Source organism: Juglans regia, chromosome 1, assembly GCF_001411555.2.
Source record: "Juglans regia cultivar Chandler chromosome 1, Walnut 2.0, whole genome shotgun sequence".
Classification (NCBI taxonomy): Eukaryota; Viridiplantae; Streptophyta; class Magnoliopsida; order Fagales; family Juglandaceae; genus Juglans; species Juglans regia.
Window position 1 is genome coordinate 36,758,554 of NC_049901.1, and position 64,122 is coordinate 36,822,675.

Genomic DNA, 64,122 nt, shown 5'->3' on the forward strand with positions numbered 1-64,122 from the left:
TAGCATTCAAAACATACAACATATAAACATATACCCATTCAACCGCTGTTATCCACCCTGAGAAATTTATCCTTTTCCTGCCAATAAAACTTGAAAACTTCTCAAAATCGAGGTTTCAAATTTCAAATAATCTCACACAATGAGAAATGAGTCTTGTCCTTGTCTAGAGGACTTCATTTTATTACTTTTTTCTTATAGAAGAGGATGGTATCCCAATTTTATTGATTGCCCTCACTTATGGTAGAGGAATACCGTAGTAATAGGCAAGACACTTGGGATTTATAAATAATCAGAAAAAATCATCCCAGGCATAAAAAAAAAAATACAATCTATAATAAATCCACCTATACATTGAACTAAACAAATAAAAAGTGGAAACAAACCAAACGAATACCACATAAACGACGGAATAAAAATCATAAGCAACAAAACAATAAACACATAAAGGACCAGCAAAACAACTACTTAGTTCGAACTGTAGGAAGCCCCCAACTTATCCAATCTGACGATGCCTCTCAATAATCTTGGTAAAGTATCATCCATTCCATAATTACAAACATAGTCAGCTTCACCTCATCTCGTAAGAAAGTCTGTTGCCTGATTGCCTTTCTGAAATTGATGAACTACTTGATAGGTCAAACCTTCAAGCTCTTGAACGAGGTCATCCCAAAAATCCCAATAAATTACAACGCCGAGCATAGAGCCAATCCACTATCGCCTTTGAATCACATTCTAAAATAACTTTTCGACCACCCATTCTCTTGCAAAGCTTCACCCCCTGTAATAAAGAATGTAGCTCTACCTCAGTATTGGTGCAGACACCAAATTGCTTTGAAAATGCGCCAAGGAGCAAGCCTCTATGGTCACGCACCACTCCTCCGCCACCATAATTACCCGGGTTCCCCTTACAGCTGTCATCAACATTGAGTTTCCACCAACCAGTAGGTGGCTTCATCCATGCAATTAATCGAATTCACTTGACAAGACGACAATGAACACAAATATCCATAGCAGTCAGAATCTGTTCGTCAATAATGGCCAGAGAATGTTTTTTCTTCAATGTCGTTGACTATTGCACCAAGCCAGGTTTGGATAACTCTCCAAACTCCTACCACAGTCTCCTGAATCCCTTCCATCCGAGCTTTGCATCTTCTTCTCCAAAGACACCAAGTTAGAACACTTGGTAGCAAACCAATGAGAAACCCTTCTTTGTAGATTTCTTAGCACACGTCAACCATGTTGTCACTCTATGCCACCATGACCCAGCATGCATACACGAGACTCCCAGGGCCACAACTGCCATTCTCCACACCTATTGTGCCACCTTGCCAGTCGCAAGAACATGATCCAGAGACTTTGTACTTGGAAAACTGCATCAATCACACTTAGAGGCCATCAAGACCCCACGGGACTGTATGCAATCATCAATAGATAAACAGCGGAACCGCGCTCTCCACATGCACATCAAAATTTTACTCGACAGATGAGTGTCCCAAATCCAGTCCATCCATGGAAAGTGCTCTCCCTTAACACATATCAACTCCCACGCACTAGCGAAAGTGAAACATCCATCTGGTGCCGGCTTCCAAAGTAGGATATCGCCTGTTCTACCAGTGCAAATGTTCCTGCAAACCTCAGTAGCAAGCTCCTTTCCCAGCAATTGCACAAGCATATCAAAATTCCATTGATCACCTATCCAGACCTCACTGATTTTTAAATAAGGCTGCGCCACTGTATGAATCATATCACACAAATGTCCATCTATAAACCATCTATCAAACCAAAAACATGTCCGACCCTCCCTCAGCTTTACTTTTGAAAACTCACAAACTTTTGGGACAACAACGTCCAATGATCTTCAGAGCTGAGAGCTAGACCTTCGAGAAACCATCAAGGATAACTGACATCTTCTCCCATATTTGGACAACAAAAATTGTGCCCAAAAAGATTTCGTGGACAAAATACACCATGCCAATTTCATATGCATTGCTCGCTGAATTTCTGCAAAATTCCTCAGACCCAACCCTCCTTCATTAGTTGGTTACTAATTTGAGACCATGCACACCATTTAGTTTTAGCTTTACCACCGTGCTCCCCCCAGAAAAATGTCAACAAAATGGCATTAAGTTTCTTGATAAACACCTTAGGCTCATCCATAATAGCAAGCAAGTGTGAGGCCATGCTAGTGAGAACATGCTTTAATAAAATAAGTCTCCCCTCTTACGACAGTAGTTTAGCCTTCCAACCTGCTACTTTGGGTCTAACTTTAGCAACCAACGGCTCCAAATGACATACATTCAACCTCCGAAAAACCAACGGAACCTCCAAATAAGTCATTAGGAAATGACCTACCATAAAACCAGTAATTCTAACTAAATCATGACGACGTACTGCATTGATATAGGGAGCTATAAAAATCGCCGATTTAGCTTTACTAATTCGTTGCCCAGACCACTTTTCATAAATAGAAATAGTGCATACAAGTCTTTGCATGCATCTCTTCGTACCATTCAGAAAAATCAAAATATCATTCGCGTATAACAAATGTGAAACCAGTGGAGCCCCATAGGATGATAAAATTTTCCAATATGACCAGTTTCAAATTGGTGATGAAGGAGTCGGGACAAAACTTCTTGCATCAAAATAAACAAATATGGAGAGAGAGGATCACCTTGTCGAAGTCCTCTACTAGGCTGGAAAAAACCTTTATAAGAGTCTTTCATCATCGCCGAATACCAAGGAGAGGTCACACACACATTAACCAGCTTGCAAAATCTATTTGAAAAACCATACCCAGCAAGAACTTGGAATAAAAAATCTCAATTTACTTTGTAGTACGCTTTAGCCATGTCAAGTTTCACCATAACATTTCCTCCCTAGACTTTCTTTTTAAGGCCATGCACCATCTCTTGGGCGAGAGAGACATTCTAAAAATATTGCACCCTAGAAAAATACCTTGCCAAAAGACTAGTCAAATGAGATACAATGATCTTCGAAAAAATCTTATATGCAACAGAACAAAGGTTGGTAGGCCGAAATTTCTCAAAATTTTTTGGATTCAAAACCTTAGGAATAAGAAAAATATAAGATGAAGCATAAAAAATCGGTGATTTGGCTCCACCAAAAAACCCCCTTGCCGCCTCCACAACATCGTCTTTTACAATATTCTAGCAGGAAATATAAAAAGACGAACCAAAATCATCCAATCCTGGACTACTTTGCTGTGGAATAGAGAACAATGCTGCCTTTACTTCCTCTTCCATTGGCGATCGACATAACTCAAAATTCTCATCCATCCACACCTTCGTGCTCAAAAGAGTTGTCAAGTCTGCCTACTCAATCTATAGCTCTTCAGCTAGGAAATTCTAAAAGAAATCCACAGCTCTCGAGTGGATCAACTCTGGCGAATTCAATAAAGTCCCATCCTCAAGTCGCATTTGAGTAATAACCGAGCTATTCCTTCTCTAATTAACTACCACATGAAAAAATTTCGAGTTCTTATCCCCCCCCTTCTTTAACCAGTCTTTCTTGGCTATTTGTGCAAGTTTGGTCTCTTCTCTCTTTTCCCAAACATCAAGCTCCAACTTAGTAATAAGATAGTCAGTTTCAATGTCTTCAGAATATTCCACTTGAAGATGAGACTCCAAGAGTTCAAGCCTATCTTCCAACTCTTTGATATTCTGATCAACCCGTTCGAACACAGATTTGTTCCAGGCTCTGAGTTCAATCTTAGTATGCTTCAATTTCGCTACCAACTTAATTAAACCCGAGCCATACACAAGTATTTCCCAAAACTCCTTAACAAAACTTTGAAAAGAGTCATGCATACACCACATCTTTTGGAACCTGAAAGGAGAGGGACCATACCTGGGAGCAAGTTGAGATAAATTCACCACTAAGGGGCTATGATCTGAGGTCTTGCCAAGAAAGCGATGTTAATGAGAGTCCTGTCCAACTGAGCCCATTTCCTGGCAATGCCCTTTTGACCATTACACCATGACAAGTGATAACCATGATAATTCAATTCAACAAGGCCACAGACATCTATACACATTAAAATCATTCATCGCTTGACCAACTCGAGGATACCCTCCAACCCTTTCCATATCCTCCCTGATGATATTAAAATCTCCCAAGAGAAGCTATGGATGATCCATTAGACAAATATCCACCAATGTCTCCCATAAATCTTAATGCTCGGCCTGAGTACATCTAGCGTAAACAAAAGTCACCAGAGTCTTTTTGGCCTCTAACACAAACCTTCCCATCACCATGTAATTAGAAACACAGACCACTTCAAACTCATACGGCTGTTTCCATAAAATAAAAAATTTCCCCCCAAATCCTCATTACAGTATTACCCATTAAAACCCAAACAACGAATAAGCTGCTACAATTTATCTTGTCTCGCAAAAGGTTCAAAAAGTGCAACAATGGAACCATTATAATTCCGAATCAAATGTCGTAAAGTACGTCTATAACTACCCAACCCCCTAATATTCCATGCAATGATGGATTCTGTTATAAATTTAATTTTGCAGTGTGGGTAGACACCCACTATGAGTGACGCACTAGCAAATTTATTAATTTTGAATTACTGACATAACCTTGCAAAGTATCAAATTCATACCCCTTTTGCTTCTCATTTCTTTCTTCTCAGTAAATATAAATGTTTTATGATGCATCTATATTTTTTTATTGACATTGTTATATCGGTTCTGTTTGCTAGATAAAATTAGTATAATAGATTTGTGAGCTTATTTGTGATCAACTAGACAAGATATATCTGATGTGCTTGCATTATGTTTCCCTAGTATGATGTGCTTGCATTCTTCACTTGCCTTTGTTTGCTCTAAGTAAACCACCAAAATAATAGTTGAGAAGTTTTTCTATCTCTCTGTCTTTGCCTGCTCTCAGTAAACCATCAAAACGATGTGCTTGAGTTAGGATTCTTTGCTTTGCTCATCTTTGGAAATTTATTTTGCAGGATTTTCTTGGATTAGTTGAGAAGTTCTCTCTCTCTCTCTCTCTCTCTCTCTCTCTCTCTCTCTCTCTCTCTCTCTCTCCGGCAGATATGACATCCAGTTAACTATTGGTGATGCTATCATGGTGAGCATTGCTTTTCTTCCCAAGTTTGTTCTCTCTTAATACACACTAATAGTTCAAGCAAATTTGTTGAGCCCTTTTCCAAGAGAACTCTGTTTTTGGTAACGTGGTTGCTACTTGTTTGTTATGAGTTGATACCTAGAGTCATATATACTTCAGTTTTCAAGTATATCTTTAATGTTTTCTTGTGTCACATATATTCCAATTATTGTACTATTTTTTTTCTTTCCTTTTTACTCTCCTCCGTTAGTGTATTTATAATGTATTGTTCACATCCTTTGTGTGTTTTAAGCTATGATAGCCATACAATTTCACTAGTATTTTTTTATTTTGTAACAATCTATTTTCGACGAATTTTAGTCGCCAAAAAGGAGCAGTTTTGTCGAATTTGCATTGGCAGTATAAGTTTTTTTGTAATGACATGTGATTCTGTGTACTATTTTTCTCGCGCTTATATATCTATTTGTTATTTGCGACGGCAGTACATTAGCACCGCAAATAATCATGTTTTTGCGACATTTTTTTTGAAATCATTCGTAAAAGGATTTTGTAAAGCAACTTTCGCATCCAATGTGCATCGAAGCAGAAATTTTCGGGAAAAACTAATTCTAGCGATTCTCACCACTTTTAGCAACGAAATATGGTGCTGAGAAATGCCATTTTTCTTGTAGTGGTTGGAGGCAAGGAAATAAAGAACATTGAATAGCAAGACATTTATGGAGATTACTTGGATGCTAAGGGAAGTTGGCTAGGTTTTGGTGCAATTTTTTGGGATGTTGGATTGGGGATTAGGGCATTACGGTTTTTTCATGTTAATTCAATTATTTTGCATCATGTGTAGGAGAAAACAATGTGTACTGATCATGGTAAAAACCCATTTATTCTTCAATTCATATGATATTCTTTCAACTGTCTGCACAATTTGAGGTTTCTATGTTACTGATATCCTATTGAAAGGGGGTTTGAAAATACATATATGAAGAAAATAGTTTGAAGGATCTGTAAAAATTGTTTAATTTTTATTGTTTTTGTGAATAGATTTTGAATATTTTGAGATATCCCATAATACATCTTTGTTAATGCACTGGATGTATAGCTGTGAAATTAATACTTGTGTTTGACGGGTTACATTGTTTAAAACCCGCTATTAATTTTTGACCTGTTGAACCCGTATTTGATCAGGTTGGAAAACTCGGATGTCTTGGACGGATCAGGCCAAGCCCCTTTTTGCACAACCTTACTAAAAACTTCATTCATCAACCCTTGAAAGGTTGATGGAGCGTTGGTAAGCCCAAATGGCTTTACCAATAATTTGTAATGGCCTTCATGGGTCCTAAAGGTAGTTTTAGGGATATCATAAGGATTCATCTTAATTTGGTTGTATCCCGATCGTAAATCGAGTTTGTAAAAAATCATTGCGCCACCTGGCTCATCAAGTAATTCGTCAATAGTCCCATATCAGATGCTTATCTTTGGCCATATCTTTGTTGAGAGTACTATAATCCAAGCACATCCGCCAGCTGCCATCCGCCTTTCTTACTAGTAATATGAGTGAGGAATAAGGACTTTGACTGCTCCTTATACTACCACTGCGTAGCATCTCAGCTACCAACTTTTCTATTTCCACTTTTTGGTAATAAGGATACATGTAAGGCCTTACACAAGTAGGTTTGGCCCCATCATGCAGCTGTATTTTGTGATCAAAACTTCTAGGAGGGGGTAACCCAATAGGTTCAATAAAAATCCCTTGAAATTTCTCCAACGCTTGCTTCACTTCAGGTAGCACATCAACTTGAGAATTCCCACTAACTCCATCCAAAACCTGTAGCCATAAGCCTTTAGCCGAGCCCTTCTTAAGCTTTTTGATGTGGTCCTCTTCTTCGATACTTCTGGTAGGTATTTGAATTACCTGTAGCTAAACATGCATATCACCTAGTTGAAACTACATGGTTCAATAAGAAAGAATCCACAAAACTGAGCCCAAACTTCTTAGCCAATCAACTCCTAATACCACGTCACATCCACCAAGTGACAATAAATAGAGATTAGCTAAAAAATAGAATTCATGTAACATAATAGGAACTACCTTACAGTGACCAAGGCAAGGGAGGGTGGTGTCATTTGCTACTTTAACTGTCAAGTGGCTATCTATCATTTACAGTTTAGCCTTCCTTGCTGCGTATGGATCAATAAAAATATGAGTGCTACCAATATCTATCAAAACCAGCACCTAGAACATAACCCTAGCATGTAGTGAAATTCCCAACAGCTCTCATATTTCTTCTCCAGCAAACTCCTCTGTTTGTATAACAGCCAAGGTTCCATCTCCTTTCTCAACTTCTTCTTCTTCCTCAGCCCCCATTCCTTCTAGCAGAAAAATCTTGGGTTTATTGCACCTATGCCCTGGGTGGAACTTCTCATTACAATAATAGCATAATCCTCAATCTCTTCTTTCTTGCATTTGAGTGGGAGTAATTCTTCTTACTTATATATATAAAAAAAAAAAAAAAAAAAAAGAGTGGGAGTAATTCTTCTAATAGCTAGGTTTGATTTTCTAGGCAGATTGGGTGGTATGGGTCTCGAGGTTGGTTTGTTTGGTGGTGTAGGAAGTCTCAATATGGGAGTTGGTGCAGGTAACTTTAGTGGGGAATTTGGGTTAGTGGTGCTTTGAGTTTGGGATCTGGGTAGAAATCCTTGGGTACGGCGCATCACCTCCTCCCCCTGTAACCTGGCTAAACCAAAATCTGTAGAAAGTGTGGAAGGTTTCAACCTAGTAACAATAATGTTGAGATCATCCCGCAGTCCACTCAAGAAGGTACTAATACGAAACTCCTCTATTATTCCACTGATTTTATTTGATAATACTTCAAACTGAGTCAGATACTCCTCCACTGTACTGGTTTGTCTTAACTTTGTAAATTCTCCAACTGGATCCTCATATGCTAAGGGCCCAAACATAACCTTTAGGTCTGTTACGAACTCATCTCAAGTGTGAACTTTGCTCGAATCCATATGCCAATAATATTAAAAGAAGGCCTTGCCTTCCATGTGAAAGAAGGCTATTTGTAGCCTTTGGTCATCTGGTGTATGATAATAAGCAAAGAATTGTTGGGCCTTAAGAACCCATTCCATAGGTTCTGATCCATCAAACTTAGAGAAATCCAACCTAAGTGATCTGACCTGTATTCCCCCATTCCCCTCAAACAAAGGATTATTACTAACCTTAGAATTCAAATTTGAGGACCCTCACCTGAATGTTGATTTCCAGCTATCACTATTAACTGCTCATAGCTAGATGCCAAGTTATTAATATGCTGCAACACTGCTTCTAGCATGTTCTTTTGCCTTCCTTGTTCTTCTTGCAGGTGCAAATTCTCCCTCTTCAACGATGCCACCACTTCAGATAGATGGGCCTGCCGAGTGCCCTCTGCCATGTTTCAGGAACGTGACTCTGAGACCATTGTTATGAGTGTTGTAATTAAATAAAATTTAGATGTAAATGTATATGCCTATTCGAGGTGCCACTGGCCTCTTATTACTCACAAACAATTGAGATGCAAAAACTTCCTCTTTTCATTCGGCATGCTTAATGGACTTAAATAAAAGATTACATAGACAACCCCACTACCAGCACGTTGGCACAACCCAAAGGTAGTTACCCACGTTAGATACTACTTAATCCACTAAAACAAACAACTAGACTCAGTCAACATATGTGACCCTCAACAAAATGGCCCACTATCGACTTAACCCAAACGAAAACATAACACTACTTGAATACCCTTACTGAAATAAAATAATTACATGACTTAAGATCTCGACTGTACCCCATTCGGGAAGATCTTGATTCCTTGGTTCACAACATTGAAAATGCTTAATTGACTCATCTGTATTAGATATGGAAGTCACCGAAATGTCTTTTTTGTAAAAAGGTATTGACTTATGTGACACATTCACTCTTTTGAAGCGATGTCAAATTCTCAACCCATGGTCTGATCAAAGATCTTATCGATCTCATCAAGGATTTTTTCCTTCTTACGTGAAACTTCAGCATGCATCTCGAACCAAGTCTCCAACTGGTACTGCACCACACAATTCTTTTGCGAAGCGCTCTCCGAGACATTTATACTCCTGCCCCTGCAAGCAAAGAGATTTCAAGATACCAAGCAACCAAGTGAAAGTATGAAAAGGCCACAACTTGGTATGTGTAAACTAGTGTTTAATTTTTAGAGCATTTGCGGGTGTTGCTTCTTCAATATTGCATTATCAACATACAAATAGTGTTCATATACTAATTGTTGCATGACCTACAACTTATTAAGGCCTTTAGAGTGAGGATTTCTAACATTCAAGTTTAAAATACAACTGCCAAAGCCAATACCTTCGATGCATGCCATGATAACAACATATCTTAAAAATTCGCCCAAGGTAGTTGAATTTATGACTATCAATCTGAAAATATTTATGCCAACAAGTACTCAGGAACTGTTGTAATCAAATGGGTTAAATTTTAATTTGCGCTTTGTTTATAAACACTTAAGAGGGACAAGTATCCTTTCCTGGAAAGTGGACCGAAATCTCGTATCCTAAAAGGCCCATCGACCTAGTACAACAAGCCCACCGAACGAGGGGTCAGGATCATAGCCTATAGATGTGCTCGTACAAGATTCTAGCTTGGTCTTCATTAATAACTACAAATCATTCCCAACGAGATAAAGGCCAGGATTGATTGCCTAGGATATAAATCCCGCCTGGCATGGTAGCAAGTTCAACATACTAAAACTCGCATTCTAACCTGGATTGGAGGGAATTAAGTTGTTAAAGCAAGTCATATCACTTAAGCACTCACTCTAAATGAGAGAGAAGCACACATCGGAGGGAACTTCAAAAACCATTTTTTTCTACGAGTTAAGATATCTTACGAGCTTATCCTAACCTAGGCATCAGAGATATCCCATACTACCCCAAGCCTTTCTCTGGTTTTCTTGGTGTAGGTCATCGGACATCGTCAGTAGGAGTGTGAAATACATCCTTAACAATTGGCATTGTTTGTACGATGTCCTATGGAGAGTTCAATGTGACAACGTGCACCCAAGTGAGCCGAGATCAGGAGGCCACTTCAGCAAACATGGAGGGGAGGTTCATAGAGATGGAGGACTAATTGAGGAATATGACTTTGGAGATGAAGACTCTCCAACGAGAAAATGAAGTCCTAAAGCGAAGGACTGCCGGTTAGGGAGAACATGCTACTTTGAGCCATAATGAGCAAATCGAAGTGGAATCGCAGAGCGCAAGCAAACCCCCCACTAACGACGAAGAGAAGAATAAAATGCACCATGATTTAAGCAGCCTAATGGAAAAGTATGAGGAGATGGCCAGGAGAATAGGTTCATCCTCACCTGTTGATCAGCTACTCACCAGCACAAATCTGTCTTACAGCGCCGAGATAATGGTGATGCCACTCCTTCCAAAATTTAAAGTTCCACAAGTCAATATCTACGACGGGTCTAAGGATCCGGTTAACCACCTGAAGACATTTAAGGCTCACATGACGCTTCACAACATTCTCGGGGAGATTGCATGTCGAGCCTTCCTCTTGACTCTGAAAGGATCAACAAGCAGGTGGTTTGGTGCGGTGTAACTAGGTTCCAAAGACAGCTTCGACGACTTGGGCAGGCAATTCATGGCTAGCAGAAGAAGAAGGTAACATGTCGTATACATTTCTCACTGTTAAGCAACGAGAATATGAAAGCCTAAAAGCATACCTCACCGGATTCAATAAAGAATGAATGATAGCGAACGACCAAGATGAGAAGATCACGTTGGCAGTGCAATTGGGAGAAGTCTGGCCCAGGAACCCTTTCATGGTAGAGTAGGCAAGGAAAACGCCAATTACACTATGGGAGTTTATGGACTGGGCGAATGGCTTCATCAATGCCAAAAACACTTTACGGGCTCTAACTACCCCGAGAAAAGTAGAGGTAGAGCAGACAAAAAGCCGATCGAAAGGAACCACCAATGGGAAAGCTCGAAAAGAGAAGCACAGGGAAAGGAATGGCCAATACAACAAAAGGAGAGATGAAAGTGCACCCTCAAGGAACCTAAGCACTAGGGTGGCGTATTCTAGCATGAACATTTCCGAAACGAGAAGGGGAACGGACTCAAGGAGACATCAATTGGACCCAAAGAACCTGATAGTATTGTACATAACTCAACATTGATGGGCACGATACAAAAGATTGTCACTTCTTGAATCGCAAGATTGAGGAAATGAAGAATTAGAGCGGTTAGTCATCTAGTATTCATCGCCATCAAGGCAAGCAGAAGAATGGAGGCAAGAGCTGAGTTGAGGGTCCCATAGAAGCAAAAGCCCAAACAGGAGGACCACGTGAGAGAACAAGGCGAGAGCCACTCACCCATGCCCTAACAGAAGCAATGCCATATTTGGTGAAATCTGGACAATTGCAAGGGGGATTCACTGGTGGTAGTTCAACATCTTTCAGCAGAAGGCGTACACTCGAAGAACAAGATATGAAGAAGCCTTCAACATAAGACCAACCAAGCAGGCAAAGCTCAAAAAGCCGGTGTTGTCTCCTTCAATGAGGATGACTACGAATGAGTAATCTACCTGCAGCACGATGCACTGGTAGTAACAATGTCGGTTGCCAACTCACAACCTGAAGAATACTGGTCAATAATGGGAGTTCGACCAACATCATCTTCTAGGATGCCTCGTAAAGATGGGAGTCAACCAAAACTGGCTGCATCCATTGCCTAGTCCACTGAAGGGGTTCATAGGAGAAACAATGCATCTAGTCAACCATTACATTACTAGTGTCCGCGGGAACAAGCCTTGAAGGTCATCACCTCCACGTAACACTTGAAGATGAAGTTCCGAACAGAAATAGGCATCGAAAAGGTACGTGGTGAGCAGCATTAGCATTAGAATGCTACATGTAGAAACTCAAACTTGATGAATGGTCGCCATGCCACCCCCCCAAGCTCATCGAGTGTGAGGTTGAGACTCTAGATGAGCAAAACCTTAAGCAGGGCGAGGTTGATGAATCACTTGAACTTGTCACCTTGGACAAGCGCGCCAAGAAGCAACAATGAGGATTGACACCAAAATGAAGCCCGGGGTAGGACAACAATTGAAGTAGTTGATCGCCAAGCACGAGGACATCTTCACCTAGAGCCACAAGGACATGCTCGGAATCAACACAAAGGTGATCCAATATCCTCTGTGCGTGGAGCTAGATGCAAAGAAATTCTGAAAAAAAGGAGGAGTTTTAGCACAAAAAAGTACATTGTGATAGTGAAGGACCTCACCTCTTGGTTGTGGGGTTCATCGGGGAAGCTGACTACTCCAAATGGCTCTCCAATGTCATCTTAGTCAAGAAATCAAACGACAAATACAGGATGTGCATCGACTTCACAAACCTAAACAAAGCGTGCTCGAAGGATAGTTTTCCCCTCCCCCATATCGATCTAATTGTATATTCAACAGCAAGCTACCATATGTTGAGCTTCATGTATACCTACTCCGAGTACAACCAAGTCCGGATGGGCCAAGGTGACCAAGAAACGATTGCCTTCATAATGGACTGAAGGTTGTATTTCTACTAGATGATGCCCTCCAGACTAAAAACTGGCAACTCAACATATCAGAGATTGGTGAACCGGATGTTCAAAGCACAAATTGGTAGAAGTATGGAGGTATATGTGGATGACTTGCTAGTTAAAAATAAGGAACCTGAACAACACATAACATACTTGAGGGAAGCCTTTAACGTACTACGATGACATAAGATTAATTTCAACCTAAAAAAGTATGCCTTCAGAGCGGGATCAGGCAAGTTCCAAGGCTTCATGGTGTCCGATAGGGGAAGATTCAGGAGATCATTGATATGAAGTCTCCCAGGAACTTGAACAAAGTGCGAAAGTTGACAGGAAGAATAACAATGCTTAATAGATTTGTGTCCAATTCTACCAACAGGTGTCTACCATTCTTTCGAGTTTTGTGGACGATCCATGACTGGGACGACGAATGCGAAAAGGTGTTCATTCAGTTGAAGGAGTATTTATCAAATCCTCTACTCTTGAACCAAGCTAGACAAAGGGAAATCATGTACCTATTGGCTACACTAGAAGATGTGCCAGCCGCCCTGGTTCGAAAAGAGGAAAATGTGCATCTCCCGCCTAGCTCCAAAGCCAAGTGTCATCACTCACACTAACAACCAAAAGAGGAAACAACTTTCACAAGTGTTCCCCTCCTTGTTGACTAACGTGTTCGAGCCCATCTCCCGCTTAGACTCAAAGTCGAGTGTCCTTACTCGCACCAGCGGCGAAAGAAGGAAACAACTTCCTTAATTGTTTTTCTCCTCACCAATTAGCACGGTCGAGCCCATCTCTCGCCTAGCTCCAAAGCCGAGTGTCCTCACTTGTACCGATGACCAAATGAGGAAACAATTTCCCCAAGTTTTTCCTTCCTTGCCAACTAGTGCGATCGAGCCTTTCTCGAGCTTAGCTCCAAAACCGAGTGTCCACACTCGCACAAGCCAACAGAAGAGGAAACAACTCCCTAAAATGTATCACCCCTAGCACCCAAATTCACCTGCCGTATGACAAACCCATTCGCCCAAGGGTACTAGTTTAGGCAGTGGACACGACCATGGCCAACTCGCATTCACATTTTCATTCACATCCACATTTTCATTCATATTCAACAAATATGTCAAGCAAACCAAAATTAATAAAATTCCATTCAACATTAACAAGGATTATCTAAGGCGTCAGGCATCACATCCCTAGCTAAGGTGTCAAAGACTTGGTAAGTAGCGGGATCAATCTTAATGTATTTCAAGTTCAAGGATTGCAGGTTGATGTAGGGGTTCTCTAGAAAATAGTCCCTCAACGTCTGATGACCCAGCTTATAACCCAACCCCCACGCTCTATCATGAACACGCTTAGCCGCTACAAGTTGGGGAGAGAGGTGGATAACCTCGCCTTTGAAAGCTCCTAGGTCAGCCTCCAGCTCAAACACTTTCTAATCGGAGGTGGCCGACTTTAACCAATAGGTCCCTTTAATGTGGTCTAGTTACAAATATCGTTGGTCATGACCATTGAGCTTCATGTTCACCTCGTCGAACCTAGCCTCGACATGGGCTTTCTTGCCATGAGTGATGTTGAGGTTTATACCCAACGCCCAACGAGCATCCTCCACCTGAGTCAACTTGGAGTCATAGTCAAGGTTGCGCTGCTTGGTCTACTCTCACCCCTTATTCAAGCATTGGAGAAGGTCCTCAAAGTGTTTCACGCTCCTCCTCCAAGACTATGGCCTAAAAATAACATCGAGTCGTGTCCGCATGGGACTTCTCCAAGTCGTACCGGAGATCAATCACGTTTTCGTGGAGAACAATGACATGATCCTCCAAAGAATGTGAGTAACACTCCACTTGGGAGAGAGCCTTAGCCATCTCATCTATTTTTGCCCTTGCCATAAAAAAGCACAAGGGACCTTCTCGACTAAGGAAAGCATGGAGCGATTCTCCTCCTCCAAGTAGCCTTGCACTCAACTATCTAGGTAACAAGTTGGTCGACCCCCTGAGAAACAGAACTAATCATGATTAGAAAATGCAAAGGAACAAAGCACGACAACCAGGATGAAGGAACTCTGAGTCTATGCATGGTGTCTCAAACAAACTTGTTCTTGTGGCTATCAACTTGTAGGGTAGGCTCTAGGGAATGAGATCCTGAGGGACTAGGCAGTCCAGATAAGTTGAGTTCCCCCCGGCAAAAGGAGGCCTGGAGTCGCCGGCCTCACTAAAGCCACGAGGCGGCAAAGCTTTAGAGAAACGTGGCAAGATTGAGCTCGGGCTAAGGTCTCATATGGGCGAGGAGTCAAAGGAACTTCACCCATAGGAGATGAGGTGCTAAATGGCGAGGAAGGGATGGAAACCCGACCTCTACTAAAATATGTTCCTTAGGGATCATCAGAAGATAACCCCAAGGAGCAAATGGAATCTCTGTCGCTACACCGCCAGAGAAAGTGGATGGCACATACGGTGAAAGGGGTTAACCATCTGATCAGGACAACACCTCTCCACCAGGTGCCCCAAGATCTCCATCCGGTGCCAAAGACACTTTGCCCATATCATTGAAGGGCATCTCAGGGCCTGCTAGAACCTTAGTAGCAGGTTCAAAAAATGAAAAATTTAGAATCACGTCAATGTCCACCTCCTAGTCAGGAGTCTCATCCAAGCGTCCATAGGTAGGCTATGGTTGATGAGCCTACTCTTGGTCAACCAATCTAGGAGACTCGACATCCAATACCAATGCAAAGGCAGCCTCTGCCTAATTCATAATCTCCTCCAAAAGTTCACAGGTGGGAGAAGTTGGTCGAGCCGACCCACTACCTTCTAGTGGCGGCGAAACACGCTGTTGTCGGGCACCACCACCCAATAGAATGGAAGCCTCGCCGACAAAGCTTGACGGGCTGATAGATTCATGCTCGTGGCCAGCCAAGTCACTATCCTGACGAGGCTTTTTCCCCTTCTGCTCCAAAAGATAGAAGGATCCCTTTTTTGCCCTTGAGATTGAAAAGATATATCCAAAGCCTGGTAGCCAAAATGTGGGCTCAGTTCAGCAACACCAAGAACCTGAAAATATTCGCACGAGTAAAAAGAACGTCAGACCAAGTGGCACTATCGTTCTACTCAACCCAAACATTAACAAGGTGCAAATGGGCCTGCTCATGATTAGAAATGGTAATGGCGAGGTCGTGGTCCCAAGGGACAACACCCCATAATGCCTAAACAGGAACTCTCGATGGTCAGCTTCGCTTGATGGGAATTGCCAGACACTACTTGAAACGAAGAAGAATTTCCTCTACCACTCATTGGTGTGGTAATAAAAACCTTCTATGCCCACCACCCTATAGTTGGTCCAGGACCGGAAGGTGCATAGGTTTCCATCAAGGCGCCTGACACCATGTGTGTAAAGGAATACCTAAGCAATAAGGTCATATTTCAAAACCTGACACTACGCCACGCAACACACCATCAGAATCCTCCAGGTATTAGGGAGGAGCTGCAAGGGAGCCAAATCCAGAAAATCCAATACGTTACGAACAGTGCAACAAAAGGGAAGATGGAGTCCATAAAGAACATGCTCATGTACAGAACAACTAGTGTGGTGAACCCTTTTGAGCCAACAACTCCAGAACTGGTCTCCGGCAAGTTTAGCGCAACTAAATCAGGAACGCCATAACGATTTCGCACTAGATCTAGGTCGGTCTGGGAGGTAGTCACCGACCAATGATACCCCTCAAAATCATGGGGATGACCCGAGTGTGCTCCCCCAGACTGGCCGAAAGAATCACAGGGATGGGGGGAATGGGAGCCAGGAGCACCAAAGCGGGATGCATAGTGGGGAGCCATTGGAGAGGAAGGAACTAGGAGTTGGGAAAAGAATCGAAGAACAAAGAGTTAGGGTTTGAAGGGAAACACAACAGTAGAAAACAAATCAAAGTTTGAGAGGGTATGAAACAACAAGAAATCAAGATGTAAAAGAGAAGGAGATTTAAAGGGACATGGTGACAGTTGATCGGCTCCCAGTCAAGAAATGATAGGTGTCGCAAACTTGGCGGAATACGAGTAGATCCCTTGATCCGCACTGCACAAGGGGATGTGGAAGGTAAAACAACACACACCGCCCCAAACATGGGTATGTGTATCGTCAAGAAAACAATTGCAAATTAAATAAAGTAAATGTAAGGGCACTGAAACGGTGTACATGAAGTTGAAATTCCCATCGCATCCCTGTGATAGGAATCTATGGAGTAACTAGAGGAGCATGTATCCTCTCTTGGAAAGTGAGCTGAACTCTCGTATCCTAAAGGCCTATCGAACCAAGACCACAAGCCCACCTAATCAAGATCATAACCTACAAACGTGCTCATACAAGATTCTGGTCTGGCCATCATTAATAATGGATCAATAAGGTGGCAGAAAAGATTACTACAAACCATTTCCAGCAAGATCAAGGCCCAAATTGATCACCTAGGATATTAATCCTACCTGGCATAGTAGCAGGTTCAATGTGCTAACAACCTGCGATCTAACCTAGATTGGAGGGATCAAGTTGTTAAAGCAAGTTATATCACTTAAGCACTCACTCTATATATATGTGAGAAGGAAGCAGACACCCAAGGGAACTTCAAAAACCTTTTTTTTCTAAGAGTTAAGATATTATATGAGCTTATCCTAACTTAGGCATTGGAGATATATCATACCACCCCGAGCCCTTCTCTAGTTTTGCTAATGTAGGTCATTACACATCGTCGACAGGAGTGCGAAACACATTTGCAACACACTTATCTTCCACAACATATGTATTGTGGGATACGAGAGTAACCTTTCTATCATTTATATGCAATCTAAACCAGGTGTAATGGTGAAAAAGACAAAAGCTATAATAATCTAGCCATAGGACACTCGATCTGGGAAGTTACGACTCTTTATGTTTGAGAAGAATCACCTAACTCTAACCCATTACAAGTTCGGGGAAAAGAAAATAAGCGTTAAGTTAGATTCACCCTACTAAAAAAAAAAAAATCTATCTTTTTCTCATCATTTTAGAACCAAACTAGGTCCAAATTACAGAGTAGAATCACAACCCAAATTTCACATAGCATTGTCTTGTGCTACAACTCACAAATTCAGGAGAAGCCGTATATTGTATGCCATATGGACGAAGAAGTTGAATATGTAGCCTGTCGTCAAAGCCACACGTCAGAGCCAAAAGAGCTTTAGCTCGAGAGGAGGATAAAAGGGCGGTAAAGGGAGAGAGGGGAATGGGAGGGAAAGATGAAACACAACGTTTTCACCACAATCTCAAGTTTGAAAATTTAGAAATGTTTCATCCCATACGGCTAGGAGTTGCAATATGTGATATGATCCGTGAACCCAACACGAACACGACACGAAAGTAACGGGTTTGGATTTGATGTTAATGAGTTCAAGTGAAAACGAGTTGACTCGTTAAGGCATTAATTATAAATGAGTCAATAATGGGTCAACTTGTTTAATCCGAAATCAACCTGTTTTTTACCCATTTAGATTTTATTTCAAAATCACAATTTTATTATTGTTAAGTTGTTATATTGGTATTTCTCAGTATGCTTATATTTTCATTGTTAGGATTACAATTATTGACCTATGCTTATATTTGTTATTATAGGGTTTGTAATATTGGTTTTATTATATGTTCAAATTTGAAAAATATTGATATTTTTTATTAGTAGGTAGTCTTATTTTTTAAAAATATTGTGGCTACTCATATGTATAGATTTTAACTTTTATGTGGAATTATTTTAATCTAGTCAAATGGGTCATGTGTGTTAGTTCAATCCATTTACATGAAACTGGTTTAAATTAGTCGTGTTGTGTTGACTTATTTCTAATTAATTATTAAACAAGTGACACAATATGACCTGCTATCTAAATGGGTCGAGTTAGAGTTCAGAAATTTGACACGTTTAGTTTAACGGATCGGGATCGGATTGATCCATATAATCGAATGTTCATGACTTAACATGACACGAACACGAACACAATTTGAAAACACGAATTGCCACCCTTACGTACGGCTAAAATGAAGTACACTGTTTCATTTAAACTTTAGACATTTGCAGGGACTATTTTTTAATGAGAAATGATATTTGTAGTTATAGAGTACACAAGCGCCGCACACTCATTTTAAAAAAGATGAGTAAATATGAGATTTGCATAAAAAAATTAACTTTTTAACAGTGAATCCGACTTTTTTTAACTTTTTAAAAAGAGTCGGGCTACTCTGATGCCCAAAGTAGCCTACTCAATGTTACCGCACGTTGTTTTTTATTTTTTTTTTTATTTTTTTTTCATACTTTTTTAATATAATTAAATATTTAAAAAAATAACTCAATACACTTAAGCGGTAAATGTAGGAGGCAAAGTAGTTTTATTCTTTTAAAAAAAAATGTGCAACGCTTGTGTACTTTATAACTGCACGACCCATTACTATATCTAGAATTACTCTATGACTTCATATGTGCATTTCTTGCAATTGATGCATATGCTGGGGAGCTCGATTTGGGCTCCCGTTTTTCTCTCACGTTTGACGTGGGAAGGTCAACTGGCCTTTTTTTTTCTTTTTCTTTTTCTTTTTTGTCTTCCCATTTCTCCCCACTGGGTGAAATACACGAAAAAAATATTACATGTTCATGTGAATAATATAACTGTTTAAGTCCACTTTTATCTTTTCATGTATTTCCTGTGACTTTAGCATTATTAGTTTAATAAAATAAAATTATCATGCTAACTATTTGAAAAATGAAAAGAAGAAAATCTATCAGTTTATCAGTTTGTACGTCAGATTGTAAAATTATTTTTCTTATAAAGTAAATCTATCAGTTTGTGAATTTATTTTGTATAAACTCTTTATGTAACAGTTCTAGATGATAAAATGATAATTATTCTTTTCATTTTACAAACCATTAACGTGATAATGTTACTTTATTAAACTAACAATACTAAAGTCACATAAAATACATGAAAAGAAAAAACAGGACTTAAACAGTTATATTATTACCATAAGCAGGTGAATATTTCATCCAATGAAGAGAAATTTGAAGAAAAAAAAAAAAGGAGGTTGGGGGTGCCGGGGGGGGGGAGGAGGCCAGTTGACCTTCCCGCGTCAAACGGGAGATAAAAAGGGGAACGGCTCCCTAGCATTTCTCACAAGGAAAACAAAAACCAGATACTTTTAAAAACAAAAATCGCCCGGACAAAGCCCTTTATTGGCACACGTTGATACAGACCAGCAGTACTTTCGATGGAGCCGCCATCTCCACCGTCTTTTCCTCCGAAAGAGTCGCTCATTAACCGCTGCAAACCCATTTGGCGTTCTTTCTTGATCTTCAATCTCGCTCTCGGAGGTCAGCCCCTACTCTTCCTCCCTGTTTTGTCTGCATGCATGCATCATGTATGTGCTTCGTGCACTTGAATGTGGCTCAGAGGTTGGTTAAAAAAAATATGGATTTAGTGACACTGTGGACTTACGAGTAATGGGTTTTGCTATAGGTGTTGAATTGATCAGTTTCTGGTGTGGACTACTGGGTAATGGGTTTTGCTATAGGTAGAAGATTCTTTGAAGTGATCTGATTTCGGATGGGCTTTCGTCGGTTTGCATTTTTAGCCTATAATGTGTTTGACGAATTGGTTATTAGGAGTTCTTTAAGGTTGTATTGGCTTTGATTATGTGCTGTTTTGACCTATGACTATTTGATGCTTTTTCTTTTTAATTTTGTTTTGAGTTCTCCTTGCCACTTCTCCCCAACGTTTTCCTTTTTTTGTCTGAAAGGAAGTTTTATAATATTACTAAACATTTAAAGTTGATGACAAGGTTGAAGAGATAAACTACATCAACATATTCCAACCATCCAAAAACTCCGAATTCATATTTAGCATGCAAGAAGCTCCGAATTCATATTTAGACCAAAACAGAACAGTAGATCAGCTAAATCTATATTTTTGAGGTGGCTGTTGAGTTGGTAACAATCCAAAGTGCTTCTTAAGAAGCACTCGTTTCGTTTAGTATTTGTCATCAGGGGAGAAGCAGGCTGGATGAGCAGATGGTGCTGCCAGTACCAGTGGCAATTCTTTCTTAGTTTTTTTTTTATTGGCACCGGGTGTCCGAGAACTGCATCCCGACTAATCCTGGGAGTACACAGGCCCTCGATAAGGAGTTTCCCGCAAGTGCACCCCAGGTAATTCAAGGGGAAAATCCCCCAGTGGCCCTTAGAGATTGTTTGCACCTAGTGGAATCTGAACATTGACAATTCTTTCTTAGTAGTATCGACTTTGTCGCCATTCTCGTTTATGTAGAACTGGAGATACATTTTTGCTTATTGTTCAGTCCACCATTTAGCCAAACAAAGAAGAGTGCTAACTATGAACGGTCCTCGTGCTAAGGGTTTAACAGATGGGGGGAATTTTCCATTTAACCAACAGATATGCATCCATTTTATGGGAAATGTTAGATGGTTGGATCAAAATTTTCCTTTTTCCAAAACTTCCATTTGATTATCTGTAAGGATAAGAAAATGGTTGGTAAATAAGTTGATTCTGATGAAGAGATCTGGCCATGATCATGTTTTTGTTTATAACATTTGAACTTACACAAGTACAATCATTGTATGAATGGGCATTTGTAGGCACCAAAACAAGCACAAAGTTTTACAACATTTTCTAACTTTTTCTCGTAACTTTTTCTCTCCATCCATCTGAGAAAAAATGATGTCTCATTTCGACGGTGTTAATTTCCTGTTAATAGTGGTCGAGTTCACTGATGTTTAGCACAGTTTCTTCATTTTTTTATGAGTAGTTGCGTCGTGATGGGGTCAAGTAGGAATGTTATCATTGATCAAAAGTGTTTTGAGTTTAAGAAAGTTAATGAAAGGTGGTGGAGAATCACAGAGAGCAGTTGTCGCGCTGTGAAACACATCTCCATTGACCAAGAATTTTTGGGGTGGTTGGCTGCCATGGTGAAGGAACGTGTAGCCTATTATGGGGGTTCTTCCGATTTTCTTAGATCGCAAAGAAGTGGGTCTTAGGTCTTGGTGGTGCAGAGGCAGCGTAACTCCTATGGGAGATTCTTCTCCTTATCAGATTTCAGACAAGTGAAGCGGTGTGGTTTGATAGTGATACCGGAAGGGAGGAAGGGGATAGGTTGGAGGATCTTTGGAGATATGCTGAAGGAAATCTCTGCAACCTCCTCTGTTTTCTTTTTTCTTTTTCTTTTTCTTTTTTTTTTTTTTTTTTTTGGGGGGGGGGGTAGTCACCCATGGCTGCCTTCTCCTCCATCGCAGGGCACCAATCTTTCTCCTCGTACAAAGAGGCTTTGTCTCGAGCTCCAAAACACGCAGAGAGGTCAGGTGATTCTTCTTCTTTGGTGAAGGCACAATACTGCGAAGGGGATGGCAGGAGTGTGTTGAGGCTAAATATGGAAACTTTGTTGCACGCCTTGGCTGAAATGGAGAAGCAAGTTGGTACTTTGCAGACTAATATGGTTATATTAAAACGATGCGTTGAGGAGGGTGTGAAGAGGGATTTAGGTTTGGGTCAAGAAGAAGGTCCTTGCAATGGGCTGGGTCAAGAGCCGATGGGTCTAAGGGTAAGGGCTTGTCTCTAGTTGGGCCTCAAGTGCCTAAGGTCTGTCCTCAAGGGCCCAGCGGCCTATCACGCAAGCCCAACTGCATTTCTATGTGGAGCAACAGGCCCAACCCAAATCGTTCCAGGCCCAGGCTACAAAGACAGCTTGGAGACGCAGGCCTTCGAGCGCCGATATCCCATCGTCGTCAAGTGGGACCTCAACCCCCACTGCCGGCGATGGTTTAGGGGTCGACGTCGATGGTGATGGGTTCGCCAGCGAGGTCTAGGGTGTCAGAATGTGCGCCTGCAAAGTTCAGTGAAACCGATCTGTTCCTGCGTAGTGTCGAGAGCTTCATTTTGTCGTCGGAGTTTGCACAAAAATAGTTGTGCGAGGTGGTCGGAGGCTCCGCTATCTCTTCTATGCTGTCAGAAATGCCAGAGCATGGTCTTTCGATTTTGGGGTCTCTGATATGCACTCCACCCCTAGAGATGGGTGGTTTTGATAGGAACAAGCTGGGGGATTGCAACACTCTCGAAAATGTGAGACTCTCTGAAACTTTTGTGGCACCTGGAGGTGAATCTGAATTAGCTTGTGGCTCAAATCCAATTTCGGATCTGCAATTGGCTCTATTTGATAATGATTGTGTTGGTGGGGAAGGGGCTGTTCTAACCCCTCTGTGTACACTTCCTCCCAGTCCTAAATATTCCCGTTGTTCTTCAACCTGGGTTTTCAAGAAGGTGGAGGAGATACAAGCTGTTATAGGGTCTCTTGTGGTGGCTACGAAGAACAATTTAAGGCCCTTCTCGTGGCAATTGAAGATAGCCGTTCGAAGTCAACCACAAAGAGAGATAGGGAACTTTAAAGGCTAACTTGTTTCATCAATTATGATGTGAAGGAAGGGAGTGGCGAAAGGGATAGATCGAAGGGGAGGGGCAATCTATGTTTACATGAAGCCTAAGATTATATCTTGAAATGTGTGGGGGCTTAATGATTGCAATAAACGCATTCATATCAAATCATTATTGCGGATGTGGAAGGGTGATGTGGTGTGTTTTCAAGAAACAAAACTGCGATTCATTGATAGAAGAATTGTGCGGAGCTTATGAGGGTGCTCGTATATGGGTTGGTCTTACTTGGCCTCTTTGGGAGCCTCAGCCAGAGTGTTACTAATGTGGGATAAAAGAGTGGTTGAAGTGATGAGGAGTGTATTGGAGATTTCTCAGTAGCGGCTCTATTCAAAAACGTTATTGACAGATGGGAATGGGCATTTGTAGGCACCTATGGTCCTGATGTGGACAGGAATAGGAGAAGATTGTAGGAGGAGTTGGCGAGTCTATACTCCTTATGGGATGTACCGTGGTGCATGGAGGGTGATTTTAACATTATCCGCATTCCTAGTGAGTGATCAGGGCATTATCGGAATTGTGTGGCCATGAAGGAGTTCTTCAAGTTCATTTTTTATCTAGACCTCATGGACCCCTGGTAGGAGGCGAGTACACTTGGTCAAATTGTTGGGTTTGGTCGAAATTGGATAGATTCCTTGTCTCTCCTTCGTGGAAAGCCCACTATCCAGAGGTATGTCAGAAACAGCTAGCTCAAGTCAGCTCAGATCATTATCCTATTCTACTAGATTGTAGGGGCATTCACAGGGGTCATCGGTACTTGAAGTTTAAGAACATGTGGCTAACAGCAGATGGGTTTGTAGAGATGGTGCGTGCTTGGTGGTCATTGTATCAGTTTACTAGCACTCCAAGTTTTATTTTTGCAGGTAAGCTGAAGGCTCTGAAGCAAGACCTAAAGAAGTGGAACTTGGAAGTTTTTTGCCACATTGACAATCAAAAGTCTACCATTTTGGAGGAATTGCAGGAGTTAGAGGGAAGAAAATTATTGGGAGATACCTCAGAGGAGGTGCTATTGAGGAAGGGCACGGTTATGGCAAATTTGGAGAGGGTTCTGTTGTTGGAAGAGACTTCATGGCGTAAAAAATCCAGGGCCCTTTCTTATTCATTAGCAATAAGCACCGAATCCAAGATTTTCTCTCTCCTCTCATTTCTCTCTCCGTACGTAAAAACTTCCAAAAATATTTTCGCGTCTAAGATGATCGCTATGGCCTCTTGATGGTGTTCCTGCTGGTGGATTATTCTTTGGAAGGAAGACGCCTCCTGGAAGGTTGTGAAAAGCCTGAGTTTGGGTTTAGACACTATCCGTTGGTTATCGAGAACTCTGGAGGGATGCGCGAAAACTGGAAGCAAGGATTTTTACTCTGCTCACCGTGAAGGAGGCAGAGCTTTCACCACATAGCGGTGTTCAAACTCTCATGGCTTTTACATGGCCTTGGTGGAGTACGGTGGGGACGCCGTCGCAATCTCATTTTTATCTCGGAGGACAGGGATGGAGTGGGGTGGAGAAACCTTGTGGTAGTGCTGTAGGAGGCTGGCAGAGAAGGTGGTAAAACTTTCCTTCCACCACTGCCTCGGTCGTACAGGGAGGCTTTGGAGTCATCTCGAGAGGCGCGAAAACCAGAGAAAACAGACTTACGAAAGTCAGACGGCAATATTCTTTCGGCAGGAAATCAGTTTGGTGAAGGAGATGGCAGAGCATGGTTGGGGTAGAAAGTAGAAAGAGTGTTGAAGGAATTGCACGATATGCAATGGAGGATAAAGGACATGTCTGATCAACTTTATAAGTTGAAACGCTGCGTTGAAGGGCTTTCTGAAGGGGAGTGGTGCATGGGCTCGGGCCTTGGCCCGTATGTGGGAAAGAATGTGGGAAAGGGTCAATTGGGTGGGCCTGTAGGTAAAGCTCGAGTTATGGGCTAGTCCAAAGTTAAGGCAAAGGTGGTTGGTTTGGGAACTTGGCTTCAACCCAAGAGGATGCCGAAGTAGAAGGGTCTTTCCTGGCGCAAGAAGACCCAGCACGATGAGGGCCCATCGAAGTACAGACCCGAGCCACTGTTGCCGGTGAAGACCCAAATAACCTCGCCGAAGGCCAGTGTCGACGGTAGCTTTGCCGTCAGCTGCAATTGTATCGGAGCAAAGGGGAGCGGAGTTGAGCAGTTTTGTTGCTCTTATAGCCCTCACTGTCACGGGACCTACATAGAACAGGTCGACAGCGGTCTCTGTTCTCTCTCCGATGACAACTGTCTCTGTTGTCCCTTCGACGATAACGACAATGGTGGCTGGGCATACACAGACAACGTTGGATGGTGACTTTTTGACTAGGAAGACTAACTGCGCAGATGCAAAGGCCTTGTCGTCGTCCTTTGTAGCACCCACCACCACGGGACCTGCACAGAACAGGTTGCAAACTTCACAAGTGGCATCTGGAGAATTTTTGGCTTCAAACAGTGGTGTTATGGTGGTTTCTGGAGTAGTGGAACATGATGAAAAAAATGATGAGCTTTCTGTGAAGGAGCCAGAAGGGGTAGATTTGCAGTTAGCTATCTGTGAAGGGGAGTGCATGAACGGGGGAGATGTTGAACCTATACGCATGCTTCCCCAAAATCCGAATTCAGACCAGTTCATTTCGGATTGGGTGTTTTAAGAAAGTGGGGGACCTACAAGCCCGTCTTGGTGTGTCTTGTCCAGGCTTTGAAGAATAATTCAGGGCTCTCCTTGTTGCCATTGAAGATAGCCGATCGAAGTCCGCCACTAAGAGAGATAGGGAACTTAAAAAGCTTAAATGCTCTATAAATTATAAAGTGAAGGAGGGGAGTGGCAGAAGGGATAAAATGGAAGGGACGGGAGTTACTATTGTCCATGAAACCTAAGATCTTCTCATGGAACGTGTGGGGGCTTAATGATCGCAATAAACGCCTCTACATTAAATCTTTATTGCGATCATGGAAGGTTGTTGTGGTGTATTTTCAAGAAACAAAATTGAGGATCGTTGATAGAAGACTTATTCACAGCTTGTGGGGGTGTTCGTATGTAGGTTGGTCTTATTTGCCTTCGGTAGGAGCGGATGGGGGTGTTCTCTTAGTATGGGATAAAAGGGTGGTCGAGACGGTTGAGGAGTGCGTTGGGACTTTTTTGGTTGCTAATCTTTTTAAAAATGTAGTAGATGGGTGGGAATGGGCTTATGTAGGCATTTATAGGCCTAATTTGGATAGAGAGAGGAGAAGACTTTGGGAGGAGTTGGCGGGCTTATATTGTTTATGGGTGGGGATTTCAACATCACTCGCTTCCCGAGCGAGAGATCAGGTAACTCTCGCACTTCTACAGCTTTGGAGGAGTATCGCATCTTTTATTTGCGAATGCTACACTCTTCTTTTGTGAAGTGGAGTTGGGCCAAATTCAAGCTCTACGAGCACTTTCGTTATGCTTTGAAGCCGAGTCGGGGCTTAAGGTCAACCTTGACAAATTTGAGATGGTGGCGGTGGGTGGGGTGCCTCAAATTAGCAGCCTAGCAGATCTCTTGGGGTGTAAAGTGTCTTGTCTGCCTATGAAATATTTGGGCCTCCCCTTGGAGGCGACTTTCAAAGCAAGAGCTATTTGGGAAGGGGTTATTGAGAAAGTGGAGAAAATGTTGGCTAGGTGGAAACGGTTGTATCTATCGAAGGGAGGGTGGATTCCACAAATCACAAGCACTTTATCTAATCTCCCGACCTATTTCCTATCTCTATTTTCATTGCCTGTTGGGGTGGCAAATAGGATCAAGAAGTTATTTCGGACTTTCTTGTGGGTGGTTTGGGGGGAGAAAAACAAATTCCATCTTGTTAATTGGAATAAAGTTTGTTCCACAATATCAAGTGGAGGTTTGGGTGTGTGTAATCTAAAGACTTTCAACAAAGCGTCATTGGGGAAATGGCTATGGAGGTATCATTTGGAGGGTGAATTATTGTGGAAGGAAGTTGTTGACTCTAGGCATGGAGGTGCTTGGGGTGGTTGGTGCATTAATTTAGTGAGGGGGTGGTATGGCTTGGGTTTGTGGAGATATATTAGGGAGGGTTGGCAGTATTTCGAAAACAACATCAGTTATATGGTTGGTCAAGGTATTAGAATCAGGTTTTGGCAGGATGTTTAGTATGGATAGCGCTCTTTGGAGAGGGCCTTCCCAGCTCTCTATAGTATTGCAACTAATAGGGAGGCTACGGTGGCAGATGTGCTAGTATTTGCTCATGGTACCTATCAGTGGAACATTCTATTCACTCGGGATAACCATGACTGGGAGCTGTCTACCGTTGCAGAATTTTTCAGCTTGCTACACTCAAGAGAGATAGTGGCACAGGTTGATAGAACACAATGGAGAACCAATAGCAGCAAGAAGTTCACAGTGAAGGCATATTATAAAATGCTAGCTTCACAAGGTAATGTACCTTTCCCGTGGAAGAGCATTTGGAGGTCTCGCGTACCCTCCAAAGTGGCCTTCTTTGTGTGGACTGCAGCCCTGCAGAATATTCTAACCATAGACAACTTACGGAAGAGGGGTCTCATTGTGATAGATTGGTGTTATATGTGCAACAAAATACGGGGAATCAGTAGACCATCTTTTATTACATTGTGAGGTGACAAAGGAGTTATGGGATGAGATATTTAGTAGAGTGAATGGTGCTTGGGTTATGCTGTCAAAGGTGGCTGATATGCTTGCCTGCTGGAAGGGTATTCAAGGCTGTCCCCAGGTGGCAGCAGTTTGGAAGATGATACCTTTATGCATTATGTGGTGTATTTAGATGGAGAGGAACGCGAGGTGCTTTGAAGATAGTGAGAGAACAATGGCGGAGCTTCAAAATTTTTTTCTACACACTTTACTCCTATGGTTTTCAGCTATTGTCCTTAATGGAAACAATGTGCATGATTTCTTCTCCTCTTTAATGTAGTGCTTTTAGAATGTATGTAGGCGTTTTTTTTTGTATACTCCCTGTGTACATAGACTATACCTATTTTTCATTCATATCAATGAAACTTACTTATAAAAAAAAAAAAAAAATCCAGGCCCTTTGGTTGAAAGAAGGTGATAAGTGTACAAAGTACTTTCACAAAGTGGCTAATTCACATCGGCGCAGTAACGGTATTGAGTCGCTACATTCAGGTACTCAGGTGCTATCTTCTTCTCCCAAACTAGAAAACCATATTATGCATTATTATGAGACCCTTCTCACAAAACCGACTTGTTGGAGGCCGAAACATGATACCTTGTCCTTTGAGGCAATTGACTCTCAGAGTGTGAGTGTTTTGGAGAGACCTTTTGATGAAGATGAGATCTACAAGGTCATCTCTGGTATGGCTAAGGATAAAGCACCAGGGCCGGATGATTTTTCAATGGGTTTCTTTCAAACTTGTTGGGACATTGTGAAATGTGATGTTATGCAGGTCTTTAGTGAATTTCACTCTTTTCAAAAATTTGAAAAATCCCTTAATGCAACGTTCATCGCTTTCGTTCCCAATGAACACAGGGCTTCGATTATTGAGGATTTTTGCCCTATAAGCCTGGTTAGTGGTGTATACAAGATTATTTTGAAGGTTCTTGCCAACCGGTTAAGTCTTGTGTTGGAACATATTATTTCCAAGCCTCAGAAATAATTTATTCGTGGGAGACAAATTTTTGACTCGGTGCTCATTGCAAATGAGTGCTTGGACCATAGATTGCGGGAGGGAGGTTCAAGTATTCCTTGCAAGGTTGACATGGAGAAGGCCTATGATCACATGAACTGGGAATTTCTTTTATACCTGCTTGGGAGATGTGGCTTTGGTGATAGGTGGATTTCCTGGATACGTCATTGTATTTCTACTGCTCGGTTCTCATTTCTAGTTAACGGTACACCTGTTAGTTTTTTTTTTAGTTCCCGGGGTTTGCGGCAAGGAGATCATCTATCTCTTCTTTTGTTTGTTATAGTTATGGAGGCTCTTAGCCAGATGGTGCAGGCCGCTGTTGGTGGAGGTTTCTTATCTGGTTTTCAGGTGGACAATGGCACTGGTGGCTCTATTATCATCTCACACCTTTTATTTGCAGATGATACTTTACTCTTTTGTGAAGTAGATAATAGCCAGATCCAAACTTTACGAGCACTGTTACTTTGCTTTGAAGCAATTTCGGGACTCAAGGAGAATCTTGGTAAGTCCAAGATGGTTCCGATGGGTGCGGTCTCAAATATCCTCAATTTAGCAAGCCTTTTGGATTGTAAGGTGTCCTCTTTGCCAATGAAATATCTGGGTCTTCTATTGGGAGCAACTTTTAAGACTAGGGCTATATGGATGGGGTGGCGGAGAAGATAGATAAAAGGTTGGCTGGTTGGAACAGGTGTATTTATCGAAAGGGGGTTGTCTCACCCTTATTAAGAGCACCCTTACTAACCTCTCCACATATTTTTTATCTCTGTTTCCTATGCCTGCAGGAGTGTTGAACAGGATGGAGAAACTCTTTAGAGCATTCTTATGGGGGGGCATGGGGGAGGAGAAGAAATTACATCTAGGTAGATGAAAGACAGTATGTGCTCCAGTTGTATATGGGGGGTTGGGAGTATGTAATTTGAGAATTTTTAATACAACTCTATTGGGAAAATGGCTATGGAGATATCACTCGGATGAGGGATCATTGTGGAAGGAAATTATCAATGTTAAATATGGAGCTGCTCGGGGTGGTTGGTGCTCCAACGAAATGAGAGGGGGGTATGGTGTGGGTTGATGAAAATTTATAAGGAGGGAGTGACCATGCTTTGAAAAACAGATTCACTTTGTAGCCGAAGAGGGCAATCAAATCATTTTTTGACGAGACGTGTGGTGTGAAGATCATGCATTGGAAATGGCTTTTCCGGCTCTCTATCGTATTGCAGCTAATAGGGAGGCTTCAGTGACGGATATGCGGCTATTTTCTCATGGTTCTCATCAGTGGAATATTATTTTTAATAGGGATTTTCACGATTGGGAATTATCAATTGTATCAAATTTTTTCAGCCTACTATACTTCATAGGGACTCCTATGGCACAGCGTGATAGATTGAAAAAGTGGAGGTCTAATAATCACAAGAAATGTACAGTTAAGGCGTACTATAAAATTTTGTCAACACAAGACTATACTCCGTTCCCTTGGAAGAATATTTAGAGGTCTCGTGTGCCTTCTAAAGTAGCCTTTTTTGTATGTAATACCGCTTTTGGGAAGATCTTGACCACGGACAATCTGAGGAAGAGTGGATGTGAGGTAACAAGGGTGTTGTGGGATGAGATCTTTCAAAAGGTTGATGTTGCTTGGATTATGCCTTTGAAGGTGGTGGATTTGTTGGGTTGTTGTTGGAAGATGCAAGGCTGTCATCAAGTGGCAGCAGTGTGAAAGATGACCTCATTGTGTATCATGAGGTGTATTTGGTCGGAAAGGAATGCGCGTTGCTTTGAAGATGAGGAACGCACAATGGCGGAGCTGAGGAATTTTTTTCTCCACACTTTACTGCTTTGGTTTTCTGCTATTGTACTAAATGGGGACAATGTTCATGATTTCTTGTCTTTAATTTATCGCTCTTAGAATGTATTTAGGTGATCTTCTGTATATTTCATGTGTACACGGACTATGCCTATTTCATTCATATCAATAATATTTATGTCTTACTTATATAAATAAATAAATAAAACAATCTTTGTATGAACTTTATTATATTCTGTCCTTGACCACCTTGTGTAGTTGCTGATGGTCTGAAGTAATGAATCACTCCATATCATGCAAATTCTTATTCAGAATCTCTTGAAGGACATGAAAACTCACACTATTAACAAGAGAAACACAGGGCTACTTGCTGATTTGCGTTTCTCTCAGCTTACATGTTTGCAGGGGCAAGAAAGAAAGATGCAGTCATTGCTAATAGCAAAGCTGCAGAAAAAAAGTTCGATGATCACAAAGCTACGGAAGAAGATCCCTCCGAACCTAATACGAGTCCAGCTACCCCAATTGCTGAGATGCCATATCTCCCTTATTCAGTACTGGAGCCATTGAAGGTCCTGGAGCCCATCCCTGAAGATCAGCAGCTTGAACTTTTCCAATGGATTTTGGAAGAGAAAAGAAAAGTCAAACCCAAAAATCGTCAAGAGAAGCAACGAAATGATGAAGACAAGGCAATACTAAAACAGTATATTCGAGCAAAATCCATTCCAAGTCTTTAGTTGATACTTTTCTTGACCAAATATTTAGATTTGAAAAAGTTGAATTGTTTATTATATTTTGTGAAAATTTGAAAAAGTTGTAATGATGAGATGAGATGAATTGAGGTGAGTTTCGAGTCCAAATGGGGCGTAGAGAACATGCTACAAGGGACAGACTCTCACATAAGGTCTTATTGTGGAACTCATTTTGAACTTTCAGATAGATAGTCAATAGATTTACATTGGTTAGGCTATACGTACTGTTTAGACATCGACTATAGAGCCCATTTTTCCTCAATAAGCACTGAACTCGTTTGTCAGTGAAGGAAAAACAAGACGTGATTTACTATAATCTAGCAGTTGTATTTTCATTTGGTTCTGTAAGAGTTGGATATTTGAAAGCCTTACCCAATAAGTCCAAATTTTATGTCGTCAATACCGAAATCGTCTGAATATATCACATTTTGTGTATTGCCTGATGAAGAGAGGACCATCATGTCATCATTCTCTTCTTCATTGCCATGTCGTGGTCAAACTGCTTTCGTTTTACAAGTAAATGAAGAGTAGTTGGTGTAGTTATGTAGTGTGGACCGTAGCATCGTTGGAGCCCTTGGATTAAAAGAGAAGAAATTATTAACAAATTGATGGTCCTGATTTAACCAAAAAAAATAAAAATATGGTCACAGACATGAAAAGGATGGTATTGATCAACAACAAAATGAAGCACAATCTTCTTCCCTTTTTTACTGTTTGATTTTGGGAAACTGTCAAAAAGTCGTCACAAAGCTTGGAGACAAGTCTCCAAGTTTGCTTGTGAATTTTGCAGGAAACAATTACCAAATAAATTAACTAAAACTGACTCATGATTCATTATTGTTAGCTATGAGCGAGACAAAAATATATAGTTTTGGCATCCCAGCCAGTGTTTGAGGTGGTCCAATACGTTTTTAGACGTTAGCAAGGACGAAGGACCCCACCAACGTGTTAAAACTTCCCTGAAGTCCAACCACGTCCACATTTCCCAATCCAATCCCCTCGCAGACAACCCATATTCAGCAGGGTCCAAGTCCAAGCCTTTGCATTTCCTCAAACCGATCAATTCAAAAATCTCAAACTGAAACATAAATTTGATCAGATTCTCCTACAAACTTCTTGACATACAATGCCTGGAAACATCCTGGTTTCAGGTATTAACTACTGTCTCATTACTGCAATTCAAATATGGGGAGTTGCATCTGTATTAGTTTTAATAGTTAATTTGCATATTTCATCAACTCCAGTTCGGGAATTCTTCGGGCTTCCATCGTCGTCACCTTCTTCACCTATATCCTTAAAAGGTAGGCACCTAACACGTCTCTTCATCTTCTCTTCCTTCATAGATGCCTACAATGGTTTCCTTTTTCTAAAAAAAAAAAGAAGTTAATGGAGTGTATATTGTAATTTCAGTTTCCATGGGGAAAATAGAGTACCAAACTTCAGATAAGGAAGAGTTCTCTTTGTAAGGATTACGGCATTCACTCAATATTTAAACTTTAGAGTATTTTATTGGTTTCAACATTTGCTACTTTATATTATTGGCCATGACATATCCAAAGTTGTTCTGATTTTCACAGCCCATTAACAACCCTCCGAGACAACTTGATTGTTGCACTTTTGGATGCTGATGGGAAAGAAATATCACGTGCAGGTTTATAGAGATATTTCCATTTGAGTTCATATAATCTAGTATGGAACCTTATGAGGATCAACATATTTTGTGGCAGGGGTTGAGACCAAGTCTATAGTGGAGAGAGGTCTTTGGGATGACCTTTTTCTCCTAGAAGGAGGTGGTCACGTGCAGATGAAGTTGCAGTTTGTCCTCAATGAAGACGAGCGCAACCGAATTCGAATGATGGTGTTGTTTCTTTTCCCACATCTCAATTGTTCTCCAAAGTCGGCATTTTTAGTTTTTCTATGTGAGGTATTTCTTGACTTTTTTTATTTAGAATGCGGGTTGTCATCTTTTTGTAGAGAGAATCGGCTTTGAAAATGAAACATGATGAGCTTCTCAAGCGTAGTATTCATAGTCCTAAGAGTGATACTACTGCTGGTGGTAATGTTGCATTGTCTTTGGACTTAAGCAATGAGGCCTCAGGTTAGATCTTACTCACCAATTGGAAAAAATTGTGAAAGCTTTGAGTAGAAAAAGAATTGTAATATGTAGAAATAATGACAGGTTTTTAGTTGTCAATGTGGTCTTGATTATACCTTTTCTGAAAGGTTTCTTTAAATTGAAGCAGTAAGTGTCAAAGAGGAAGCCTCCAAAGCTTGTTTGGTATCAAATCCTATTAATTTCAGCGAGGTTGAAAAATCTGGTTCTGAGAGCATAAAAGGAATACATCCTGATCAGAATCAATCAACCTCAGTTAAGCATTACCACTTTGCAGTGTAATCTTTAAACTCTTTTACTAGAAAGAAACTTGAAAAGTACAGTTGATTTTTATTTCACCTGTTTTAGAATGATGCAGATCAATATGAAGAGTTGTTATTGGCAATGCCTGCATCACAAGGAGTTGATGTCCATCTTATTGAAGTAAGTCACAGGGAAACAATGGAGGAGAATGAGAGTAGGACACTTCCTGCTGAATTTCCTACAAGAGCCATTTGTTCCGTTGGAGTGCTTTCTGTAGAATCAGGATTAGATGTTGCTGCCACAAGCAATTCAATATCTCATGATCTGGAAGAAACTATGGCTCATAGCCATCAGAAGCAGACTCAGCCTGGGAAAACCCGTAGCAACGTAAGGAAAATGATAAGTGCCTTTGAAGGCAGTCTATCTCAGGTACATTTAGCATGCAACTTCAATAGTATTCTCCACACATTGTTCCATATTAATATATGTTTTGTAAAAATCATGATTCATGATGGTAAATGTTGAAGCAGGATATGTGGTCTCAAGTGAAGCCACCACCAACAGAATTTCAGTCAAGTAAGTCTATAACAGAAGCTCCTTTAAAAAGTCAGCACTTAAATAAAGCAAAGACAAGAATTACTAAAGCAGAAGACTCAATACCAGGAAGACCAACTAATCCTTTTCTTGCAGAGGAGTTGAAACATGGCCCAACCTATTTCAGGAAAAGAGAAGAACAAATTAGCTTACTTGGACATAAATCATCTCAGGACAGTTGCCAACTGGAAGAGTTGAACAATGACAAATTTCAGATTATTGGAACAATGCCAAGTCTTGAGAATAAATTCAAGGCAGTGAATAAAGAAGTAGATAAAGAGGAAGAGAAATGTCATCAAGATTTGATGCAAGCATCGACATTTGAAACACCTACAGTATCAGGGAGGATGCTTGATGAGCATTCAGGTAGACACCCTCATAATTTGTTTATTGATAAGCAAGATTCTTGTTCCAATCCAGTCATAGAGGAGAGTAGAAGGGGAATTCAAACTAAAAATGTTCAAAACATGGATGTTGAAGGAGCTTCAAGACATAGATTGGAATCAGTAGAATATAATGTAAATAAGCATTCCTTATTCGAAAGCTCTGGTGTCTGGATATTTCCAGTTGAAGCAAGACGCTTGTGTGTAACGACTGGGGGTACAAAAATGATAGATCTAATGGGTGGTTACAGTATGGAGCCGGAGGTCCATCAAGGGAAGTTAAATCTCTCTACGAGAGACAATGTGGAAGAGGTATCTGAACTTTCCTCCAAGCCTTTGGTTTCTTTACATTTGTGAATAATTGAGTTTCAAATTCTGTAAATTCAAATGATAGTATTTGACACTTTTCCCTTCTTATTAAATTCTCTCTTGGTAAATCTTTTTACCATGTATAAACCATAGTTTAAAAAAGGAGAAGATAGATATCAAACATAACCAAAAAGTTCTGATTGTGCCGGTGTCAGAGTGTAAGGAATAGAAGTAAAAGAGAATGAGAAAGGAGTGAAGATACAGTGAATACAATTAGTCTTCAAACTATGGGTGTTTATGTAAACTTGTAATCATCCTCATCAAAAGACAGTTAGCACTGCTATATAAGTTAATAGAACTCCCCTATAACAGTGGATAACTGATGTCAGACTTGCTAACGGTGGTTAAATGAAAAATTATTCTTCAAACGTTGTCAAGAATTAACCACCCACCAACGTTAATCTTGATAAAGTATAAGTCCACTTCTATAAGCTTATTTTCTTAATGGAAGTCCGGGAGCCTATGTTAAGTATTGGAACTGTAAGAAGAGGTGTCTCATGGAACTAGTTGTAGATACAACCTTCTAATTAAGACACTCTTATCTTACATTGTATGATCTGTAGTAAACCATATATATATATATATATATATATATATTCTGTCCCGGTTCCATATGTTGTCCCAAAATCTTACTTATTGCTGTGATGTATGCTACTTGCATGGTTGCAGTATTCAGGACAGGACATATTATCTTGTATAATCAAACCTTAACGTTTCACTCTAAATATGTCAATTTCATGCCCAGCATTCTATCCATAATGTTTGAGTGGACACAATACATTATTTTGATCTAAACCGTCTATGTAACAGAATCAAAGACTTTGTGAATGACTAATTTACTTGTAGAACTATATTTTGAAGAAGTTCCATCTAGTTGGAACCTTGGACCTGACATGTTGGAGATGGTTCTCTTTATTTAACTGGGAACCAATCTGATGATCCGGTTATTGTGTTTGCATCATCTTCAGCATAGTGTGGATGCTGGAATTGCTGTTAAGGTGAATAAAGATGAGAAGACTTGCCACGAAATAAGGAACTCAAAACATGAAAGATCAGAGAATACTGAGACTTCTGGAGGACTGGTGGGACAGGTTACTTCAATTTTATTTGAGCTGCACTTCAATGACTTCCTCTCTGACCCATAATCGAAATATTCTAAGATTCTGTTTGCCTTTTCCCAGGTAGTAAAAGTTGCAATCATGATAGGATTTGGATTGCTTGTTCTTCTTACCAGACAAAAGAATAACAGGTAATATCCTTGTCATTCAAATTGTGTTTATCTCAAATGTGTTTAAACTTCTATTCCATGCCTTTTACTGCCTTGATCGTCCCAAACTTCTGCATTAAGAAATTGGGTTAGCCAATGTTGAGATATCCAAGTTTAGCTTCAGAATGACTGACAGCTACTGTATGCTGTCATACGTAAATTGCTTAAAGTATCTTGCGCTGTTCTGCTATATGTTGTCGATGTAGTAAATGACCAATGTTTGCCTCTTTGTCCTTCACAATCAACACAATCCACCAGACTACACATGTAATCAGTAAAGCTAATTGCTATATGACCTTAAAAGAATGCACAGGACATCATATCATTTCCTAACATCTGAAATAAGAAGGTTATAGATTTAGATAATTCAGTGCATATTAGAAGTGCATTCTAACATTGTATCAGGCATGTGCTTTTAAGGGGTAGCATCATATCAATGCCTTGTTCTATGTCATGCTCACACGGGTTAATTAACTCAGGAACTGCAGATAAAAGTTTCCGTTGATCAATCTTTCATCATCATGCCAAGGAACTTTCTTGTATCCACAAAATGTTTTCCCCAGTTCTTTTCTCTAGTTAGTTTTGATTGGAAGTAAATATGGAGAAAGCATGCCCAAATTTCATTTCTAAAGAGGATGCGGATGTGCTGTTCTCCGATCCAGATGTAAATCCATCAAGGTAAATATCATTTCTAAAGAAAAATTTTATTAAGCCTAGATGACCACTTCCATGTTTAAATGGACAGAAATGCACCTTTTATGTTGAGCAACAGGTATGTGATTCTGATTTAAGGACCTCATAAGGAACCAGAAATAAGCCATGACAGCAGTGGCAATTTCTTGCAAGATATCTTGACAAAGACAATTGTAATAAATTAGTACTTGTGGCCTTTCCATGGAGTCATTGAATATTGTTGAACCCAAGAGGTTAGATACTCTTAACCTGTTCTAATATAGGTCGACAATGTCAAAGAAACCAACGAGTTATGGATTAGCCAAAAATGTTAAGAGCATCAAATTCTTGTATTGTACAGTTTTAAGATCTGCTTCTTAGGATTTTACAGTTTTTACACCTCTATTTAAGCATTAGAAGCTAGAACCGTTTCAATTGAAATCTCCATTTATTCTTTTTTTTTTTTTTTTTTCGGTTTTCACTTTTCATCTCAACTGTTTTTAGGATTATAAAGACTCTCAATTTTGTTTAGTTTTTTCTTTTATTATTATTAATGAATGTTTGAGTTATTTTATTCGCAAACTTGCACACGGGAGAACACACTCTCTGTACTATTTATATGGTGAGATTTGATTCGTAATAAAATTTTAAAATTAAATTCTTTTACAAATCAACTTACGTCAACGGTGTGAAAGGTGTGTCCTTCATATTGGCTTGTAAATATAATTTGTCATCAACAAGTTGTTGGCAATATTTTGGCAAACACATATAATATATACGACGAAAAAGAATTTGAGTCAAGTGGAAGTCAAACCCAAAAATGGGGGTATAAACACATTCCAAGTTTGGGCAAAGAAGTGTGAACATTTTCAGAGTCCAAGACCATCAATGTGAAAGATAAGAACAAACGAGTTTACATTCATTTAGGATTTATTGACAAGAAGAAGAAGAAGTGTGATCGGCAACAAGAATGTCCAAGTACGCATGCTTAGTTTTTTCTCTTTTTCTTTTTCTTTTTTTAAAAATAGGTTTTCGAGTTCTTTTTTTTTTCATCTTTAAATCACTTAATATAAATTTATCAAACATATTGTTTTTTTTTTTTTCAAATGCACTTTTAAACCATTTTAAATACTTTTCAAAGCTCTTAGAGCATTCTCATTAGATTAGCTAAAAACTAAATTCAATGAGAATTTAGCTATTAAGTCATAAAATAGCTCACATTGAAATAGCTATTGGTTTAAAAGTGCAATATAGCTACAGTAATATAGCTACAGTAATAACTAAATAGCTCACATTGAAATATTTAGAATATAGCTACAGTAATATCTAAAATAATTTTCAAATTTGAAAGAAACTATTCATTCATCAAATCTATTTTATATTCTTTTTTTCTCTCTCCTTTTAATATCAATTATTTCTCTCTCCATTTTAAATGACAATTGAAAAAATATAATTAAAATACAATTATTAATTAATATATAATATTATGAATAGTAATCTATGATAAAATAAAATAAATTCATAATTAAAAAAATTAAAAAATTTTCAAAATTATTAATTACTCATTACTATATAATGAATAAATAGATAATCTAATGTGGAGATTTGATGTGAATAGTCAAAGTTAAATTTATCTTATATTATTTTATTGTCATATAATGAAAAAATAGATATTCCAATGTAGAAATTTATGTGAATGTAATAGCTAAATGCTAAATTTATCTTACATTCATAAAAAATGTACTTTAACTTTAGCTAATCCAATGAGAGTGCTCTAATGAGTGTACTTTGGGATTGTTAGAAGATTATCCATCCGCCCTAAACTTGTACTTAATATTAGGGAAATAACAGGTATACCAGCCTCACGCACTTTTTAAAAAAAAAGTAAATAAATTTAAAACTTACAAATAAAAATTTACTTTTTAACGATGGACCTGTTAAGAGCTTAGACATCCTAAAACTATATAGTCGTAATATTATTCTATCTGATTTATTGAAAAAATCTAAGAATAAACATTTTATTACATGGGACTATAATATGTATGGAATTTCAGGTTTTCAAAAACCGTCCGTCTCTAATAGACAGGTAGCACAAACACGAAGAAGTTCTTGGATTCTATAATCAAGTCCCATTGATTAATTAAATCATTAGTTAATTGATTAATACATTAGTTAATTGGTTTCAGCACATTCATATAAATCATTCTTCTTCTTCTTCTTCTTTTTATTTTTTATAAGAATTTATAATTATTAAGAAAAAAAAATCACTATTCTTTTAATGGGAGGATTGTCACGTAGCATCAGTATGCCACATGTCAACCTTTGATTGGTTACCGTGGACATTGATGTCACATTTTAACTAATCAAGGATTGGCATGTGGCATCCCATTAGTCTTTTAACAATATAGTTTAATGGAGATACTTGATGTGAAATAAATTAAGAGAAAATGACATTTTACAACTCCAAACTATCATTCTATATCTTAAATTGACAAAACTGACAATTACACCTTAAAGTATCAAATATTGTTAATTTACATTTTTTATTAAAAATAATATAGGTGAGAAACAGGAAGTTTAACACAATCTTGACTATCAAATATTAAACGAGGGTAAAATTTATACAAATTTGCTAGATTAGTATGTCAAATCCCCAGTTTTGGAAATTATGGTGCATATTTCAAAAACAATAACAGTTCAAAGGTGCAAAATATAATTATCCGATATACTCAGAATCACAGATACATTGATACTGACTAAAATATTGATTAGTCATTTATAAGATCATAGTAGCTTGAGCATGTAACTTGAGAATACAAGCCTGATTATGCATAAGATAAGTGTTTGGTTTATACAGAAATTTTACGCAAAAGAGTTTATATATTGACATGATGGTTTAATATGTTACGTCGTATTGTAAAACTATTTTTCTTGTAAAGTAGATTTGATGTTTCACATTTGGCCATGTCAGTGTGTAAACTTTCTAATGTAAGATTTATATGCAAACCCAGCACATCTCTTTCTTCACAAAACTTGGCACCTTAGCATAATGTAATCAAACTAATGGTCAATGGTTTGGATTTGTATTTTGTTGTGCAAGTATGGAGCTGAAAGATTGCTGTTTGATGAGTGCTTGAATAAAACTAACACTCAAAAAGAGAAAAAAAAAGATCATACAAATAATTAATGAGCATAGTGAATGCTATCAATCAATATATTTTTTAACAAGTAATAAATAATTTATTTTTGAGGATAATAGGCCAAAATATTTGTGTGTGAGTTTCTTCAATAACTTCATTACTCATAGTAAGAAAATAATTTGGTAATCAGCACAATGCAATGCTGAATTGTCCTTTCTTGCCCAAGACAGTCACAGTCAACCAACTTTTCTACCTCTAATACAACAGAATCCATAAGGGTAAACAAATGGAACTCATGCCAGGCCTATTGCCCTCAGGATAGAAAATCTTTTAAGCATAAAATAAAATAACCTTTGCTCAAACACTACGAATCAACAGGCTTTCCATTCAATTTAGGGAAAGGATCTTGCTTGCTTAAAACTACCACTTTGCTCTTGTGAGCAAAATACCCTTTCACAAGATTCTTGTATATTAGTATGGCCATTATACACTCCACCTACAAATTCCAAAAAATATCTTATAAGATTTCCTACCAAAGAAAACAACCGAGTGAGAGAAATCTAGTAAGGTGTCATAAATCAGGTTGTAAATAAGCTTGTCAAGCCCAACATTGAATGTTTAATATATGTTTGTCTAATTTTTATTTGAGCACAAGCTGAGCTCGAGCTTGAGCTTATCACCAAGTTACATTTATGTTCCCAATAATTTTATTTATTTTTTAAACAGATTCGAGTATGTTCATGAGCTGCTTGATTAATCTATTATTTCCTTAAAAGGCAAAAATCCAGAAACCTTAGATACTGTCATAACTTTGTATCAATAATTAGTTAATTATATTAAGATCGTGTCATTTAAAACTATATCATCTAAGTATATATATGAACCTGTAAGTGTTAAATTAATTAATATTGTGTTTCCAGTAAATCATAATGATTTCCTGTAACCAAAATAGACTTTCATATTATATCTTATGAATTTACATATAAATTTTATACAAGCCCATTTTAAGTTTATATAAAAGTCTCTATATAGATTCTATATGCTTTCATACATATCTATATCGAGACTTATATTCATAAAAGTTTTAATAACATCCATTGCATTAGGAACATGATCCTTTCTCACTTTTATAAATATTTAAGGTGTTTTCATTTTAAAGTTAAAAATAATACTATTAAAAATAATAAATACGAAATTATGAGTTTATGCTAGTTAATATGAGTAAGGCTGAGTTTGTATGAGTTTGACCTGTTTGATAAATGAGATTGAATTAAATGAATCAAACTCTAGTCAAGTATCTATGAGTCAAGCTCAAACTCTTCGTGAATGACTCGGTTCATTTACAGCATAGCCTTAAACTCAAAACAAGAGGGGAATGAGATATAATTACCTCATCCACATCCATGTCCATTTGAAGCCACTTCAATGCTTTAACAATCACTTCCAACTTCACCTGGTGAGCTTTGTTTGGATCCTTTTGCTTTTGGATAATGTAACTGCACGACAAGCATGTGGTAACCATGAGTATAACTTCTAGCACCTGAATTAATTCAGGAATATATGCACGTGACATGGCAACTTACATTTTCTTCACCAGTCTTTGGTAAACTTGGAGTTCTAACTTTTCTAGGACAAGATATACACCTGATCTTAAGAAACTGATAACAATAAAGAACTCAGTCTCCAGTCTCCAGAAATTCTTTCTCCTCCTAATTTGTAAAAATGAAAGAGAACATACCGGTCTTCATGCTCCTGGAGAGCATGGCGAAGAAGTCTGAGATCTCCCCTTTTTAGAGCTTGCACAACATCCCTGTACTGAGAAAGTAACAACAATGTATATTGTAACCCAAAAATAAAAATCGTTAGGCACATGATGGTGTAAGACATGTAAAACCTTGTGGATTCAACTTCAAACTACCAATGCAAACAAGCACACACAACATTGGTTCCTAAAATTTTCTACAAAAAATAGTACAGGTCAATATTGCCATTACTCGACAAATGTGCAACAAACTAGGCAACACTAAAATATCTCTATCTGAGAGAATAATGGGGCATTAAAAAAATCTCTTATAGATCTTAGAGAGAAAAGAAAAGAAAAAAGTCAACAGGCATGCCATACCTCAACTAGGTTGTACTTCTCGAGCAGCCAATCTTTAGGTAAGATACCCATGGAAAGCTTCACAGGTATCAGATATTTTAGTATCATCCTATTCCAAAAGACAGAAAATGTAAGGGATGCCCAGATAGAAGAAATTATATTCCTACTAATCTCATATTTGACAGTATATTATCCAAGACTATTTAAAGTAATAGCCTATACTTAAACCAAGAGTTGAAAAAACATATTAAATTATGTTTGGATGATTCTACATCAATAATGACAAACTAAAAAAATCTCTGACATAAAAAGGCATAAACTAAAAAGACGTAAACATTGATTCTATGTCAATTTTTTTTTTACTGATTAAAAGAAAAAAGAATCAGTCAATTCAAAAGTCAAGTGAAAACAACATTTAATCGGGTAAAGTGACACTGATCATCGATGTACTGTGTTTTCTCTCTGGGATGCCATCATATTGGTCATTATTTTAAAGCTATCGAACCACAACAAGATCGCAGTTTCAAAGTTTTAATTTCCCAATTTTTTTACCATCATAATCGTTGAACTCTCTAAAGTTAAAGTTACTATTCACCACTTTGGGCAATCATAAATGCTAAAATATATGTATCTTGGATCCATACTTACCCAGTCATAAATACATATTTATGTTTGATGTACAAAAAATCTCTATAAATTATGGAGAATTAAACACTCAATCATACAGATGCAAAATATATGCAAGTAAGCACACCTGAACCAAACCTTATATTTGCTTCACGGTGAGGATTGCAATGCATCAAGGCATATGACAATTTATGATCAGCCTGCAACGTCAGAAAAGTAGACATGTGAATAGTAGACTAGAGGAACAAACTCAAATGTCTGATATAAAAACTTTGCAGGCAAGGAAATGAATCTACTTCATACAGTGCAATTATAATTAATCCAATTGGATCAAACATTACAGCAAGCAGCCTGGTGCAAGCCGACATTATAATGACGAGTGAGTGGCTTCTGCGCACACTTGGAAATTTTTTGTAGAAAGTTGACACGAAGCAAGGAACACTTATCGATATGGGGAAATTACATGTTGCACCTCTAACCTATCACCATTCTTCAATTTGCACCTTAAACTATCAAAACTGACCACTGTCACCCTTACTACCAAGTTTTGACAATTTGCACCCCTACTACGAACATTGACAAGGGTACATATTGCCACCTTTGGTATTTTAGGATGCCAATCGCCAGGTTTGGTAGGTTAAGGTGTACATTGGAAAAGCAGGGGTAATTTGGAGGGGCAAAGTATTAATTTCCTGATCTCCATATGTGTTCCTCACCACATTGTGGTCACACACTATTGCCACCCAACCCCTTTGTTTTCTGTCTTTTCTGTTTTTGAAGATTTTGTTTACTGCCAAGAAACAAATTAATATCATATTAATTTCATTAACTATATCAAGTGCATGCATACAACACATCTCCGAACATGCAAGAATTATATCATTAGTTTACGGTGCCATTTGGATAGTGAGTTGAGATGAAAGTTAAAAGTTGAATAAAATATTGTTAGAATATTATTTTTTAATATTATTATTGTTTTGGGATTTGAAAAAATTGAATTGTTTATTATATTTTGTGGGAATTTGGGAAAGTTGTAATGATGAGATGAGATGACACTTTCACTATCTAAATGGGGCCTAAAAGTTAAAGCACTTACAGCCGGGAAATTTTCATTAAACACTTCCAGCCGACCTGTATAATACATGTAGGTAACCTGAAAAGAAAATTACAATAGTTACGGCCTCTTGGAGTGAGATTAGCAACAAATTTTTTTTTATAAGTAAAAAAGAATTTTATTCATCGAATGAAATAGGCGAAGCCCATGCATCTAGGAAGTATGCAAAAGAAAACACCTAATTATATTCTATAATCATGAGCTGAATTTCCATTAAGCACTATAGCTGAAAACCATTGAAATAAAGAGAACACAAAGAATTTCCAGATTTCCTCCATAGTGCACTCTTTATTATTAAAACATTTCTCGTTCCTTTCCCACCAAATACACCACATAACACACAAATAAACCATCTTCCACACAACAACCACTTGAGGAGGACTTTGAAGTCCAATCCAACACGCAAGCAAATCCACTACTTTCATAGGCATCACCCAAGCCATCCTAACTCTACTAAAAACACCATCCCACAATGCCTTTGCCACCTCGTAATGCAGAAGTAAATGATCCACAGATTCCCCATGTTTCTTACACATGAAACACCACTCCATAACAATAAGGCCGCGCTTTTTCAAGTTATTGATCGTCAGAATGTTCCAAAGTGATGCTGTCCATATGAAAAAAGTGACTTTGGAGGGCACATAAGACCTTCAAATACTCTTCCAAGGAAAAGGATAACAATGCTGAGCAGTCAACGCCTTATAGTAAGACCGTACTGAAAACTTTTTACTACCCGTACGCTTCCATAACATTCTATCCCTCTCATTACCCCCAATCCCCAAGGAGTGTAAGAAACTGGAAATATCAGAGACCTCATCAAGTTCCCAGTCCTGTACAGTTGTAGTTAAACAAACATCCCACTGCACTGTACCATTAGAACAGTTTAACAAATCAGCAACAGTAGCATTCCGATTGGCTGCCAAACGAAAGATAACTGGAAACGTACTAGAAAGAGCCTGATCAGCACACCAAACATCAAGCCAAAAACGGTTCCTTGAACCCTCACCAACAGCAAAATTTATATGTTTAGCAAAAATCTCCCAACCCTTTCTAATAAATTTCCAAAGACTCAAACCATAAGCCCCCCTCGCCCCTTTAGAACACCCCCCCCCCAAAAAAATCACTCCCATATTTCTGATCTATAACCTCCATCCACAATGATTCCCCTTCCAATTGATACCTCCACAACCATTTCCCCAATAAAGCCTTGTTGAGATTTCTCAAATTTCGAACCCCCAAACCTCCGTTTGAAATAGGAGAACATACTCTATTCCAACTAACAAGATGAATGTCAGTCTCCTCTCCCATTCCACCCCATGGAAAAATACGAAATAATTTTTCAATCCGATTTGCACCCTACAAGCAATGGAAATAAGGATAGGTAATAAGTTGGAAGATTGGAAATAGTACGTTTAATAAGAGTAATTCTACCCCCTTTAGATAGGTCTAATCGCTTCCAACCCGCCAGCCTTTTCTCAATCTTCTCAACTACCCCATCCCATATAGACTAAGCCTTAAAAGACGTCCCCAACGGAAGGCCAAGATATTTCATAGGTAAAAAAGCAACTTTACAACCCAATAGAGCCACCAAACAGTTAATATTCCACACCTCCCCCACCGGAACCAACTACAACTTACCCAAATTCACCTCAAGGCTAGATACAACTTCAAAACATAATGATACAGCCCTTAAAGCTTGAATCTGCCCACAATCAACATCACAAAAAATAAGAGTATCATCTGCAAAAAGATGAGAAAGAGTGATAAAACCATCGTTAACATTTTCTACTAAAAAACCATAAAGGAACCCCCCCCCCCTACCCCAACAGTAGCCTCCACCATTCAACTCAAAACCTCCATGATAATGGATCCCTTTGTCTCAAACTGCGAGAGCTATGGAAAAACCACAAGGATTTCCATTAACTAACACTAAAAACCAAGCAGAAAATACACAATGTCTAATCCATGCACACCACTACTCCCCAAATCCACATCTCCCAAGCATATAGAAAATGAAGTCTCAATTCACATGATTATACGCATTTTCCATATCCAGCTTACAAATAACATGAAGAACACCCTCCCTTAATCGACTATCAAGACATTCATTAGCAATCAGCACAAAATCAAGTATTTGCCTACCCCGAACAAAAGCATTTTGGAGTTTAGAAAAAAATTTCTCTATCACCGTACTTATACAGTTACCAAGCACCTTTGAGATTATCTTATAAACCCCACTTACAAGGCTAATAGGGCGAAAATCCTTCAACATAAAGGCCTCGGCTATCTTAGGAATGAGAACAATAAATATGGCATTAAGAGACTCCTCAAACTTATGATAAGAATAAAATTCTTGAAAAACTCGCATCACATCTTTCATAACATCCCAACAAGCTTGAAAAAATGCCATAGAAAAACCATACGAACCAGGGGCTTTATCTTTAACCATCCCACAAACCACCTGATAAACCTCATTATCCTCAAATGGTCTCCAACTAGCTCGCAGAAAAAGGATCCAATGTATCAAAAGCCAACCCATCAAGTTCGGGCCTCCATTCAACTGTTTTAGTTAGAAGAGCTTCGTAAAACTACACAATATGATCTTAAATCACGGAAGGGGATGAAAGCACTCTGTTATCAAAATGAAGCAACTTGATGGCATTACAATGCTTATGTGAGTTAGCCAATCTGTGAAAAACTTTAGTACATTTGTCACCCTCTTTCAACCATAGGGCCCTCGACTTTTGCCTCCAAGATATCTCCTCCATCAATAAAATCATCTCAAGCTCGATCACCACTTCCTTTTTTCCTCAACAATGCCACCTCATTCATAATCTCATTCTCCTCCCCAACCTCCAGCGCAAGCAATTCCTCCAAAACGGAATTTTTCTGATTATCAATATTCTCAAATACTTCAGCATTCCACTGCTTCGAATCCGTCTTCAAGCTTTAGTTTTCCAGCAAGTATAAAACCAGGTGTTCCTGTACATTGATAAGAATTCCACGAAATCCTAACTCTATCCACAAACCCATCAGCTCCGAGCCACAAGTTTTCAAACTTAAAATACCGCCGACCTCCATGTATGCCACCACAATCTAGCAAAATTGGAAAGTGATCTGAACAAACATGAAGCATTCTCTTCTGACATAGCTCAGGAAAATGAATCTCCCAAGATGGAGATACAAGAAATCTATCCAGTCTCAACCAGCTCCTACCGTTGGACTAAGTAAATGCTCCTCCTACAAGGGGAAGATCCAAAAAATTCAAATCAAAGATAAACTCCGAAAATTCCTCCATAGCCGAAGACATACCAGGTTCTCCTGAACGCTCACTAGAGAACCAAATAATGTTGAAATCCCCACACATACACCAAGGCAATTCCCACAAATAATACAAACCCGCCAATTCCTCCCACAATAAACGTCTATCCCCATCCAAGTTTGGCCCATAAACTTCCGCAAAAGCCCACTTCCACCCATCCTCAATATTTTTAAAAGAACATGCTACCGTAAGATTCTCAATACACTCCTCCACTAACTCCACCACTCTTATCCCACATCAACAGAACACCTCTTGAATCTCCCGAAGAAGCCAAATATGCCCAACCCACAAAAGCACATCCCCACAAGCTACAAATAATACTTCTATGAATAAAACCCAACTTCGTTTTTTGAAAACATACGATATCAATCTTCCAAATACGAAGAAGAGACCTAATGCGAAGACGATTGTTAATGTCATTAATCTCCCTCGCATTCTAAGAGAGAATCTTAGGCTTCATGAGAAAAATGAGACTCCCACCCTTTCAATTTGTCCCTCCCAACACTACCCTCCTTTGTGTCATAATTAATGGAACATTCTAATCTTCTTAACTCCCTTTCCTTCTTAGAAGCTGACTTCAAGGCCAATGAGCGACCAGCTTCGATAGCAACAAGAAGAGCATTAAATTGCTCTCTAAATCCTATACAAGATATCCCCACACATGCCCGTAATTCTTCTACCTCTTTCAAAACCCAATCCAAGGCAATTCTGGTTGAAGCACAAGGCGGGAGAGTACGTATCGGAGTCGGACTGCCCACAAATAGTTGCAACCAGATAAAGATATTTTGAATAAAATACATTTTTTTAACAAAATAAACTCTAACCTTGTCTCTTTTAGGAAATTCCTCAAAATCAAATATTCGAGCAGTCTCAATGCTTCTTATTACACTACGGCAAAGGTGAACTGTACCAAGCTGCAAAGAAATGAAAGAAGGTTATCATGTTGTAGCTCAGCCCACTCATGTTTCCTTCAGCATATTGAAAAGGTAAATATGCCTTCATCCATTAAGTCATGCATTGCTCTTTTCTTGATAGTAAAACATACGGGCGAAGAGCTCATGATAAAGTTATGTTTATGAATCTAACTGACCTTCCCACCAAAAACGAACTAGAAGATAAAATTAAACAACAAGGAACCAACAGACAGCAGAAAAAAGCATAAATCACCTTAAAGTAAATTTTGAACAACTGGCAAGTCACATATAGTGCTCCAACTCGCTTTGGGCCTTTTCCCTACAATATACACATTCTTTTAAAGAGTTAGGAGAAAGGAAATCCATAGAACCAAACTGTTACATTTTATTTTGTGAATTTGTTGAAGCCAAATTATAATGAAAAACTGCATATAGGTTTGTGCTGCTGATTGCAAACATAATGTTGACCTCCTTCCTCGCCACAGTTTTTGCACGGGGCAAAGACCAACATATAATTCTAATCTATTATCACTAAATGGAGGAATGTATAGAAAATGCAAATGTAAACAAGACCAGCAAAGATTTTTAGGCCAAATAACACTTTGTTTTACTTCTTAAGGAATATATATGTGATTTTACATGGATTGTGTTGTATGCACACTTGCTATGAGATCTTGAAAAGAGAAACATACAGCTAAGATCCCAAACATTTTCATCAGAAACGAACCGGCAGCCTTTAACTTCTCCGGGGATTTTCCATTTGAAGCCAGTTCCCTGTCAACCTACACAAAGAAAGTCAGATTTAACTCTCTACAAATCACCGATAAATATCAAACGCCTTCATATAGTATCATTTAGAAGTAGAAGAACATACTCTCTCTGCAAGAACCCTAATTTCATAAGCAACCACATACAAGGCTTCCAAAGCCCAAGCCGATGCCGATTCCCAATTTCGAAACTCCTGGATGAAAGCACTGCAATTCAATTCCACCATTAAAGAATTGTTTTCGATCAAGATATCCCAGAAAATAAAATAAAAAACTCATGAAAAAACTGCTAAAAAATTACTTGGCAGATTTCTCGAAGGCTTGGTAGGCATCGGAAAGGTTTCCAAGTCGGTAAGTTTGCAGTGATCGAAAAAGATGGATGAAAATTTCTGTGTATTGAGAGTATTTATCGGACTGTTTGATCACTCTACTAGTATCCTGCAATAATTTTACAAAATCAAAGTCATTTCCCTAAAGTTTCACAGTAGTAAGAGAGAGGCAGAGAGAGAGAAGTAGACCTGGAAGAGGTTGAGGGCATCGGCGAGAGAGAGAAGGGAAGGAGCGTTTGAGGAGAGGGAGAGGAGGAGACTGAGGGAAGCTCCGTCTTGGGAAGATACGGCATCGGAGAAGCGGTTAAGGTAATCCGTGATTCTTCGGTGTGCCTCTCCCATACTCAGGTACGCCATATCCAACGCTCCTTCCTCTTCTTCTCCAATTCAAAACACACAATCACGTTGCTACTGACTATTATGGCTCCAGAGTCCAGAGTCCAAACCAAAAGGGAGCTTCTTGTCTTGTTCATTAGTTACAATGATAAAACTTCTTTTTTTTTATTCCAGGGATGTCCGAGAAGAGGCTCGACTAGTCAGGTTTTGACGAAAATTTCTCGCAAGTATATTTCGAATAATTAAAACAAAAAATCTCTCAATTTAAATAGTCCGTAAATATTATTTGCAAGATTCAAACAATCTTGAAGGAATCCATTTATTAATTATAATAATAAAGCTAATATAACTATCTAATTAAAATAATAAACTATTATAATTATTTAATTGGATTTGTAATTTATCTTAAAAAATAGATCAAATACGGTTATAAAAAAAAGGACCCAATTTTTATGTTATAAAGAATGAAAAATTAAACTAGTCTTATGCAAACTTATAATTCCTAGGTTTTGTGATTTGTTTTAAAAAAATTATTTAGCAGTTGATTATTTTTTGAAGAAAAATTCTACTTATTATTTCTTACACCACACACTAACATGTGATTTGTCATTTTTATCATTCTATTTAAACACACATATTAATGTATAAATATATGTATTTAAATAAAATGATAAAAAAAGACAAATCACATATTGATATATGATATGGGGATAATAAATAATATTTCTTTGTTAAAATTATAACAAAAACCAGTGGTTGATGTTGTGTGTCGCATGTATAATAAAAAGTAATATTTTTTTCTAAATTTTTTCACTCAAAGTTAGATCATTTGATGTGGTTTACTTTTAAGTTTTTAAAAAATGGGACGGTACACCAATTATATTGATAATTCTCACTTTTTGTGAATGAATACCTTATACAAAAAGAGCATGGAGGCTACAACCAAAATTTCAAAACCAAGCTCCTAAAGGGAATTAAAAGTGAAAAATGATAATAAGAGATTTACAATGGGTCTATAAAAAAAATAAAGAACTAGAGTTAATGAGGAAGGCTAGGAGTACCTGCACGATCGAGAGCAAACATACCAAGCATATGTTTTGGCAATTGGATTTGAGTGAAGAAACTTATCGTGTTGTCCAAGGTTCCAAATGAGGTGAGGCTATCTATTAAAGCATTACTTTTTTTATAAACATGTTTGAGAATAAAAAGAAAAGATGCTTGAACTGCAAAAAATTACTCCAAATATCAAAATATTACCAAGGGATTAAGATTCAATATTAAATGTAGAGGTGCTACTTGACCCTAGCAGGGGAACAGCTAAGGGCCCCACCCCAGCATGGCGAGAGGGCGAGTTAGGCTCCCGAGCCTCAGATCTGTCTTGCTTGGGCGGGTGCCCCGGATGTCGGGGGGTGGATTAACTCCACAACATCCAAAATAAAACCACATCCTCCATTGAAACAATCACATCCTTCATTGCAGAAAATAAAATAAACATATTTCAAAATTTCAATAAAATTAGGATTTCGAGTTCAAGATACTTACAACTACAAGGTAAGATGGAGCAATGGCTAGTTGCGATGGCGGCGAGTCTGGTTGTGACGACGATGAGAGAGAGAGAGAGAGAGAGAGAGAGAGAGGGGAAATTGGGTTTTATTAACCCTTGTAGTATCCAAAACGCTGTTATTTCATTACAAATCTTTTTTTTTTCTATATATTGGGTCGGGTGGACGGGTGAAAACTCGTGCGGGCCAAGGCACAACCCGGTACCTACCCCTGACATATCCTTAAGGCAAGTAGTTGCCCATCTGCCCACCAAATGCAGGCGGATGCCCCCACATGCCCGGGCCAGGATTGGATGCGGGGGCCCGTCTAGCAGGCCTAAATAAATCAATTAACCATAATGAGATAATATAATTTAATGAGCTCAGAAACACTTAACTAATAGCTCACAGTGAAACCAAATTTTAGAGCTGATAATTATGCAAGAGTATTAGTATCAAAGTATAAAAAAATTATAAAAAACAGCAATAATAGAGCAATTAAAGGACGTAAGTATACCCGTAACTAGATGGACTTGGGCTGCCTTTGTAAGCATCATCAATATTTAAATTTACAAAGAGATCTTACGAAAAAAATGTTTACAAACTAACGTGACTTAGTCTAATGCGTTTGATTTAGTTTACAATAAAATATGTTTATAATCTAATATATCATATCAAATCACTTTGAGTGTGTAAACTTCTAATCTCTCTCTAAAGTGTTTTCCATTTTAAGAGAATTTATGTGTCCATCATTTAAATAGCAGCCACTTACATTGTGTCACATGACAGGTTTGATTTGGTACTAGAAAAATTAAAATGAAGAGTAGAATTTCTCATCAATAATTGAGAAGAAAAATCAAAACATAGCATTCACAACAAAGCCAAAACCCATTGTAAAGGCAACAAAATTTAAAAACCTAAAAATCATAAATAAATAAATAATACAATTCATATTTAAAACGCAATAAGATACATATAATAACTATAGAAAACAAAAATATATATTTTGTGAAAAACAATAAGTTTTAAAAGAAAAGAAAATTGATTACAGGTTTAGTTACACAAAATCAAATCATATCATCTCATCTTATATAATCATTATAACTTTTCTAAACTCCTACATAAAATATAATAAATAATTTAACTTTTTCAAATCTCAAAATAAAAATTATATTAAAAAATTGTACTATAACAATATTTTATTCAATTTTTAATAAAACATCTCATCTCATCTCATCTCATTTAAACTATATAATCAAACGGATCATAAGTAGCAAGACAAGGGGTGAGGGAGGAGAGGATCTGATCAGGTGGGGTGAGGGAAGAGAGGATTCGCTCCCATGGATGTGGGGTGAGGAAAGATGGATTCCCATCATACGTATGGTTGCTATTGTTAAAATACAAAAGATGATAAATAGCATTTTTTATTATTGAAAGTGATAAACTTTAAACACTGAAATGGAATCCATTTTTTGTAGGATGAGCCTCTCGTATACATACTCCAAAAGTAACTGGCAAAAACTTGATGCAGCAGATCAAGAACCTTTTTGGGAGTGCCTATGAACAAACGATCCAGGTAATAGAATCGAGGATAAAATGCTTTCAAAAAGTGTGAATTTCCCGGCCAAATGATGATAGTTTTCTTTTCCATCTTGCAACCTCTTTCCTTATCTTAGCTAACAAAGATTCATACATGACCTAAGTTTGCAACAATCAAGGGAAGGACACAAATAAATAACAGGGAAAAATCTTCCCCAAAATCAATAGTTTCTGCAAGTAATTGCCTTCCTGCTCTAGAACCTGATTCATGCATTTAAAAAAAGAAAAAGAAAAAAGCTTTTGTGGTCGTTTACTATTTAATCAGAAAGTAAAATCATATCAAGGGAGAAGATGAAAAATGAGCACTAAAACTTCTCGTTGTAAAACAGAACCGATCATCTGCAAAGAGAATATGAGAAATACAAGAGTAACCTAATGAAATAATAAATTGAACCATTGTAGGATAGATTTAGGCCCCGTTCGGATGGTGAAATGAGATGAGATGATTTTAAATGAAAGTTAAAAGTTTCATAAAATATTATTAGAATATTATTTTTTAATATTATTATTGTTTTAAGATTTCAAAAAATTGAATTATTTATTATATTTTGTGTAGAAATTTGAAAAAAATTATAATGATGAGATAAAATAAGATGAGATGAAATCATTTATATATCCAAACGGGACCTTAATAGACCCTTGCTCATTAGAAAAGGAAAAATTAGAAATAGGCTTAGCATATAGATGGTAATGAGAAGAATACACAGCAGCTAGCTAGATAAAATGGCATATGTATCCGTAGATAAAACACCATATGGTGAAGTGAAAGATGGAATTCTAGCTCTTCTTATCTTGTGAGCAACCAACCATGCATTTGATAAAAAGAAATTGGATTTTATATCTCTTTCATACCCATTTTCCAATCTTTCGAGGAATAACATGCCAAATTCAAAATATGTCTAATGAATACGCATTAATATCAGAAAAATTAATGTTACTCATTATCCCTTCTATTATTATCCTCTCACCATTTCACGATGCGTTAAATACATTAAGAAATATTGAGACAATAATAATAAAAATGATAATAGATAAAATCTTTGTATCATTAGAAAAGAGTACTAATAAAATGTTATATTAGAATAATGTTCTAGAATATGATCCATTTTCCTCTTTAGACTAAGTTCAATAATGCTGATCATCGGCCTTCTTTTATAGTATGGTTTTGATTTTGAAATCATATTATATGTTGCTGAACTAAACGTTATTAGATTGTGGAGTCACTATTTTCTTTTCAATAAACTGATACTGTACAGTAGCAGAACATATATGTTTTGATTTCATGGTTATATTTTCAGGTATTCACCAAAAGTTTCCTATGTTTTCGCTCTCTAAGTTAATCTTTAAATGTTAATCTAAGTTAATCTATATTTTATTCACCAAAAGTTAATCTTTAAATGTTAAGAAAATTGAAAGTAGGTTCTTCACCAAGCATAGACACTCGTGGAATGGTTAATCTGTAGATCGGTTGCAGTTTTTCTAGTTTTCTTTTCATCAGTGGTTTTATGAAATTTTATTTTGATTTTAATTTTTTAGTTTTAAAGAAATTGAGATTTTTAGATTTTTTTGGGTTCTAAAATTTAATTTTATAATTTTATACTTATTATTTTTATATAGATTTGATTATGTGGAACTAAAATATTAGGTGTCGGATTTTATTGGTTGACACATGCAATATAACTCATATGACATATTGTATTGTATAAAAACTAATGAAAGACTAATAAAAGGTCCTAATTGAGAGTTTCTTAAAACTCAAGAAATAATTACCCAAAATAATTTAAAACTGCGAGAGACTTCTTATAGAATGTGGAAGAGGAGGCAATGGTGAGACGTGGAAGCCTTAGTCTGGTCAGACTAATTGTATCAGACAAGTTAATAAACAAGGAAGCTCAATCAACCATGCCAAGTGTATGGAACCCAAAATAATGGGTACAATTTCAAGAGGTAGGTGCTAACCTGTTTCTTTTAGAATTCCAGTATGAACAAGATATACATAGAGTCGAGAGGTATGTGTTAACCTGTTCCCATCTACCATATTGGGTACCTTGTAGTTGCCTTAATGAGTCGTGTCTCCCTCAGGTCGGGTCCTAAGTGATAGGTTGGAGAGTATGGCCACCTTTCGTGCATTATGTTAGGGACAAGAGTTCTTGTTGGGATCCCTGTCCACGTCATGTATCTAACCCCTTAATGCGGTGTAGCCCTGCCACTATGTGCGTGTCAGTGGGGTTGTCGTCCTATCCTTCCACGTCGACTCCTTTCTCGCCCTGGCCTTGTGCCTCCCTCTTCTTAACATAACTCGTTACTATGCATCTGTCGTTGGGCCCCCTGGGATGAGTTAGGCCTAGCCCAATAGGGGGTGTAAACATCCCTTTCAGTTACCACTTGGGAATTTTTGCCTTTTCTTTTCTCTCACTTCTCTCTTTCTTCTTTGTCCTTTTTTTTTTAAAACCCTTGAAGTTCCAACAATTTATAATGCCCAACAAATGGGTTTCCTGTTGCATGCGCCTATCCATTTTCACACGTCTGGGGTTACATGTGACGGCTTGATCCCACGCTCCCCCGTGGAGCAAAAATTGTGGGATTTGTCCCCCATTGTTTTACCTTTAGTGACAAGTGACACTCTCCTGTGTGGGCAGTTCAGTCAACGCAGACCCCTATTTAAACCCAAGTCTCATACTCTTTCGTCTTCCTTCTTCACATTTCTCCCATTCATTTCGTTGTCCCCAGCATTCTTGCTCCCCTACCTCATTCACCCTTCGACCTTCCCTAATCTTCATTCTTCCTTTCTTTAATGGCGCCAAGAACACTTCCCATTTCGCATCTCGGGGCTTACTTTGGTCCCATTTGGAAGGGCCCTCAAGGTTCCTGGGCGCCTAGATCCTCTTGAGGTTCGGGGTGACTCTCAGTACTTCGAGAGGTACCACTGATTTTCAGTCATTTCTCTTGCCTAACTGAGGTCGGTGAAGTCTTCTTTTGAAGTGCCTGACTCTACTAACTTAGAGATTCCAGTGGCTCGCTAGAAGGTCGTCGACTCGGAGGGTTTCGCCGCGAAGGTGGCATTGTACCCTTCGATGTTCTCCAACGGACTACAGCTTCCTTTCTGCCAACCTATCTTGGACTTCCTCAGACCAATGGGACCACCAAGAGGTGGAGTTGAAGGGGCTTCGAAAGTTAGGTCGCGACCTCCAGGGCAAGAAGGACAAGCTGGTTAAACAATATAATTCAGATGTGAGGTCATACGACTGGCTGCAGAAGACCTAGTCAGACCTCACCAAGTCCTAGAAGTGTGAGAAAAGGCCCTTCTCAAAGACGACAAATGACCTAGCTAAATCTCAAGAGGAGGTTGCCTGATGCCTCCTCGAGACCAAGCTTCTAGAGGAGCGGGACAACTTGTGAGACCAATGGGACCACCAAGAGGTGGAGTTGAAGGGGCTTCGAAAGTTAGGTCGCGACCTCCAGGGCAAGAAGGACAAGCTGGTCAAACAATATATTTCAGATGTGAGGTCACACGACTGGTTGCAGAAGACCTAGTTGGACCTCACCAAGTCCTAGAAGCGTAAGACAACCCTCCTCAAATCTTGGGACAAGCAAGTCAAGACCTTGAGTCTGAGTTGGCTTTGACCAAGGGCGAGCTACACTTTCGAGATCTGCAGGTAGAGGCTCTGGAGTTCAGGTTTAGTTGCTTGACAAGAAGAACTGGTCTCCTAGGACCTGGACATCGAAGCCCTTTGGTCCGAGTTAGTTGACACCAAGGGGGCCTTGGCCCATCTTTCTACGTAGATTTCAACGATGAAGACAATCTGCAACCAGGCTTGGGGTTACAGCTACAAAGAGGGCCTGGACAGGCTGAGGGACCACTTACTGGAAAACCCCCAGACTTACCCAAGGACTCTCGATCTGATATCTCTCTAGTCGGACCGTCAGACACTACCCAACTTATTTGCTTCCTTTTCGTTGTGTGTGTTGTGTTCCTTTTCTTTTGGTTTTATTCATGCATAGGTCGAGCAGTCAAGTGAGTCCAGTGACTCAGCTTTTATGCATGCAAACGTTAGGTAGTCAAGGGACTGCCATTGCCACTGCCTATTGGGTCATGAACAGTCCAGTGACTCGGCTTTTATGTGCTTGAAGTTTGGGCAGTCAATAGGCTGTCACTGCCAATTGTGTCATGGTGAGTCCAGTGACTCGACTTTTATGTGGGCGAAGGTCGTCATAGCCTATTGAATCAAGACGATTCCAATGACTCAGCTTTTATATGTGCGAAGGTCGGGCAGTCAAGAAATTGTCACCACTTATTGGGTCATGGCAAGTCTAGTGACTTAGCTTTTTAAGTGCACGAAGGTCAGGCAACCAAGGGACTGTTGTCGCCTGTTGGGTCACGGTGAGTCCAGTGACTCGAATTTTATGTGTGTAAAGGTCGGGCAGTCAAGGGACTGTCGCCGCCTGTTGGGTTGTGATGAGTCGAGTGACTTAGCTTTTATATACAGAAGGTCAGGCAATCAAGGGACTGTCACCACCTATAGGGTCATGAAGAGTCCAGTGACTCAGCTTTTATGTGAACAAAGGTAAGGTAGTCGAGGGACTATCACTGCCTATTAGGTTGCGGAAAGTCTAATGACTCAGCTTTTAATGGATATCCTATAAGACCAAACACACTACTTAGAAAAAAAGATAATTTTATTCACGATTTTCTAATATTTGTCAATAAATTTTTTGACTCTACATTCCACGAGTGTGGTAGTTCGTTTCCTTGAGTATATTTGAGTCGATAAAAGCCCAGCTTGTTGTTGGTGGTGACAACAAATACTCATTCTCATCACGGCCCCAACTTTCCCTCCTCTTGCATGGTCGTTCCTATTTGTCTCAAAATCAGATTACTCATTTTGAAGGACCGGGGTCTGAGTCTCTTGCTAAAATAGTGCTAAGCTTTGCTTTCGTTGATTGTCGTTCGCATCTCGACTTCCTGTCTCCTTGCTTCCAACAGGTCTAGTCGTTCATCTAATTTTTCATCATTAGAGTTTTGGATGAAGTGCTAAATCCTGTAGGTTGGCATCCCTACTTCCATCGGTACCACCACTTCGCTCCCGTAGGTGAAGGCAAAAGGGATTTCTCCTATTGTTGTTTTGGTTGTAGTTCGGTATGACCATAGGACCCCGGGGAGCTCTTCCGCCCAACTTCCTTTCTTATCAATTAGCTTCTTCTTTAATATCCTGAGTAATGTCTTGTTGGTTGCTTCAACTTGTTCGTTGGCCTATGGGTGACTCGGGGAAAAGTATTTGAACTTTTTTAACTAATTTTGTGCACCAGCCGCAATAATGACTTGAATTGAACTGTCGCCTATTGTCCGAGATTATGTTGTGAGGGATTCCAAACCTGCAAACCATGACCTTCCACTGGAACCGGGTGATATTGTTCGACATGATTGTTGTTAGGGCTTCGGCCTCCACCTATTCAGTGAAGTAATCTACGATAACTATAAACCCTATACCCCCTTACTTGGGGGCAAAGGCCCAAGAAAGTTGATTTCCCATTGCACGAACGGGGCCATGATCAACGTCAGTTCCTCTAGTGGGAAATGATGTATTGGGGCGTACAACTGGAATTTTGGGCACTTTCTGATAAATTCTTCCATATCCTTAAGAGTGTGTGGCCAATAGTACCCTACCCTTACTACTTTTTCAGCTAATGCTCTCCCACCGGAATGATTCCTGCATATCCCATTAAGTATTTTAGCTAGTTGTATTGTGCCTCTTCCAGCGAGATGCACCTCAGGAGGGCTTCGAGAAGCCTCACTTGTACAGGACTCTGTTTACCAGAGTGAAGCGTACCACCCAATTTCTAACCTTTCGTGCTTCCCATTTTTCGTCACCTTTAGTTCTCTCCCTTTGGCACCTGTTGGATATGGAAATACCGAAAATGGTTTCATTTTTTCCACACTAGCTGCAAGTATTTCTTTAGCTTTTCACCCTTCATGGTGACTTCCTCCAGGACTTGGTTGACGATTATTTGGGAGTTGGCTCTCACTGCCACTTATGTGGTCCCTAGTGACTCAGCTACTGAAAGCCCGACTAGCAATGCTTCGTATTCTACCTCATTGTTGGTAGCTTTGAAAGAGAGCTTAATCGCATAATTGTGTTCCTTCCCGGAGTCTGTAGTGATAAGCACCCTTACTCCCTCACTAGCCCTGCAGGATGAACCATCGACAAAGACCTGCCAAGGCCTTCCAGCGGGTGCACCTCCAACTTCCTTGAGAAAATTGGTGAAATCAACTACGAATTCGGCCAAGATCTATCCCTTTACAGCATTGCGGGGGAGGTAGTCAGTGTCAGACTTGCTCAATTCGATCTCCCAATTCATCAAATGGCCCGAGGCATCTAGACATTGCAATGCCTTTTTTAAAAGTGTTTCTATCAACACCTTGATCAGGTGGGCTTGAAAATACGGCCTCAAGCACCGAGCTGTCATCACCAGCACTAAAGCCAGTATGTCCATTCGAGGGTATCTTGCCTCCGCTCCCCAAAAGGCCCAGCTAATGTAATACACTTGTTTCTGGGCACCCATCACTTCCTTTACCAAGGTTGCTGAGACGACGTGTGAGGAGACATACAGGTACAGGTATAGAGCCTCTCCTGACTAGGCTTGGTGTAGGAGTGGCGAGCTAGTAAGATACTCATCGAGCTTCACAAACACCCAATCACATTCATCGCCCTAGGTTTGTGCCTTCCATAATACTTTGAAGAACGGTAGGCATTTGTTCGTTGAGCGAGAAACGAACCGGTTGAGGGATATTATTTGTCTGGCCAACCTCTGTACTTCATTTATGTTCCTAGGTGGTGACATGTCCATTATAACCTTTACCTTTTCCGGGCTTGCTTCTATCCTTATCATTGAAACCATGAAGTCCAAAACTTTCTGAGACTCTATAATAAAAGCGCACTTTTCAGAATTGAGCTTTATCTTGTCTCACCGTAGGACCACAAAGGATTCTTACAGATCGACAAGGTGCTACTCGGGCACTTTACTCTTGACAAGCAAATCATCCACACAGACTTTCATGTTGCACCCTATCTGGCTTTTGAACATGCGACTAACCAACCTTTGGTATGTGACTCTTGCATTTTTTAGTCTGAACGGCATGACCCGATAGTAATACAACTCGCGGTCCATTATGAACGACGTTTTCTCCTCGTTGTTGGGATTCATTCGAATTTGGTTATACCCCGAATAAACATCCATGAAATACAGCATGCGATGGCCCACAGTGGAAACCACGATTAGGTAAATGCGAGGCAGTGGGAAACTATCCTTCGAGCAGGCTTTATTTAGGTCAATGAAGTCAACGCACATCCTCCACTTCCCATTCGACTTCTTCACCAACACCACGTTGGACAACCATTCAGAGCACTATGATTCTCGAATGAACCATGCAGCCAAAAAGAGGTCAACTTCATCAACTAAAGCTTCTGCGCTTTTGTCAAACTTTCTTAGCCTCGAGGTTTACACAGAGGTGGTGTTCGATCACTGCATTATCTATCCCAGGCATGTCTTTGTGGTTCTAAGCGAATACATCCTGGTGCTCGGTCAAGAGTTGCTTCATTGACTGCCTTATCTCTGGCTCCATCCTGGTCCAAAGTCTCACAGTGTTCTCGGGGTGGCCCGGATTCAGGGCGACTAGCTCTAATGGCTCTTCTTGTGTTGGCATTGGGCCTCCTTCTTCTTAACCTGACTCGTGGGCCGACTATGCTTCGGTTACTGGGCCCCCTAGGATGAGTTAGGCCTAGCCTAGTAGGGGGTGTAAACATCCATTCCTCTTACCTTAGAGTAAAGGTGCATATTGATATCACGAAACCTTTACTAAGAGGCAACCTTGTTAATATTAAGGGCAATAAGGTTTGGTTAATGTTAAAATATGAAAGGCGGCCCAATTTTTGTTTTAAATGTGGCATTATCAAGCATGGAAAGTCAGGTTACTTGAAGGCATCTTTAGCCAGATTTTTACCTGATGGGAACCAAAATCAATGGTGCATGGCTTTGAGCACCATCTCTAAAACCTAATAACAATGTTAGTAAGCATACCAATGGTGGTAAGGTGAACTCTGGTGCAATGCCAATAGCCCTACAAGAAGAAGATGATGATGTGGTAAGGGATATACACAATATAACATAAATTCAAAAGGCACAACAGATAAGGCTGAATTATGAGATCTTGCCAAAACAAGAGTTGATTTCCATGTTAAGAGCCTCAATGAAAGCAAAATAGTATCACCAACAAGCAGCCTTAAAAGGAAAGAAAGGAAGATATGGTGGAGGCCGATCTGGGGAATATAAAATCTACACTAAATAAGGAAGCTGAGTTAGATGCAGCAAATATGGAAACTATCAGCATCGAGGAATCCCCACAAATTCATGAAGTTATGACATGACAAAAAACAATCAAACCTTTTTGTTGTGATAGTACTAGTTCTCAAGTTGGGCTGAGACGGATAGAGAATTATGAAGGGTTGGGAGCTACTTTTATTAAGGCTTCCCTTAATGAGACATATATGACTAGAGAGGCTCATGAGGTAAACATTTTAATGCAAACACAAGATGATCCAAGAAGAAAGTCATGCTCAACTATTGAGTAAAAAAGAAGAGTAAAAAATAAAAAGAACTCTGACATTTATGAGGTTTCTGATATTGTCCACACTCAAAAAGGTTGATCCCCACTTCCCTAGGGTCAGATGTGGAGGGAGTAGAGATGAGAGTTACTACATCTCCATCAACTAAGAAAGGTAGGATCTCTTATACCTACTGAGAAGCTGGCCATGTAGAAATATTGGTGGAGGTTGGTAACCAACCTCATCAATACTAATAAATCTCCTAAATTGGAACTGTTGAGAGCTTGGGAACTCTCAAACAATTCTGGTCCTTAGTCATCTGAATAAGGACAAGTGCCCAAACATGATATTCCTCATGGAGAAAAAATGTACCAAGGATAAAATTGAGTTTATAAAGAGGAAATTGAAGTTTGATCATTGTTTCGTTATTGACAGTTTGGGCAGTAGTAGGGGCTTAGCTTTTCTTTGGAAACATGGTATTGAGGTTGAATTAAATAATTATACTAAATGGTACATCAATGCAAGGGTGACTGAGAGGAATATGGATTTATCTTGGAGGTTGACTGGTTGTTAAAGCACCTGAAGCCTGAGGAGGTTGTACCATGGATCTATTTTTGGGACTTTAATAAGATTACCAACCAGCATGAAAAATCTGGAGCTAGTCGAAGCCCTTACAAATAAATGGAGGCTTTTAGGGATAGCTTGGAATATTGCTCACTCAGTGACAAATGTACAAAGGAGTAGAATTTTACCTAGTGGCTAATCCTAAATGGTATTAGGATTTCAATGATGTTAGCTGTTTAGTTATGCCATCTCAGAAATATGATCACTCTCCTCTCTACATTTTAGACTCAAGCACAAAACACAGCACAAAGAGTAAGAGGAAAATCTTCAGATATGAAGCTGCTTGGTCATTGAAAGAAGATTGTGCAAGAACCATTTGTGAAGCTTGGGGCTAACAAGTTAATAGAGAAGCTGGAAACTCTGTCATCAAAACAAAGCTACAGAATTGCAGAGAGGCCCTAAAAAATGGAATGTTGGTGTTGCTAACAAAGGGATGGAGATCATACTGAAGTGATCCAACAACTACAAAGGGATGTGGATTTAATTCTAGACGATGAAGAATTAAAATGGAAGCAAAAAGTTAAACATAAATGGCTACAACATGGTGACAGGAACATAAAATTCTATCGCATGTTTGTAAATAAAAAAAGAAAGACTAACATGATTTCTCACTTAAGGGACAACCAAAGCCTTCTTTTCAATGATCCCTCAAGAATTTGTGAAGTATTCACAAGCTTTTTTACTTATCTTTTTACCACATCTTCTTCTAAAGTGCTTTTATCCCAGACAGATTGATAAGCTGACAATATCCTTGTAGCTTATGAAGCTTTGCATACTATGAGTACTCGAATGCATGGTAAATTTGGATATATGGCTCTCAAGTTTGACATGAATAAAACTTATAATTGAGTGGAATGGAGTTTTCTTGAAGAAGTAATGTAATGTAAGATGGGCTTTGATCAGAGGTGAACTAATTTGTTGATGAATTGCATAACCACTGTCTCTTACTCAATCCTTATTAATGAGACTCCACGGCAAATTTTTCATCCCTCAAGGGGAATTAGACTAGGAGACCTCCTGTCACCATATCTTTTCATTTTGTGTGTTGAAGTTCTTACAGTTCTTCTCAACCAGACAGAGGAAAGAGGGATTATTTCAGGAGTTCAAATTGGGAAGAGTCATTTGTGCATCAACCATCTTCTATTTGTTGATGACAACCTTCTCTTCTGCAAAGTAAATTCTCTAGAATGGAGCGCTTGATCCACATACTAGAAATCTATGAAAAAACCTTTGGTCAAATGCTTAACAAAGAGAAGACTTCTATCTTCTTTAGCAGAAATACTCCTAATATTCAAAAGAACATTGTGAAGATTGCAGGGATTAAAAATACGACTCCTATGAAAAATATCTTGGATTACCTGCAGTAATTGGAAGATCAAGAACCTCAACTTTTCACTCTCTCATTGAAGAGATCTGGGCTCAGATGTCCAACTAGAAGACAAATTTCTTATCTTCAGTAGGGAAGGAAATTCTCCCCAAATTTGTTCTCCAAGCAATTCCAACTTACACCATGGAGATCATTTTGTTACCTTTTTCAACTACGAAGAAAATGAACAGATTAATGAAGAAGATCTAGTGGGGATACACTGAAGATCACTCCAAAATTCAGTGGGTGCAATGTAATCAATTGGGGCTATAAAAAAGTTTAGGAGGGTTAGGCTTCAGGGATCTTAGGAGATTCAATCTGACTATGTTTGCTAAACAAAGTTGGAGAATTTTACAGAACCCTGAGTCACTAGCTACTTGTATCTTCAAACACACATTATTCCCAAAAATTGATTTTTTGGATGCTAAACTTGGAAGCATACCCTCTCTATTGTGGAGGAGTATTATGGCAGGCCAACAACTTGTGAAACAAGGAATTATTTGAAGGATTGGCAATGAAAAGAAAGTGGAAGTATGGAAAGATAAGTGGATCCCAAGACCATCCACACATATGATCCAGTCCCATACAATTGGATTAGATGCTGATGCTAAGGTATTTTAATTAATAGATGGTGATCTTAAATAGTGGAAGGAAAATCTCCTTCAAAATTTGTTCTCACAGAAGTTGAAATTATAAGAAGT

At 39.0% G+C, this 64,122-nt stretch overlaps 3 protein-coding genes and 1 pseudogene across 11 annotated transcripts; 2 read left to right on the forward strand and 2 right to left on the reverse strand.

Annotated features, from left to right (window-relative positions):
* Positions 1-19,820: 19,820 nt before the first annotated feature.
* LOC109009651 lies at positions 19,821-31,800 on the forward strand. Its single transcript, XM_018990233.2, has 2 exons — positions 19,821-20,083; positions 31,042-31,800. The coding sequence occupies exons 1-2, from the start codon at positions 19,981-19,983 to the stop codon at positions 31,383-31,385; spliced, it is 447 nt and encodes a 148-aa protein (XP_018845778.1). The 5' UTR covers positions 19,821-19,980; the 3' UTR covers positions 31,386-31,800.
* LOC118347717 lies at positions 20,103-21,046 on the reverse strand (annotated as a pseudogene).
* A 602-nt stretch (positions 31,801-32,402) lies between the features above and the next one.
* On the forward strand, positions 32,403-37,292 carry LOC109009661. 9 transcript variants are annotated; one of them, XR_001999092.2, is made up of 13 exons: positions 32,403-32,551; positions 32,645-32,701; positions 32,811-32,862; positions 32,960-33,051; positions 33,128-33,258; positions 33,375-33,498; positions 33,641-33,768; positions 33,862-34,185; positions 34,287-35,045; positions 36,071-36,193; positions 36,284-36,351; positions 36,849-37,047; positions 37,142-37,292. XR_001999092.2 is itself a non-coding variant. In XM_018990304.2 (13 exons), exons 1-13 carry the CDS (start codon positions 32,527-32,529, stop codon positions 36,859-36,861), a joined length of 1,695 nt encoding a protein of 564 aa, XP_018845849.1. In that variant the 5' UTR covers positions 32,403-32,526; the 3' UTR covers positions 36,862-37,292. The 9 variants fall into 9 exon arrangements, 8 of the variants coding, with proteins under 8 accessions (XP_018845849.1, XP_018845841.1, XP_018845802.1 ...); XM_018990304.2 differs by having other exon boundaries at positions 34,287-34,716; positions 34,918-35,045; positions 36,849-37,292; XM_018990296.2 differs by having other exon boundaries at positions 34,287-34,332; positions 34,447-35,045; positions 36,849-37,292.
* A 3,007-nt stretch (positions 37,293-40,299) lies between these two features.
* LOC109009715 (enhanced ethylene response protein 5) lies at positions 40,300-49,860 on the reverse strand. The gene is made up of 13 exons (XM_018990316.2): positions 49,545-49,860; positions 49,328-49,464; positions 49,134-49,233; positions 48,952-49,041; positions 48,513-48,578; positions 48,170-48,259; positions 44,006-44,062; positions 43,048-43,109; positions 42,304-42,391; positions 41,920-41,996; positions 41,765-41,839; positions 41,572-41,677; positions 40,300-40,677 (listed from the first exon to the last, which is right to left on the reverse strand). The coding sequence occupies exons 1-13, from the start codon at positions 49,710-49,712 to the stop codon at positions 40,546-40,548; spliced, it is 1,248 nt and encodes a 415-aa protein (XP_018845861.1). The 5' UTR covers positions 49,713-49,860; the 3' UTR covers positions 40,300-40,545.
* Positions 49,861-64,122: the final 14,262 nt, after the last annotated feature.

Bases quoted from the DNA above. Each gene is read 5' to 3' on its own strand.
- LOC109009651 (XM_018990233.2), top strand. From the start codon at position 19,981: ATGGAGCCGCCATCTCCACCGTCTTTTCCTCCGAAAGAGTCGCTCATT. The intron at 20,084-31,041 runs GTCAGCCCCTAC...CGTTTCTCTCAG, and splicing joins CTTCAATCTCGCTCTCGGAG to CTTACATGTTTGCAGGGGCA.
- LOC109009661 (XM_018990243.2), top strand. From the start codon at position 32,527: ATGCCTGGAAACATCCTGGTTTCAG. The intron at 32,863-32,959 runs GTAAGGATTACG...ACATATCCAAAG, and splicing joins GATAAGGAAGAGTTCTCTTT to TTGTTCTGATTTTCACAGCC. The intron at 36,194-36,283 runs GTTACTTCAATT...GCCTTTTCCCAG, and splicing joins CTGGAGGACTGGTGGGACAG to GTAGTAAAAGTTGCAATCAT.
- LOC109009715 (XM_018990316.2), bottom strand. From the start codon at position 49,712: ATGGCGTACCTGAGTATGGGAGAGGCACACCGAAGAATCACGGATTAC. The intron at 48,260-48,512 runs GTGATTTATGCT...ATTTCTTTGCAG, and splicing joins TGTTCAAAATTTACTTTAAG to CTTGGTACAGTTCACCTTTG. The intron at 41,997-42,303 runs GTATGGCATGCC...TTACTTTCTCAG, and splicing joins AGAAGTACAACCTAGTTGAG to TACAGGGATGTTGTGCAAGC.